This window comes from Petromyzon marinus, unplaced genomic scaffold, assembly GCF_048934315.1.
Source record: "Petromyzon marinus isolate PM22_M1 ecotype Great Lakes invasive population unplaced genomic scaffold, UKy_Petmar_22M1.pri1.0 PM_Scaffold_9, whole genome shotgun sequence".
Lineage (NCBI taxonomy): Eukaryota > Metazoa > Chordata > Hyperoartia > Petromyzontiformes > Petromyzontidae > Petromyzon > Petromyzon marinus.
In genome coordinates, this window is record NW_027423699.1 from 1,126,825 (window position 1) to 1,197,500 (window position 70,676).

The window sequence follows — 70,676 nt, forward strand, 5'->3', positions numbered from 1 at the left end:
TGAAGTTGTGCACTTATATAAAAGAGTATAGCCAGTGGGTTTTCAAAGTACCTTCGTCTTACAGAAATTAATTTTGAGTGAGCCCACCGCATTAAAACAATGCTCAGCTGAGCTGGGCGAGCCACGGTGGGTTTGGGGGGGGGTCACCTCATCTTTGTCACGTGACACAGCTCACGTGACTTCTGTCGCGACAATGTCTGGATGTTTTCGCCTGAGCATGACCCCTCGTGTTGCGATCGAAACGTCGCGATTTATTTTTTCTTATTTTATTTTTTCTACCTACGTGACTTTACCGCAAGAACCAAAGAGTATGAAAGATTTAAAGCTTTCGTGACTGCAGTAATTCATATTCTTAGCTCTTTCGGTAAAGTCACGTTGAAGGAAAGCAATATAATAATAAAATATATAAAACAATAAAAAATTCTCACGACGTTTCGACCATAACACAAACGGTCGTCATCAGGTGTGTCGGTTTGCATTAATTTATTTATTTTTAAACGGTGTATTTATTTATAAAAAACGTCAGCGCCACGCGCAGAGATTTGGCAGTTTGTTTAGAGGGACGAGTCCATCTATGTTCTGAGAAGAGGAGGGGGGAGACGAAAAATTAATGTATGCTGTCTGAAAGGCGCTGTAAGTGAACAATCAATTAAGACCTGAAATGGTTTATCAAATCTTTCCAATGATTGCTAAGCCAGAATCCATCTTCTCGGTTGGAATTGTCTCTGTGCTTGTTTATGTGGATAGCCTCATGAACGAATCGCTCATGGTAGCCAGATGGCTTACAAAGAACCTCTGTCTTGGAAAAGTCAATGTCATGTGAGCCTACTGAATTATAACAATGATCTGCCACGGCCGAGGTGTTGGTCCTACCGTGTTTAAGGTCTGCTTTGTGTTCACGAATGCGGTCTGAGACATGGCGTTTGGTTTCTCCAATGTAACTACTACCACAGAGGCAACTTAGTTTGTAGACACCAGGGTACTGTATGTCCGGAATCACATCTTTTACAGACAGAACCAGATCACGGATTTTATGTAATGTGTTGAAACGGACCTGGATCTTGTGTTTATTCAAGATTTTGGAGATCTTTTTGTGATCCCCGCAATGTAGGGTAAAGTGTTGGTTTTGAAAGGCTCCTCAAGAGGGTCCTTCTTCATGGTTTGAGTGATAGCTTTGCGGATTGCATAGTCGGAGTAACCATTAGCCTTAAGAGCTTGGTGTACGTGCTTGAGTTCACTGCCTATGTGTTCCTGGTCGGATATGCATTGGGCTCTATGATACAGAGTTTTGATGAGAGAATTCTTCTGTGATGGATGGTGGAAGGAATCCGGTTTCAGATAAGCATCCGTTTGGGTAGCTTTCCTGTAGACAGAGTGGCTCATTGAACCATCAGGTCTCTTTTTTATTAGGACATCCAAAAAAGGTAGCTTGCCATCATTTTCAACTTCCATGGTAAATCTGATGGCTGCGTGTATGGAATTGATGTGGTCGAAGAATTGGTCTAGAGCAGGCCGGCCATGTGGCCAGATGACAAAAGTGTCATCCACGTACCTCTTCCATAAGGTTGGGCGCAGAGTGGCAGTCTGGATGGCGTCAGTCTCAAATTTCTCCATGAAAATGTTAGCTATAACCGGAGATAGGGGGGAGCCCATTGGGGTGCCCTCAGTTTGTTTGTAGAAAGTTACATTCCAAGTGAAGTATGTATTGGTTAAGCAGTGTCTCACCAGGGGGGGTACCTCAGTGTTTAGTTCTTGATGAACCAAGTCTTCAATGATTGCGATAGTGTCAGGTATAGGAACTTTGGTGAATAAGGAAACTAGATCAAAACTGACAAGCAGGTCGTCTGGGGACAGGGAAATACCCTTGATTGTCGTTACCAGGTGAGTAGAATTTTGTACCGCAGAGGTGGTTTTTCAAGTGAAAGGACACAGGATTTCAGACAAATAACGAGCCAGTTTGTATGTGGGGGGAGTTGATAGTAGAGACGATGGGACGAAGGGGTGTATCTACTTTATGTATTTTTGGTAAGCCGTATAATCTTGGTGGCCTGGCAGCAGATGGTTTCAACGAAAACTGTTTAGATTGATAAATTAATGCGGTTGAATCAGAAATTATTTTGTTGGTTTGTGTGACGAGGCTGTTGGTGGGATCTCTTTTTATTTTTGCATAGCTGCCATCGTCGAGTAATTCTTTAATTTTGTTGTTATATTTTAGTTTATCCATGATGACAGTAGCATTGCTCTTGTAAGCTGAGAGGACTACAACGTCATCCCTCTTTTTTAATTTCTATAATTCAAAACGCTCATCTTTGCTGAGGTTGCTAGCTGGCATCTTAGCGTTTTTGAGAGTTGCAGCGATTTCAGATCTTGCTACGTCTGCAGTGATGTGACCCGGGCCCCTGAGAGCAACGTCTACTTGGGCAATGATTTCATTAACTGGTATGTGTTTAGGTGTGACTGCAAAGTTTAGACCTTTAGCTAAAACGGATTTCAGACCATTGGAAATAGAACTGTTACTGCGATTAATTACGACTTTGTTAACATCTAGCTTTTTGGTGTGTGGGTCCAGTATTTTGTTGAAGAGGAGGTTAAATTTGGAAATCAGGTTGTCCTTACATTTGGTCGACATAGTAGCAGCTGAAGAGGCAGTCATATTGTCTACATGTTCCCAATCCGATGTGGACATTGTTGCCCTCAATGATAAGTGTTATTCGTAGAGTGTCTTGTCTAACTGATCTAGTTCGGTGCGTATAATCTGATTTTCTCTGAGATAAGAGCTAAGCTAGTTTTGAAAAGAATTCGTTTAGCATTAGAAGAAGTTACAGCAGCAGAGGTCAGTGTAAATGCGATTGGTATTACCCCAGAGTCGCGGCATCTCTTCAGAAAGGTGAGAGACTCGATCAGCTGAGCCTTCTTATCCCGGAGTTTGTTGAAAGATCTTAAAGTTATGTGGAAACCCTCCCCGTAGAGGCGATTAAATTTTGATTTAAAGCTTTCGTGACTGCTGTAATTCATATTCTTAGCTCTTTCGGTAAAGTCACGTTGAAGGGAAACAATAAAATAATACAATATATATAAAACAATAAAAATTCTCACGACGTTTCGACCATAACACAAACGGTCATCATCACGTGTTGAAGTACAATCCTTATTTGGGCAAAGCTACTCCCGGTGACTGGCGGTTCATTAACATAATATATTCATGAAAGCCGTCGCGAGTTTATTGCGACGAGTTCGGCACCCACGCCCCATCCCTCCACGTATGGGCCAGACTCATTAACATAATTTATTTAAGTAACAGAGTTGCTCATTGTGGGAGGGGAGTGTTTTGTTCCCCGCAAGTGACGTCATGTCAACGTCTGCTGCCGCGTGACGTCACGAGATAACAGGAAGCTGCTGCTCCGCCGTGCACTGAAATCCGAGGTGAGTAATTCTCATCGCGGTTGTTGTGGTGGTGGTGGTTGTGGTGGTGGTGGTTGTTGTGGTGGTTGTTGTGGTGGTTGTTGTTATTTACCGAGGTAGAGCCTCGCTCTCTCTCGTAGGGATGTCAATTGAGTAGCAGCGAGCATGGAAGCGATGTCCAGGTTGGAACTTTACAGCGCGGGGCCTTGCCTCCTGCCCTCGCCTGATCGCGTTTGCTTAAATTCTCTCGCATAAGTTTAATTTGTCTTCACTCGGCTCGCCACTTTGTCACTTTGTTTTACTTGTTGTGGTGGTGGTTGTGGGGGTTGTTGTGGTGGTGGTTGTTGTTGTGGTTGTATTGGTGGTGGTGTTTGTGGTGGTTGTATTGGTGGTGGTTGTGGTGGTGGTTGTATTGGTGGTGGTTGTGGTGGTGGTTGTGATGGTGGTTGTGGTTGTGATGGTGGTTGTGGTGGTGGTGGTTGTGATGGTGGTTGTGGTGGTGGTGGTTGTGGTGGTGGTCGTTGTGGTGGTGGTTGTGATGGTGGTTGTGGTTGTGATGGTGGTTGTGGTGGTGTTTGTGGTGGTGTTTGTGGTGGTTGTATTGGTGGTTGTATTGGTGGTGGTTGTGGTGGTGGTTGTGGTGGTAGTTGTTGTGGTGGTGGTTTTGGTGGTGGTTGTTGTGGTTTTGGTGGTGGTTGTGGTGGTGGTGTTTGTGGTGGTTGTATTGGTGGTGGTTGTGGTGGTAGTGGTTGTGGTGGTAGTTGTTGTGGTGTGGTTGTTCTGGTTTTGGTGGTGGTTGTTGTGGTGCTGGTTGTTGTGGTGGTTGTTGTGGTGGTGGTTGTGGTTGTGGTGGTGGTTGTTGTGGTGGTTGTTGTGGTGGTTGTGGTTGTTTTGGTGGTGGTTGTTGTGGTGGTTGTTGTGGTTTTGGTGGTGGTTGTGGTGGTTGTTGTGGTGGTGGTTGTGATGGTTGTTGTGGTGGTGGTTGTGGTTGTTGTGGTGGTGGTTGTGGTGGTGGTGGTTGTTGTGGTGGTTGTTGTGGTGGTTGTGGTGGTGGTTGTTGTGGTGGTGGTTGTTGTGGTGGTTGTTGTGGTGGTTGTGGTGGTGGTTGTGGTGGTGGTGGTTGTTGTGGTGGTGGTTGTTGTGGTGGTTGTTGTGGTGGTTGTGGTGGTGGTTGTGGTGGTGGTGGTTGTTGTGGTGGTTGTTGTGGTGGTTGTTGTGGTGGTTGTTGTTGTTGTTTACCGAGGTAGAGCCTCGCTCTCTCTCGTAGGGATGTCAATTGAGTAGCAGCGAGCATGGAAGCGATGTCCAGGTTGGAACTTTACAGCGCGGGGCCTAGCCACGCGGGGCCTTGCCTCCTGCCCTCGCCTGATCGCGTTTGCTTCAATTCCCTCGCTTAAGTTTAATTTGTCTTCACTCGGCTCGCCACTTTGTCACTTTGTTTTACTTTTAAATATTCACGCAGTTTTTATTTCATTCTTTTTTACCAGGCCAAGCCCGCTTGAGCTGCTGTACCGCTTTTGTTTTCAGAAGCGATCTGCCCACAACACAAGGTGAGGCTCGTGAACAGCGTGGTGGTGTTCACTCTAGACGTGTGGTGGTGTTTACTCTAGACGGGTGGCGGTGTTCACTCTAGACGTGTGGTGGTGTTCACTCTAGACACGTGGCGGTGTTCACTCTAGACACGTGGCAGTGTTCACTCTAGACACGTGGCGGTGTTCACTCTAGACACGTGGCGGTGTTCACTCTAGACGCGTGGCGGTGTTCACTCTAGACGGGTGGCGGTGTTCACTCTAGACGCGTGGTGGTGTTCACTCTAGACACGTGGTGGTGTTCACTCTAGACGTGTGGCGGTGTTCACTCTAGACGGGTGGTGGTGTTCACTCTAGACGCGTGGCGGTGTTCACTCTAGACGCGTGGCGGTGTTCACTCTAGACGGGTGGCGGTGTTCACTCTGGGCGCGTGGTGGTGTTTACTGTAGACGCGTGGTGGTGTTCACTCTACTTGGTGGAGTGAGGAAGCATGAATTTTGAGCAGGTGAAGGTGGCCAGGCGTGGGTCTGGACACACCACCACCTGTGAACCATGCCAGTGTGTGACAGTGGTGGAGCCAGTGGGGGTGGGGTGGCACGTACCCCCCCAACGGTCTGATTGAAATCCCTAATTTCGATCGGATCATTGGGGTTTATTAGAAACTAGCTTCACTACCCGGCTTCGCCCGGGACTTGGATTCTTGTCTTGGATGAATTTCAAATTTCATATTCCCTTATCTGTGTTGCGGGTTGACGCCACACACTCCATGGTCATTTCCCCCACTCCCCCAAAATACAAAAATATATTTTAATACTTTGTGCATTGTGTCCAGTCTGGAAGCTACCCACATTACAAATTTCAAGTTTGTAGCATGTTCGGAAGTATGCTGAACATTTCAAACAGACACACATTCACAATTGTGTGCAGTTGCGTATACAGTACACGACTTCCCTGATGGCAAACACCTTCAGCGAGCACGATGCATATCACAGGCGTCGAATAAAAAGCATAGGACAAGTCCTTACTAACAACTCCTTACTAACAACTCCTTACTAACTAGCAACTCCTTACTAAGTAACAATGCCTTACTTACTAACAACTCCTTACTTACTAACAACTCCTTACCAACAACTCCTTACTAACAACTCCTTACGAACAACTCCTTACTTACTAACAACTCCTATCATTTTTCATTGCTGAAGGGGTTGCCCCTCCTACCTTAAAATCCTGGCTCCACCTCTGAGTGTGTGACAGGGTCAAGTTTGTATTTGCAGTAAAGTCTATTAATGCTATTGAGCGTGGAGGTTATATCAAAACAGTTTATTTTTGTTTTTCTCTAAAACTCTTTGTAAGAATGGAGTCAGGAAGTTATCACAGCACATGTGCAGCTGAAGTCGGAACTGTTCATCCCAGCATTCAAGGACATCTGTGCCTGGCTTCACAACTCTAAGTTGTGATTGAACATTAATTTATGCATTTCTGCATAACACAAATAGTATTATTTTCAACACCCTTTGCTATGTCAGCTGAATTTAGTTTTCATAAATATTCCTTTTGAAGCCAGACAGCCGAAATTGTGTGCTCGGAGTTTTGGGTTAACATTCATTTTGAAGATGCTAGGGCTTCCAGACACATTTATGACATTTGCCCTCTCATTGTGTGCCATAACAGCCCGTGTGATGAATTTGGGACACTTTTTCACTATATCATGAAATTATGAATAAGTTTAGACATGTTAGTCACGTGTTACTGTGTGTATGCATTCCTCTGTGCATCAATACTGACATGTAGATGGTGTGGACATTATTTTTTTCTGTCTGCAGCTGACGCTTCCTCTGTTGCTTCCTCTGCAGAATTTGTCTGATGGAGCAAAGGCACTCGGCGCAGCTCGGTACAAAAAGGCATCATTGCGACCGGTGTGCATACAGCACGGATCGTACTGGAAATTTGACCTTGCACCAGAGAACTCACACGGGAGAGAAACCTTTCAAGTGCAGTGTGTGTGGGAAGACGTTAGCACAGTTATCAAATCTTCAAATACACCAGAGAACACACACGGGAGAGAAACCCTTCAAGTGCAGTGTGTGTGGGAATGCGTTTTCACAGTCATCTGCTCTTTTAACACACCAGAGAACACACACAGGAGAGAAACCCTTCAAGTGCAGTGTGTGTGGGAAGGCGTTTGCACATTCACCACATCTTCAAAGACACCAGAGAACACACACAGGAGATAAACCCTTCAAGTGCAGTGTGTGTGGGAAGGCGTTTTCACGTTCATCTACTCTTGTAACACACCAGAGAACTCACACAGGAGAGAAACCCTTCAAGTGCAGTGTGTGTGGGAAGGCGTTTGCACAGTTAGCTACTCTTCAAAAACACCAGAGAACATACACGGGAGAGAAACCCTTCAAGTGCAGTGTGTGCGGGAAGGCATTTTCACAGTCATCTGCTCTTGTAATACACCAGAGAACACACACGGGAGAGAAACCCTTCAAGTGCAGTGTGTGTGGGAAGGCGTTTTCACAGTCATCACATCTTCAAGAACACCAGAGAATACACACGGGAGAGAAACCCTTCAAGTGCAGTGTGTGTGGGAAGGCGTTTTCACATTCATCTCCTCTTATAAAACACCAGAGAACTCACACAGGAGAGAAACCCTTCAAGTGCAGTGTGTGTGGAAAGGCGTTTTCACGTTCATCTACTCTTGTAACACACCAGAGAACTCACACAGGAGAGAAACCCTTCAAGTGCAGTGTGTGTGGGAAGGCGTTTTCACGGTCACCACATCTTCAAGTACACCAGAGAACACACACGGGAGAGAAACCCTTCAAGTGCAGTGTGTGTGGGAAGGCGTTTTCACAGTCACCACATCTTCAAAGACACCAGAGAACACACAAGCATCAGAAGATCCACAAGAAGTGGAGTCTGAAATCAGCTTGTGAAAGTCAAAGTGCCGCAATGAGCCTATCCCTCATGAAACAAGAACCGGAAGAAAATTCCAGCTTGGACACTTTTAAAGGTATCGAGGTGAAATATGAAGAGGTGAAATGTGAAGAAGTGATGGTGAAGAGCGAAGAAGTGAAGGTAAAATGTGAAGATGAAGATTCAACTCCACAATGGGACCTTAACATCGATGGAGGCAACGTGAAGCAGGAGGAGAATTCTGACTGTGAGGCAGAGCGAGGCAACTCCCAGCAGTTTGTGGAAGTGGAGGTGTGGGTGGACTTCCTAGACAATACAAAGTCAAATGGAGACCCGGTAGATGTGTAAGGCAGAGACGATGTCGCTCCAATAGATGCACCTTTGTCACAGGCCTTTAATGACAAGAATGTGAAGTTGAACACTCAATTCCTAGGTTCAACCTGCAGGGTAAGAGCGGCCAGTCTTTGTGGACCTGTGGGTTGGGTAGATCTCGAACCAGGAGCGAGAACCAAGAAGCTCCCAAGCATTAACTAGGTTCTAATAATTCCATTTATATGGTGCTTGCTTAATCACCTCTGGCAATTCAGAGTTTTGTATCGTATCTCGTCTCAAACACTCGAAGAGCACCCCCAAGTAGCAGCTGCCCCTGTGTGGCACAAGGTGGTGGCCCTGCACTGGCCTGCATGTGGACAAGAGCCTGTCAGTAGGGGGCGATGGTTGATGTGGCATCTCAGTTGTGGAGTTTGTAGGTAATGTTTAGAATTTGATCAATTTTGACCCAGATGCCAGCATGAAATGGCCTACTCGTTTTGAATGGCTCAATAGTATGTTGTACATACACTGTTAAGCAGACGGTGTGTATTTTTTTAAATAGCTTCTTGTTGATGCGATGTAACCTGATGCAGTATATTACACTGTAGTAATACAATTTTGTTAATATTCCTGTCAATAATTTATAATGAATACTTGGCTGATTGTGTGCGTATATGTAAGATTTTGTCTATAAGGGTCAAACATTAAATAAGTGATGTTAGGACAAAGTGTGTGTTTGGAAGTAACCTGTACAGATAACTCAGGTGAGACTCATTGTTCATGTGATACAGGTCAAAGGGTATTTTTGCGTTTTCAGAAAGCATCTCCCTCTGAAGCAACTCATTGTCTTTGAAATAGGGATCACACTCTGATCCTTCATCAATTACAAGGCATACCACTCAAAACTTACACGTAGAGGAGGTACATTCTCTACAACACGAATTATAATTTTGTGTTACGTATTGACGTAGATTTTGTCGAATTAGGACGAGAAATGCTCCTTGCTGATTAACGTCTGGATGTTCACAACCGAGGGTTGAAGCAAGCCTGACCGCCTGCAGCGCCCCTCACAACCATTTATGGCTTTGGGCCAGGAAAGTCACGAAAAAAATTGCACACGAACGACGCCTCCACGCAAGCTCCCGATGCTCCGTATCATACTGCTGTCCCTCCCGGACATATCTAGTGCCACACTCAACTCCACAAACGGCTACCCTCGTTATTTTGCGTCAATACTTGTTGCTCGATTTGGCACTACACCTGCAAATGAAACAGCTCATAGACACTTGTACACTCCATCATTGTATCCTTTTTAACACCATTTGCGAGCTGCTGCTATTCGTCCAAGGTTCCCCGCTCTTCATCCTTTCACAGAAAATACTTGTGCAAACTGTTAATTCTACTTTTCTTATTTCTGGGTGGTATTGAGCTTCATCCTGGCCCAAATGAAAAGAACTTGTGTAATTCTGTAGATTTTTCTGGCAGGAGAGGTGTTGGTGTTCTACATGTCAACATCAGAGGGCTTGTGATTAAATTAAGTCAACTAAAACTAGAAGTGGCAAATCTTGACCCGGACATTTTTTGCCTAACAGAAACATTTCTCACTCCTGCGGTCAATGACTTGCAGATTACGATTGACAACTACAACCTTTTTTGGCTTGACCGAGAATCTAAAGGAGGTGGCATTGCCATCTATGTTCGTAATACTATTATATGTTCACCATCTCACTCCTTGTTTAAAAAATGTTGCTTTGAAGGTTTGGCTCTCAGAATAACTCTCCCAAATAATCAACAGATATTGGTAGTGTGCTGCTATAGACCGCCTTGTTGGAAGGATGTTGAAGCTGCATTGGCATTGAGAGAGCTTTTTGGGGGCCTCCCTAAAGGTGAAATAGTTTTAGTGGGTGATCTAAATTGGAATTGGCTAAACACGCCGGCCGTGGCCACAAATTTTACAGATGAATTTAACCTGTTTCAATTAATAAATGTCCCCACAAGACCCAACCTAAAAAATCTGGGACAGTCAACGCTGCTTGACGTCCAATTGACAAATGGCCCTCACAATTTCACACTGACTGGTGTTCTGGGTAATAACCTTAGTGATCACTCCTTCATTTTTGGGGTGAGATCATCAGCCAGACCCAAAGCCCCCCCTAAAATTGTTGAGAAGCACTCTTTGAGGCACTTCCGCACTCAGGCATTTACAAATGATGTGCTTCACTCGGATTTTGCTAAGTTCTGTGATATCCCCAACCTGACTACGGCTTGGGAGACTTTCAGGTACACGTTTCTCCAAATTCTTAACAAACATGCTCCGTTGGTTAGATTTAAAACTAAAGGCAACCGCCCACCATGGTATGATCCTTTGATTACAAAGCTCATGAAAACTAGGGACAAGGCTTGGGCATGTGCTCAGAAAAGTAATTTGGTAAATGACTGCCTAGAATACAGGATTTTAAGGAATAGATGTGTAAAAAAAAATACGGCATGCAAAAAATGCCTACTTTTCCTCCACTCTCCTGAAATCACATGGAAATTCCAGGATGTTTTTGGAAAACAATCAAATCTATCGAAAAGGCATCCAAAACAGACAATCTGCCCTTTGAGCTTAACCGAAATGGAGAATATTTTTCAGATCCCAAAAAAATAGTTGACAATTTTAACCTTCATTTTTCTGAAGCTGGTAATATTTTTGATAATGTATTGGGAGTCACCCCTGCTCATGCAAATTATTGATCCCAATAACTACCGACCTATCTCAATTTTGTCCCCATTGATGAAAATTTTTTGAAAAATTATTGAACTACCAAATTAGCAGTTTCTTGTCCACCAACAATCTACTACATCTAAAACAATCTGGGTTCCGAAAAAAATGCAGCACCACATCTGCTGCATTAGATTCTCTGAATCAAATTTACAGTAGCCTTGCTAATAAGCAGTACTGTGCCTGTCTTTTTCTTGACCTGTCCAAAGCTTTTGATACAGTAGACCACAACACCCTGCTTAGTAAACTAAGTTGCCTCGGTTTTTCCAAAAACACAGAAAAATGGTTTAAAAAATACCTCTTTTCTCGCACCCAAACTGTATTCATAGATGGTTGGAGGTCTCACAGTGTTAAGATAACAAAATGGGGTTCCACAGGGTTCCATCCTCGGCCCCCTCTTGTTCTCTCTTTATGTCAATGACTTGGGCACTGAACTGGATCATTCCAGGGTAAATCTTTTTGCAGATGACACGATACTGATTACTGCTGGCCGCTCTCCAGATGACGTGATTGCTAAGCTCCAGGGTGATTTCAACAAACTACAACATCAGCTAGTTTCTCTTAAACTAGTCCTAAATACCTCCAAAACCAAGGTGCTATGTTTCTCACCGGGATTAAAGCAGGAAGTTATTTTTTCCAAACTACATTCCTTAAATAATGATCAAATAGAGCAAGTCAAGTTCTATAAGTATCTTGGGGTCATCCTGGATTCAAAACTGAATTTTGAAGATCACATTGATTATATTGGTTAAAAGACTATATTAAAAATTGGTTTACTGTATCGACACAAGCACTGCTTCCCCCCTATGTTCCGTTTGGAATTGATAAAAGCTACCATACTGCCTCTACTTGACTACTGTGACATCGTGTATAAATCAGCCCCAAGTACTGTACTGAAGAAGCTTGATTCCATCTATCACTCGGCCTTAAGATTTGCATTGAACTGCCCATACAGGACTCACCACTGTGATCTCTACATTGGGTCAAACTTAACATCTCTTAATGTTTGACGGCTTGTACACCAGATTTTATTTATTCACGATGTACTTACAAAAAAATCCGCAGACTACCTACTGGATCTCCTCTCTGTTTCAAAGAACAAATTTGACCTCAGGTCTTCGCTCATCTACCAGGTTCACATTCCCTATTGCCATACAAAAACCGGAGGAAGGGCCTTTGATATTGATGCCCCCAGGGTCTGGAATGCTATTGTCAATAAACTACAACTTGAATCACTACCTATGAGATCTTCACTCAAAACTGCTCTAGAGGAGTTGTACACCCCTAGCTGCCACTGCTATTCAGTGGCCTAAAATATGGCTCTAGATTTTGGTGTTATAATTTATTTATGTAGTTTATTGTAAAAAATTCGGTCACAGTTTTAATAATCACTGTTACATTGGATTTATGGCTTTTATTTTGGTGATTTCGAAAAGTTTTTTTGTTTTGGCCATGTTTTTGTTTATTGTAGTACGGAGTTAGACTGATGGCCTTAATCTTAGTTGTCTTGTGGTTGTTGTTGTTGTTATTTGAATTGCATCCCACTGGGATTTTTGCACACAGCGTTGGTGTACGGTGCTATTTCAGGAATATTTTGATAATTTTTTCCTGGATTTTCTGTTTGCACAGTCACATAAAGTCACTTTAAGATGTTTTCTTGTTCATGTTTTTTGTTTGTTGCGGTTGCACCCGATTCAAGAGCCGAATGGCTCACAGGGCTATACCAAATAAATGAACTATGAACTAAATGAACTATGAACATATGGGCCGGGTTCATTAACATAATATATTCACGTACGGAGCCGCTCATTGTGGGAGGAGAGTGTTATCGTTCCCCACAAATGACGTCATGTCACCGCCTGCTGTCGCGTGACGTCACGAGGTAACAGGAAGCTGCTGATCCGCCCGTCCACTGAAATACGAGGTGAGAAATTCTCATCGCGGTTGTGGTTGTGGTGGTGGTTGTTGTGGTGGTGGTTGTAGTGGTGGTTGTTGTTGTTTACCGAGGTAGAGCCTCTCTCTCGTAGGGATGTCAATTGAGTATCAGCGAGAATGGAAGCGATGTCCAGGTTGTAACTTTATAGCGCGGGGCCTAGCCACGCGGGGCCTTGCCTCCTGCCCTCGCCTGATCGCGTTTGCTTCAATTCTCTCGCTTAAGTTTAATTTGTTTCACTCGGCTCGCCTCTTTGTCACTTTGTTTTACTTGTTGTGGTGGTTGTTGTGGTGGTGGTTGTTGTGGTGGTTGTTGTGGTGGTGGTGGTTGTTGTGGTGGTGGTGGTTGTGGTGGTTGTGGTGGTGGTTGTTGTGGTGGTTGTGGTGGTTGTTGTGGTTGTGGTGGTGGTTGTTGTGGTGGTTGTTGTGGTTGCGGTGGTGGTTGTTGTGGTGGTGGTTGTTGTGGTGTGGTTGTGTTGGTTGTTGTGGTGTTGGTGGTTGTGGTGTTGGTTGTATTGGTGGTGGTTGTGGTGGTGGTTGTTGTGGTGGTGGTTGTGGTGGTGGTGGTGGTTGAGGTGGTTGTTGTGGTGGTTGTGGTGGTTGTGGTGGTGGTTGTTGTGGTGGTTGTTGTGGGTGGCCACGTGGAATGTTCGAACGCTCACTGCGGAGGAGAGGCTGCCCCTCCTCTGTCGGGAGCTGTACCGGTACCGCCTGGATCTGTGTGGCATTCAGGAGGTCCGGTGGACCGGCTCTGGCTCCTGCCACCATGAGGGGTGGACAGTCCTCTACTCGGGGCAGCAGACTGCCAAACAACAGGGTGTGGCTCTTCTTTTGAACAAAAGAATGAAGGGGGCGTGGGAGCGTGGCGGTGAGGTGTGGGAAGCTGTAAGTCCCAGGCTACTTTGGGCTCGCCTTCCCATCAACCGGAGGCGAGGAATGGTGGTCGTGGTTACATATGCCCCCACCGAAGATGAACATCCGTGGAGGGATGCAGGCAAAGCCGATGAGTCAGATGCCTTCTATGACCTCGGGATAGAGTCATCATGTTGGGTGACTTAAATGTCCGAGTTGGTCATGATACTGGCACCTGGTCTGGAGTGATTGGAGGGCATGGGCCAGATCAGCTCAATAACAACGGTAGGAGGCTGCTAGATTTTTGTGCAGCCCATGGGCTTGTAATTACCAACACGCTGTTCCGGCATCGGCGCATCCACACAACATCATGGATGTATGCCGGGTCCAAGAAAGAACATCTGCTGTACTACATAGTGACGGACCAGCGGATGCGAGCCCATGTCCTTGACACCAGGACCTACCGTGGAGCTGATCTGCCCTCTGACCATGAACTAGTCATCTGTAAGATGCGCCTGCCATTCTTCCACTCCGGTGGTGGGTGTACACGCAGGACCCCATTACAACCTAAAGTGGCCTGGTCTCAGTTATCTGATGAAAGTTGCAAGCGAGAATTTCATCATCGCTTGCGGCTGGGATTGGCATCGTCCCCGACTCCTCCTGATGTCGAGGGTAAATGGGCGAGGTTTAGGACTGTGACTCATGCAGCTGCAATGGCTGCTTTGGGTACGTGGTCCAGACCTCCCCAGAGACCCTGGCTGACAGAGGAGGTGTTCAGGATGGTTGAGAAAAAGCAACAGGCCCACTGTCATCGGCTACAGAATCCCACGTCAGAGAATGAGGAGGCTTGCCGCAGCCTTCGCTCGGAGGTTCGGAGTGCCGTGAGGCACTGCAAGGATGGGTGGTGGTCGCGGGTTGCTGAGGAGATGGAGTCTGCCTCAGTGGCCCGTGATCACAAATCTCTATTTAACTCCATCAAAAAAGTAATCTGCAGCGCCACACCTATTACCATCATTAGGGGAAAAAACGGTGACCCAATCTCCGACCCCCAGGAACAGGTTTGCAGATTTGCTGAGCATTTCTGTGAGGTCCTGGGGGAGGGAAAATCCCTCAGCCAGGAAAACATCGTGGCACAAAGTGAGGATGACCCTGCTGAGGCTGCGGTGCCTCAAATATTGGAAGAAGTCACCCCCTGTGAGTGGCTGGCTGAGGTGCCATCTGTTGAGGAAGTACTGAAGGCGATCCGGAGTCTGAGACCAGGAAAGGCAGCGGGCAGAGATGATCTCCCAAGCGAAATGCTGAGGGAGGGCGGCGTTTGTGCACAGACTGCCCTATATGACATCATAACAACAGTCTGGACCACTGGACGGGTTCCGCAGGATTGGAAGGATGCCCTGGTGGTCCCCCTTTTTAAGAAGGGGGACCACACAGACTGTAACAACTACAGGGGCATCTCACTCCTCAGTGTGCCGGGAAAGGTCCTGGCAAGGATTATTCAACATCGCCTTGCCAGGCACGCTGAGGAGAGGCTTGCGGAGCCCCAATGCGGTTTCAGGAAAGGGCGGTCCTGCACAGATGCCATATTTTCTGTCTGTCTGCTACAGCAGAGGTGTAGCGAATTCCAACAAGACCTACATCTCTGCTTTATTGACCTGGTCAAGGCCTATGATACCATCAGTAGGCCTGGGCTCTAGGTTGTTCTTCGTGCTTTTGGAGTACCTGACCCTCTGCTCACGATCATTAAGGACCTTCATGATGGTAAGCGGGCCCGGGTAAAACTACGTGGCTGGGAGTCAGAGCCATTCCCTGTTAACCTTGGGGTGCGACAGGGATGTCCTCTGGCTCTCACATTATTTAACATCTATTTTGACCACGTAGTTTGTGAAGCCTTCAATAGCTGTACCGGGGGAATCTACATATGGTACAGATATAATGGGAGGCTGATCGACGCCCGGGTGCGGTCAAGGGATGGCTCCCTATTGCTCAACCACGTTATGTATGCTGATGATTTGGTAATAGCTGCACATTCGGAGGAGGAATTGGAGACGCTGCTGCTGAGACTGGAGCGTGCCACTAAGAGGTGGGGCCTTACCATCAGCCCCACCAAAACTAAGCACCTGCCTGGGTATTTTGTACCATCGGACACTCCACCCCCACAACTCCCAATCGGTGATGGGGCAGTTGTGGAGAGAGTGGAGAGTTTCCCATACCTGGGCAGTGTGCTTATGACCGGCTCCAGTTTAACAGCAGAGGTCTCACTCCGAATCAGTCGAGCGGCAATATCTTTTCATCGGTTGCGTAATGCTGTGTGGAAGCTACCTGGTCTGTCGCTCCGCACTAAAAGCTTCAGGTCTTCTCGGCCACGGTCATTCCCTCCCTTCTCTATGCTTGCGAAACGTGGACCCCCCTAATGGAACATCTTCACCGGTTAGAAACATTTAGGCTGGCCTGCCTACGATCCATCCTGGGTTTAACCAGACTGGATTGTGTGAGGAGCTCACAAATCCTTGAAAGATCTGGGCAGGGTCCCATCAGTGAGCTCCTCCGGCAGGCAAGGCTGCGATGGCTGGGTCATGTAGCCCGCATGCCCAGCCACCGCATGCCGAAACAGCTTTTGTTTGGCCGGATTGAGGGGGCTAAGCGGGCGTGGCACGGGCTAGAGAAGAGATGGAGTGATGTGGTACAGGAGGACGTGGAGCTGAGTGGACTTGCCGATGACTGGTACCAGCGGTGTCAAGATCGGCCTCTGTGGAGGAGGCTCGTGAAGGATGCTACTGGGCAGTTGGAGGCAGTCGCCCTCCAACAACAACGGAGGACGGAGGAGCGACGCTCAGAACAACGAGCGGAGCGCCGGGTGGCTAAAGCACAGCAGGTTGGCACAGTAGGGGGCACAGGTGGTGCATCAGCCAGTCATCTCAGTCAGTCGACCCGTGGCACCTGGGTCTGCCCCGTGACCTCCTGCCAGCGGGCGTTCGACACTTCACGTGGCCTCAGGGTGCACATAGCCTGGCACAAGCGTCGTGCTGACGTCACCGCCACATAGTGGCGAATGGCGGTTGTTGTTGTTGTGGTTTTGGTGGTGGTGGTTGTGGTGGTGGTTATGGTGGTGGTTGTGGTGATGGTTGTTGTGGTGGTGGGGGTGGTGGTTGTGGGAGTGGCTGTGGTAGTGGTTGCTGTGGTGGTGTTTGTGGTGGTTGTTGTTGTGGTGGTTGTGGTGGTTGTTGTGCTGGTTGTTGTGGTTGTTGTGGTGATGGTTGTGGTAGTGGTTGTTGTGGTGGTTGTGGTGGTGGTTGTTGTGGTGGTTGCTGTGGTGGTGGTTGTGGTGGTGGTGGTTGCTGTGGTGGTGTTTGTGGTGGTTGTTGTTGTGGTGGTTGTGGTGGTTGTTGTGCTGGTTGTTGTGGTTGTTGTGGTGGTGGTTGTGGTAGTGGTTGTTGTGGTGGTTGTGGTGGTGGTTGTTGTGGTGGTTGCTGTGGTGGTGGTTGTGGTGGTGGTGGTGGTTGTGGTGGTGGTGGTTGTGGTAGTGGTGGTTGTGGTGGTGGTTGTGGTGGTTGTGGTGGTGTTTGTTGTGGTGGTGGTTGTGGTGGTGGTTGTTGTGGTGGTGGTTGTGGTAGTGGTTGTTGTGGTGGTTGTGGTGGTGGTTGTGGTGGTGGTTGTGGTTGTTGTGGTGGTTGTTGTGGTGGTTGTTGTGCTGGTTGTTGTGGTTGTTGTGGTGGTGGTAGTGGTTGTTGTGGTGGTTGTGGTGGTGGTGGTGGTTGTGGTGGTGGTGGTTGTGGTGGTTGTGGTGGTGATTGTTGTGGTGGTGGTTGTGGTGGTGGTTGTTGTGGTTGTTGTTTACCGGGATAGAGCCTCGCTCTCTCATAGGGATGTCAATTGAGTATCAGCGAGCATGGAAGCGATGTCCAGGTTGGAACTTTACAGCGCGGGGCCTAGCCACGCGGGGCCTTGCCTCCTGTCCTCGCCTGATCGCGTTTGCTTCAATTCTCTCGCATAAGTTTAATTTGTCTTCACACGGCGCGCCACTTTGTCACTTTGTTTTACTTTTAAATATTCACGCAGTTTTTATTTCATTCTTTTTTTACCAGGCCAAGCCCGCTTGAGCTGCTGTGCCGCTTTTGTTTTCAGAAGCGACCTGCCCACAACACAAGGTGAGGCTCGTGAACAGTGTGGTGGTGTTCACTCTAGACGCGTGGCGGTGTTCACTCTAGACATGTGGCGGTGTTTACTCTAGACGCGTGGCGGTGTTCACTCTAGACGCGTGGCGGTGTTCACTCTAGACATGTGGCGGTGTTCACTCTAGACGCGTGGCGGTGTTCACTCTAGACGCGTGGCGGTGTTCACTCTAGACATGTGGCGGTGTTCACTCTAGACGCGTGGCGGTGTTCACTCTAGACGCGTGGCGGTGTTCACTCTAGACGGGTGGCGGTGTTCACTCTAGACGCGTGGCGGTGTTCACTCTTGACGCGTGGCGGTGTTCACTCTAGACGCGTGGCGGTGTTCACTCTAGACGCATGGCGGTGTTCACTCTAGACGCGTGGCGGTGTTCACTCTAGACGGGTGGCGGTGTTCACTCTAGACGTGTGGCGGTGTTCACTCTAGACGCGTGGCTGTGTTCACTCTCTACATATGGAGGGGAAACCCGGGGATCGGGAAGGAAATCCACGCGACCACGGGGAGAGAGAGAGACACGCAGCCTCAGCTGTGTTTATTTATCCTCAATGAATTACTTTGTGGAGTGAGGAACCATTAATACTGAGCAGGTGAAGGTGGCCAGGCGTGGGTCTGGACACACCACCACCTGTGAACCATGCCAGTGTGTGGCAGTGGTGGAGCCAGTCGGGGTGGGGTGGCACGTACCCCCCCAACGGTCCGATCGAAATCCCTAATTTAAATCGGATCATTGGGGTTTATTAGTAATTAGCTTCACTACCCGGCTTCGCCCGGGACTTGAATTCTTGTCTTGGATTAATTTCATATTCCCATATTTCACTAAAAAACTGTGAAAAAAATTGATGCTTCCAAGATAGAAAAAAGCTGACAAAAATCAATTTAAATCTGATGTTTTTCACTGAAGGAAATTTAACCTTAACCCACTTCTACATAAGGTCGACTTTGGCAACTCGGGAAGGGAATGACGTGGCGAGCTGAAAATAGTCGTGTTCACTTAGACATTCCAGACAGCATAAGCTGTCAAAATTTCATGACGCCAGAGCTCAGCCATGGATAGTTTTTGGTGCTTCACACAAACAAACAGATGCTATTTCTGCTTTATATTTAAGATAGCCGTTGTACCCGTTCTTCACGCGGATATGTATTGAAACTCCGAGAAGCCAATGGCTTCATCGGCCAGGAGCAAAGCACCACCTAAAATCTCCCGGCACGCTGTTAACAGCTCTAGAAGTACGGCGCACGAAGAGCCATATGGTAGGGGTAAGCTTTGCAGAACGCTTAACTCAGGTGTGTTGCCGGTTAACGTCACACACTCCATGGTCCTTTCCCCCCCCCACCCCCCCCCACCCCCCCCCAAATACAAATGTCTATTTTTATACTTTTTACATTGTGTACAGTACGGAACCTACCCACATGCCAAATTTCAAGTGTGTAGCATGTTGGGAAGTATGCTAAACACTTTCGAACAGACACACGTATCCACACATTTCGCTTTTATATATATAGATACATCAGCATTTTGCGACCCCCACTGCCACCGTGTGGCATTTTATTACGTGACAGGGACTCTATGAGAGGACAACAGTCCGAGTCCATAATTGGCAATAAGTAACAGCAAAGCAGTTACAAGCGACTCACAGAATTGTGTGCAGTTGCGTATACAGTACACGACTTCCCTGATTGCAAACACCTTCAGCGAGCGCGATGACGATCACACCCGTCGAATAAAAATCATAGGACAAGTCCTTGGTAACAACTCCTTACTTAATAACAGCTCCTTAATAACAATTCCTTACAACTCCTTACTAACAACTCCTTACTAACAACTCCTTACTAACAACTCCTTACTAACAACTCCTTACTTACTAACAACTCCTTACTAACAACTCCTATCATTTTTTATTGCAGAAGGGGTTGCCCCCCCTGCCTGAAAATCCTGGCTCCACCTCTGAGTGTGTGACAGGGTCAAGTTTGTATTTGCAGTAAAGTAATAACTCGATTGAGCATGGAGGTTATATCAAAACAGTTTATTTTAGTTTTCTCTGGAACTCTTTGTAAGAATGGAGTCAGGAAGTTATCACAGCACACGTGCAGCTGAAGTCGGAACTGTTCATCCCAGCATTCAAGGACATCTGTGCCTGGCTTCACACCTCTAAGTTGCGATTGAACATTAATTTATGCATTAATACGTAACACAAATATTATTATTTTCAAGACCCTTTGCTATGTCAGCTGAATTTAGCTTTCATAAATATTCCTTTTGAAGCCAGACCGCCGAAATTGTGTGCTCGGAGTTTTGGGTTAACATTTATTTTGAAGATGCTAGGGCTTCCAGGCACATTTATGACATTTGCCCTCTCATTGTGTGCCATAACAGCCCATGTGATGAATTTGGGACACTTTTTCACTATATCATGAAATTATGAATAAGTATAGACATGTTAGTCACGTGTTGCTGTGTGTATGCATTCCTCTGTGCATCAATACTGACGTGTAGATGGTGTGGACATAATTTTTTTCTGTCTGCAGCTGACGCTTCCTCTGTTGCTTCCTCTGCAGAATTTGTCTGATGGAGCAAAGGCACTCGGCGCAGCTCGGTACAACAAGGCATCATTGCGACCGGTGTGCATACAGCACGGATCGTACTGGAAATTTGACCTTGCACCAGAGAACTCACACGGGAGAGAAACCCTTCAAGTGCAGTGTGTGTGGAAAGATGTTAGCACAGTTATCAAATCTTCAAGTACACCAGAGAACACACACAGGAGAGAAACCCTTCAAGTGCAGTGTGTGTGGGAATGCGTTTTCACATTCATCTGCTCTTGTAACACACCAGAGAACACACACGGGAGAGAAACCTTTCCAGTGCAGTGTGTGTGGGAAGGCGTTTGCACATTCACCACATCTTCAAAGACACCAGAGAACACACACAGGAGAGAAACCCTTCAAGTGCAGTGTGTGTGGGAAGGCGTTTTCACAGTCACCACATCTTCAAGTACACCAGAGAACACACACTGGAGATAAAGCCTTCAAGTGCAGTTTGTGTGGGAAGGCGTTTTCAGATTCATCTACTCTTGTTATACACCAGAGAACTCACACGGGAGAGAAACCCTTCAAGTGCAGTGTGTGTGGGAAGGCGTTTTCAGATTCATCTACTCTTGCAAGACACCAGAGAACACACACGGGAGAGAAACCCTTCAAGTGCAGTGTGTGTGGGAAGGCGTTTGCACAGTCATCTACTCTTGTAAGACACCAGAGAACACACACGGGAGAGAAACCCTTCAAGTGCAGTGTGTGTGGGAAGGCGTTTGCACAGTCATCAAATCTTCATGTACACCAGAGAACTCACAAGCATCAGAAGATCCACAAGGAGTGGAGTCTGAAATCAGCTTGTGACAGTCAAAGTGCCGCAATGAGCCCATCCCTCATGAAACAAGAACCGGAAGAAAATCCCAGCTTGGACACTTTTAAAGGTATCGAGGTGAAATATGAAGAGGTGAAGGTGAAATGTGAAGAAGTGATGGTGAAGAGTGAAGAAGTGAGGGTAAAATGTGAAGATGAAGATTCAACTCCAAAATCGGACCTTCACATCGATGGAAGCAATGTGAAGCAGGAGGAGAATTCTGACTGTGAGGCAGAGCGAGGCAACTCCCAGCAGTTTGTGGAAGTGGAGGTGTGGGTAGACTTCCTAGACAATACAAAGTCAAATGGAGACCCGGTAGATGTGTAAGTCAGAGACGATGTCGCTCCAATAGATGCACCTTTGTCACAGGCCTTTAATGACAAGAATGAAGTTGAACACTCAATTCCTAGGTTCAACCTGCAGGGTAAGAGCGGCCAGTCTTTGTGGACCTGTGGGTTGGGTAGATCTCTAACCATGAGCGAGAGCCAATAAGCTCCCAAGCATTCACTATGTTCTCATAATTGCATTTACATGGTGCTTGCTTAATCGCCTCTGGCAATTCGGAGTTTTGTTTCGTATCTTGTCTCAAACACTCGAAGAGCATCCCCAAGTAGCAGCTGCCCCTGTGTGGTACAAGGTGGTGGCCCTGCACCGGCCTGCATGTGGACAAGAGCCTGTCAGTAGGGGGCGATGGTTGATGTGGCATCTTGGTTGTGGAGTTTGTAGGTAATGTTTAGAATTTGATCAATTTTGACCCAGACGCCACCATGCAATGGCCTACTCATTTTGAAAGGCGCAATAGTATGTTGTACATACACTGCTAAGCGTATTTTTTAAAATAGCTTCTTGTTAATGCGATGTAACCTGATGCAGTATATTACACTGCAGTAATTCAGTTTTGTTAATATTCCTGTCAATAATTTAGAATGAATACTTGTCTGATTGTGTGCGTACATGTAACATTTTGTCTATAAGGGTCAAACATTGAATAAGTGATGTTTGGACAAAGTGTGTGTTTTGGAAGTAACCTGTACAGATAACTCAGGTGAGACTCATTGTTCTTGTGATACAGGTCAAATGGTATTTTTGTGTTTTCAGGAAGCATCTCCCTCTGGAGCAACTCATTGTCTTTGAAATAGGGAGCACACTCGGATCATTCATCAGTGACAAGGCATACCACTCAAAAGTTACACGTAGGGGAGATACATTCTCTACAACACGAATTATAATTCATAATAAAGGTTTTTGGGTTAGATCTAACCCAAGAAACCTTTATTATGAATAATATTGGTCGCGAAAGCCTACGTGTTAAACGAATTATAATTTTGTATTACGTGTTGATGTAGATTTTGTCAAATTAGGACGAGAAATGGTCCAAGCTGTTTAACGTCTGGATGTTCACAACCAAGGGTTGAAGCAAGCCTGACCACCTGCGGCGCCCCTCACAACCATTTACGGCCTTGGGCCAGGAAAGTCACAAAAATAATTGCACACGAACGACACCTCCACGCAGCTCCCGATGCTCCGTTTTGAAGTTTTAAAATGAAACAACTTTGAATTGTATTATGTTTTGAATTCGATAATTGTATTTCTTCATTAAAAGCTTATTAAGTGAAAACGATATTTAGTGTGAATTTTCTCTTGTCATGAAGTAGATGGCCTTGCCGGGGGTTCGGTTCCATGCGGACTTTCACCTGGTTGGGATCGCGGGATCGAGATGAGGCGACACAGAGCTGGCCGTGCGAGAAGACCGCCGTCTGCAGATCGATTCCAACGCGATCGAACGTCTGTCCCTGCACCTCCGTCGTTCATGCAGGATTTATAAGGCTTTTCCAAAATTGATATGAACAATAATATTTGCCATTATATCATAATTTTTTAACATGCTAAAAATAAATTTTGATTTAAAGCTTTCGTGACTGCAGTAATTCATATTCTTAGTTTTTTCGGTAAAGTCACGTTGAAGAGAAACAACAAAATAAAATATATATAAAACAATAAAAAATTCTCACGACGTTTCGACCATAACTCAAACGGTCATCATCAGGTGTGTCGGTTTGCATAAATTTATTTTGAAAACGGCATTTATTTATATATATATAAAAATAACGTTTGCGTCACGCGCAACGATTGGCTGTTTGCCAGGACTAGTCCATCTAGTTCTATTTCCGATGGTCTGAAATCCGTTTTAGCTAAAGGTCTAAACTTTGCAGTCACACCTAAACACATACCAGTTAATGATATAATTGCCCAAGTAGACGTTGCTCTCAGGGGCCTGGGTCACATCGCTGCAGACGTAGCAAGATCTGAAATCGCTGCAACCCTCAAAAACGCTAAGATGCCAGCTAGCAACCTCAGCAAAGATGAGCGTTTTGAATTATATAAATTAAAAAAGAGGAATGATATTGTAGTTCTCTCAGCTGACAAAGGCAATGCTACTGTTATCATGGATAAAATAGAATACAACAACAAAATTAAAGAATTACTCGCCGATGGTAGTTATACAAAAATAAAAAGAGATCCCACCAACAGCCTCGTCACACAAACCAACAAAATAATTTCTGATTCAACCGCATTAATTGATCAATCTAAACAGTTTTCGTTGAAACCTTCTGCTGCCAGGCCACCAAGATTATACGGCTTACCAAAAATACATAAAGTTGATACACCTCTTCGTCCCATAGTCTCTACTATCAGCTCCCCCACCTACAAACTAGCTCGTTTTTTGTCTGAAATCCTGCGTCCTTTCACTGGAAAGACCACCTCTGCGGTACAAAATTCTACTCACCTGGTATCAACAATCAAGGGTATTTCCCTGTCCCCAGACGACCTGCTTGTCAGTTTTGATGTAGTTTCCTTATTCACCAAGGTTCCTGTACCTGACACCATTGCAATCATTGAAGACTTGGTTCATCAAGGACTAAACACTGAGGTACCCCCCCTGGTGAGACACTGTTTAACCAATACATACTTCACTTGGAATGGAACTTTCTACAAACAAACTGAGGGCACCCCAATGGGCTCCCCCCTTTCTCCAGTTATAGCTAACATTTTCATGGAGAAATTTGAGACTGACGCCATCCAGACTGCCACTCTGCGCCCAACCTTATGGAAGAGGTACGTGGATGACACTTTTGTCATCTGGCCACATGGCCGGCCTGCTCTAGACCAATTCTTCGACCACATCAATTTCATACACCCAGCCATCAGATTTACCATGGAAGTCGAAATAGATGGCAAGATACCTTTTTTGGATGTCCTAATTAAAAAGAGACCTGATGGTTCAATGAGCCACTCTGTCTACAGGAAAGCTACCCATACGGATGCTTATCTGAAACCGGATTCCCACCACCATCCATCACAGAAGAATTCTCTCATCAAGACTCTGTATCATAGAGCCCAATGCATATCCGACCAGGAACACATAAGCAGTGAACTCAAGCACGTACACCAAGCTCTTAGGGCTAATGGTTACTCCGACTATACAATCCGCAAAGCTATCACTCAAACCATGAAGAAGAACCCTCTTGAGGAGCCTTTCAAAACCATCACTTTACCCTACATTGCTGGGATCACAAAAAAGATCTCCAAAATCTTGAATAAACACAAGATCCAGGTCCGTTTCAACACATTACATAAAATCCGTGATCTGGGTCCGTCTGTAAAAGATGTGATTCCGGACATACAATACCCTGGTGTCTACAAACTAAGTTGCCTCTGTGGTAGTAGTTACATTGGAGAAACCAAACGCCATATCTCGGACCGCATTCGTGAACATAAAGCAGACCTTAAACACGGTAGGACCAACACCTCGGCCGTAGCAGATCATTGTTCTAATTCAGTAGGCTCACATGCCATTGACTTTTCCAAGACGGAGGTTCTTTGTAAGCCATCTGGCTTCCATGAGAGATTCGTTCATGAGGCTATCCACATATACAAACACAGAGACAATTTCAACCGAGAAGATGGATTCTATCTTAGCAATCATTGGAAAGATTTGATAAATCATTTCAGTTCTTGATTGATTGTTCACGCTTACAGTGCCTTTCAGACAGCATACATAAAAACAAATTTCGTCTCCCCCCTCCTCTTTTCAAAAAATAGATGGACTAGTCCTGGCAAACAGCCAATCGTTGCGCGTGACGCAAACGTTATTTTTTATATATATAAATAAATATGCCGTTTTCAAAATAAATGTATGCAAACCGACACACCTGATGATGACCGTTTGAGTTATGGTCGAAACGTCGTGAGAATTTTTTATTGTTTTATATATATTTTGTTATTTTGTTGTTTCTCTTCAACGTGACTACCGAAAAAACTAAGAATATGCTAAAAATAATTAATAAAACCCATAAGCCAGGCACACAAAAACAGATGTCGATCATAAACAGGCCATAAATATATAAAGAAATAATAAAACTCTCAAGGCGAGGATGTTAACAGCTATTGGCGAAGATCTCCAGATGAACAAGAGTTTGATGTGCCCTAAGGGAGGTCACGCAGAGGGAAGACCTCCGCAAGCCAGACACGAGGATGCCCACGGGTTAAACCATATATTTTTTTTTCCTTTGTCATTAAAACAACGGTTAAAATTTAAAATGCAATAACAAGAATAACCTAAAGTTAGCGGTCCTCGCGCTCACTCCAATTAAGACCAGGCCACTAGATACATCAGTTAATTATTATCCAATAATTCGCTATCAAATGATTTTCACCTTGAATACTTTTACTGTTAAAACAAAGCTTGGAGACAAATACCGAGTCACATCAAAGGTTTTCGAGAAGGAATGAGGCGAACGGGTAAACTTACAAAAGAGTTTAAACAATATCCCAAGCAACCCCGACCACCTTTGTCTCTCTCGCAGCGCGTAGAAGCAGGAACCACACCTTATCACAAGGGGCCATCTGGAGCGAGCCAGACGGGTTAATGAGAAAACACACCCCACCCACACACAACAGCCAGCGAACAAGTTTTAAGTTAACGGAATTGCAATACAAATCACACGTAACATTAATAATAACGTGTTAACCTTAAAAGATATTCCATTATAGAACCTTGCAGAACCAAGGGATATGGATTCCAACAATCAAACGGACCTCTTAAACTCAGGATAAACATCTTTATTATAAAATAAATAATAACTCCATCGTAACAACGCGAACCTCGGAATAACCCGAGAGGTGCGTCGGAAGGACATAGTTACAAAACACGAGCCTTGGTAAACATAAGACCAAATGGTATTTGAGAAACATTAAACCGAAAGCAGCCAGAGAGAGAGGTACTCCCGGCCGCCTTTGTATCTCCCGCAGAGCGCGAGAAAGGAATTTCACACCCTAGTGGGGAAAGCTTGATGTTACGAAGAGGGTCGCCCCTCCCCCCGGAAGGGGTGTGGCAGATGGTACACAAACACACACACGAACGCACACACACAGAGACACACACACAGACACACATACACAAACACACGAACGCACACACACAGACTACGCGCCCCCCCTTTTCACTGCGCGGAGATAATTATTTTTTAATATAATGTCTTCCAGTCTTCCAGTCAAGACAGATCAGCGATTCAAGACGTCCACAAGACGAGCAGTCGCAGCGAGCGACTGGCTCCAAGGAGCGAGGATCGCCGAGCCGCGATGTATCAACGAGCGTAGTTCAGAGCGAAAGGCAAAGTATCAATCGAAACTTTATTCCTACATCAAGTGCCAGCCATCCAGCAGCGGCAGAGCGGAACGTCCAGCGCCAACAAAGAGTCAACCAACCATCGGCCAAGCGTTGTGCCGACTCAGCCATCCATCAGCGGAAAAGAGCCTGTATCTGCCAGCACGAGCAGCCGCCAACAACTTCAGCAAACCAGTGACCAAGCGCGTGCGACTTGAGTCATTCAGCAGTGGAGGAAACCCGCTGTCAGAGAGCCGCCAACAACCTCAACAGAGAGAGCGCGTGCCACTCGGCTCACTCAGCAGAAGAAAAACTTGACCTGTCGCCCGCGAGCGCAGCGTCAGATACTACAGCAGCGGAAAGAGCGCGCATTGGCGCAGCTCATCCAGCAGTGGAGAGAAACTGCTGTCAGCGAATCAGCACGGGCGCGTTCGCGCACCTTCAAGGAGAGGGAGCGCGTGCCACCAGCGTGCCATCAGCACCAGCATCAGCACCAGCGCGTGCCAACAGCACCAGCATCAGCACCAGCGCGTGCCAACAGCACCAGCATCAGCACCAGCGCGTGCCATCAGCACCAGCATCAGCACCAGCGCGTGCCAACAGCGTGCCAACAGCGTGCCAACAGCGTGCTACAGCGCGCAACTTCGCGTCACCAGGGCTGAGAGGGCAGCGGCCCCGCACTCAACACCCATCGGCGCGACAACGGCGAGCGTCGTGCTGACTCATCCAGCCAGCGGTGGACAGAAACTGGCAGCCGTTCGTATGCCCCCCCCCCCCTCCCCGACACTCTCCCCCTCACTCCCCCACCGCGCCGCAACACACAGGAGACACATTTTGGACACAAGAGACGCTAACCTCGGCGTTTGCTTTACGCAAAGAATTGAACCAGTGATAACGAAGACACACGATACGCATATCGGGATAATCAAGGAGGGTTGGCACTCCAAGGTGGTGCATTAAAAATCAATTCATAACGAAAAATACTGCTGTCATTGAGTTGCATAATAACCAATCATCCTACTGTTAACAACGTGATAAGAATTGGCTTGAAGGTCTATGAATGGATGTGGTACTGTGTGGGCAATGTTTAAATAGGAATTTACATTATAAGGTTAAGGTTTTGATAGAATAGTTATGCATGTTTAATCTCTCTCTCAACAACCGATTGATTGCGTTACGCGTCGGGAATTAACCATAGGTGCCGTTATCAAAGTGAAACAACGTAATCGTGATGGTATCATGTTAACGCTGTGTTGAAATTCCAAAATCCCGAGATTGAGTTTTCATATTATCCAAAAATTAAAGTTAGCTAGGAAAAAAAAAAATGATTAAAGCAGAAGGTTTGTGTGTGATTCTTCCTGAAATTCTGCATAATATTGTTCTGCGTATGAGATCTGAATCCTGGGGACCTATCATAAGCACACTATCTCCACACATAATCCATAACACACATAATTCGTAATGTTCAATCGAGAGTAATCGTATCCTTATCGATAATACGGAATTAAAGAGCAGAGTCGAATCGACTCTCTCTCATTCACGCTCACAACGCCTGCGTCACTGCATACGATTAATTGCGTCATTCCAATTCATAACACAATTCTCGTCACCGAGGCTCGACCTGATAATCCATAACGACCTGCATTATCATAACCACGCCCACTCGCATAAATTAATACGATTATCTCTCGAATCAGCATAATTTATGCGCATAATTATACTGATTAACATAATTTCGGATAAATTATGCAAATCTCAAATTTCATTTAATTTTCATTATTTTCATCAATTTTCATAACACCTATATATACAACAATGTGGCCAAATGACGAAAGTGTCATCCACATATCTCTTCCACAGGGAAGGTATGAGGGTGGACGTCAACACCAGAACGAATTCTTCTGCCGTAGCTGATCACTGTTACAACGCTGTGGGTGATCACGATATAATTTTCTCCGATACCAAGGTTCTTTGCAAACCCACGGGTTTTTATCAGAGATTTGTTCACGAGGCCATTCAGATCTACAACCACAGACACAATTTCAACCGAGAAGATGGTTGCAAATTAAGCAACCATTGGAAGGATGTTCTAAATCGAACCAAACATTAAACTAATTTTCAATGGTACAGTATCTTTTTCAAGTAGTGGTACCCCAAACATTCGCAGCTCTTAAAAATTCCCTTTTCACACCATCAATAGGTAAACTCCCCCTCCCCCCCGCGCCAACCGGCTTGTTCACCCGCATGTACACCACCTCTACACCTTCTTTGGTTCTTTCGGTAAAGTCACCAAGTAGAATGAGAATAAAATAATAAATTGATAAAATAAAATAACACAATAATATTCTCACGACGTTTCGGCCACAACACAAGCGGCCTTCATCAGGTGAAGGGGCGAGACTGTCTGGTAGGACAGCGCTGAAGTGAAAGAGCCACGTTCAGATCACGGCTTTTAAGCTGTGTGAGAGGAACAAAGAGCCCTCAAATTTGAAGCTGTGTGAGAGGAACAAAGAGCCCTCAAATTTGAGGTCTCTTTGTTCCTCTCACAGCTTAAAAGCCGTGATCTGAACGTGGCTCTTTCACTCCAGCGCACTCCAGCGCTGTCCTACCAGACAGTCTCGCCCCTTCACCTGATGAAGGCCGCTTGTGTTGTGGCCGAAACGTCGTGAGAATATTATTGTGTTATTTTATTTTATCAATTTATTATTTTATTCTCATTCTACGTGACTTTACCGAAAGAACCAAAGAAGATGAATCATTGCAGTCACGAAAGCTTTAAATCACCTCTACACCGTTCATCATGCTAAGTCGGCCAATCAAATGAAATTTTTTATGCTAATTCCTTTGTCAAGGCACCTTGTTTCCTCGCACACAGTTTAAAGGTCGCGGTCTGAGCGTGGCTGTGTTTCACTCCAGCGCTGTCCTCGAGACAGCCTGATCCCTTCACCTGATGAAGGCCGCTTATGTTGTGGCCGAAACGTCGTGATTTTTATTGTTTTATTTTTTACCTACGTGGTGACTTTACCGAATAGAACCAAAGAGTATGGATCCTTGCGGTCACGAAAGCTTTAAACCTCGAGGACCTGCACACCTTGAGGAGCATGAGGCGAGCGAGGAAGATTTGTGGCCGATTCCTCCCACGCTGGACACTTCTCTGTTCCAGCTACTCCCCTCCGGCAGAAGGCTGCGGTCCATCGGGACCAAAACCTCACGCCACAAAAACAGTTTCTTCCCATCCGCTGCTGGCCTCTTCGACAAGGCCAAGGGCTTACACTGACTTGAACATTTTATCTACAAAATGACACCTTGCCATATTTACACTGTTACCCTATTTGTAGTTTTTGTATTTTTAGATTGTATCTTATAGCTACTTTATATTCAATATTTATTCAAAATTTTACATACTTTAGCCCCTTAGTGTTAGACTTTGTACCTTTAGTATAGTTAGACTTGTATGCCACTTATTTAAGATTTAAGATTCCTATATGTTGAATGTAAATTCCTTGTCTGTGCGATCTTTCATGGCGAATAAAACCCTTTCTGATTAAAACCCTTTCTGATTAAAGTCATGTAAATAGAAAACAATAATAAAGAAAACATGTGTTGATTTTTATTATTTAAATTGTCATTTAATTTAAGTTTTTTCTTTAATGAAACATGTTTTTTAATTTACCTGACTTTACCGAAAGAACCAAGAATATTAATTCCTGCAGTGACCACTCGGTTCGCCTCAATCTGCGTGGAGGCTTGGCCCCCACACACAGTGCACACACACACACAGTGTACACACACACACAGTGTACACACACAGTGTACACACACACAGTGTACACACACACACAGTGTACACAGTGTACACACAGTGTACACACACACAGTGTACACACACACAGTGTGTGTGTACACACACACAGTGTACACACACACACTGTGTACACACACACACTGTGTACACACACTGTGTACACACACACACAGTGTACACACAGTGTACACACACATACAGTGTACACACACACTGTGTACACACACACAGTGTACACACACATACAGTGTACACACACACTGTGTACACACACACAGTGTACACACACACAGTTGTTGCTGAGCTCACACACCCAAGGGGTCTCTGATCAAGGGAGAGAGCAATGGAAAATGAATCTAAATCAACTTAAACTCCAACCCTGCTCTGTGACGCCACCACTCAGCATTACCTCATCGGCGTGAAACGCCAGGGGGAGGTGTACCTCGCTAGTGACGTCATGTCACCAAGGTGTTCACCCCACCCCGTCCACCGCGCCCTTGAGCATGACGTCACCTCTGCCTGAGTCACTTCCGTTGTCTGTTCAAGTAGAATCCCTATTTGGGCAAAGCTACTCCCGGTGACTGGCGGCTCATTAACATAATATATTCATGAAAGCCATCGCGAGTTTATTGCGACGAGTTCGGCACCCACGCCCCATCCCTCCACGTATGGTCCAGTCTCATTAACATAATTTATTTGAGTAACAGCCGCTCATTGAGGGAGGGGAGTGTTTTTACCCCGCAAGTGACGTCATGTTAACTCCTGCTGCCGCGTGACGTCACGAAGTAACAGGAAGCTGCTGCTCCGCCTTGCACTGAAATCCGAGGTGAGTAATTCTCATCGCGGTTGTGGTGGTTGTGGTGGTTGTTGTTGTGGTGGTTGTTGTTGTGGTTGTTGTTTACCGAGGTAGAGCCTCGCTCTCTCTCGTAGGGATGTCAATTGAGTATCAGCGAGCATGGAAGCGATGTCCAGGTTGTAACTTTACAGCGTGCGGCCTAGCCACGCGGGGCCTTGCCTCCTGCCCTCGCCTGATCGCGTTTGCTTCAATTCTCTCGCTTAAGTTTAATTTGTCTTCACTTGGCTCGCCATTTTGTCACTTTGTTTTACTTTTAAATATTCACGCAGTTTTTATTTCATTCTTTTTTTACCAGGCCAAGCCCGCTTGAGCCGCTGTGCCGCTTTTGTTTTCAGAAGCGATCTGCCCACAACACAAGGTGAGGCTCGTCAACAACGTGGTGGTGTTCACTCTAGACACGTGGCGGTGTTCACTCTAGACGCGTGGCAGTGTTCACTCTAGACGCGTGGCGGTGTTCACTCTAGACACGTGGCGGTGTTCACTCTAGACGCGTGGCGGTGTTCACTCTAGACGGGTGGCGGTGTTCACTCTAGACGGGTGGCGGTGTTCACTCTAGACGCGTGGTGGTGTTTACTCTAGACGTGTGGTGGTGTTCACTCTAGACGGGTGGCGGTGTTCACTCTAGACGGGTGGCGGTGTTCACTCTAGACGCGTGGCGGTGTTCACTCTAGACGCGTGGCGGTGTTCACTCTAGACGCGTGGCAGTGTTCACTCTAGACGGGTGGCGGTGTTCACTCTAGACGCGTGGCGGTGTTCACTCTAGACGCGTGGCGGTGTTCACTTTAGACGGGTGGCGGTGTTCACTCTAGACGCGTGGCGGTGTTCACTCTAGACGCGTGGCAGTGTTCACTCTAGACGCGTGGCGGTGTTCACTCTAGACACGTGGCGGTGTTCACTCTAGACGCGTGGCGGTGTTCACTCTAGACATGTGGCAGTGTTCACTCTAGACATGTGGCGGTGTTCACTCTAGACACGTGGTGGTGTTCACTCTAGACGCGTGGCGGTGTTCACTCTAGACATGTGGCGGTGTTCACTCTAGACGCGTGGCGGTGTTCACTCTAGACGCGTGGCGGTGTTCACTCTAGACGCGTGGCGGTGTTCACTCTAGACGCGTGGCGGTGTTCACTCTAGACGCGTGGCGGTGTTCACTCTAGACGCGTGGCAGTGTTCACTCTAGACGCGTGGCGGTGTTCACTCTAGACGGGTGGCGGTGTTCACTCTAGACGCGTGGTGGTGTTCACTCTAGACGGGTGGCGGTGTTCACTCTAGACGGGTGGCGGTGTTCACTCTAGACGGGTGGCGGTGTTCACTCTAGACGCGTGGCGGTGTTCACTCTAGACGCGTGGCGGTGTTCACTCTAGACGTGTGGCGGTGTTCACTCTAGACGCGTGGCAGTGTTCACTCTAGACATGTGGCGGTGTTCACTCTAGACGCGTGGCGGTGTTCACTCTAGACACGTGGCGGTGTTTACTCTAGACGCGTGGCGGTGTTCACTCTAGACGCGTGGCAGTGTTCACTCTAGACGCGTGGCGGTGTTCACTCTAGACGTGTGGCGGTGTTCACTCTAGACATGTGGTGGTGTTCACTCTAGACGTGTGGTGGTGTTCACTCTAGACGCGTGGCGGTGTTCACTCTAGACGCGTGGCGGTGTTCACTCTAGACGCGTGGCGGTGTTCACTCTAGACGGGTGGCTGTGTTCACTCTAGACGCGTGGCGGTGTTCACTCTAGACGTGTGGCGGTGTTCACTCTAGACGCGTGGCGGTGTTCACTCTAGACGCGTGGCGGTGTTCACTCTACTTGGTGGAGTGAGGAAGCATGAATTCTGAGCAGGTGAAGGTGGCCAGGCGTGGGTCTGGACACACCACCACCTGTGAACCATGCCAGTGTGTGACAGTGGTGGAGCCAGTGGAGGTGGGGTGGCACGTACCCCCCCAAAGGTCCGATTGAAATCCCTAATTTCGATCAGATCATTGGGGTTTATTAGTAACTAGCTTCACTACCCAGCTTCGCCCGGGACTTGGATTCTTGTCTTGGATCAATTTCAAATTTCATATTCCCTTATCTTTGACTGAAAACCCCTGAAAAAATTTGATGCTTGCAAGAAAGAAAAAAGCCGAAACAAATCAAGTTCCCTAAATCGGATGTTTTCACTCAAGGAAATTTAACCTTAATCCACTTCTACGCAAGGTCGATTTTGGCCACGCCGGAAGGGAATGACGTGGCGAGCTGAAAATAGTCGCGTTCACTTAGACATTCCAGACAGCATAAGCTGTGAAATTTTCATGACGCCAGAGCTCAGCGATGGATAGTTTTTGATGCTTCACACAAACAGATGCTATTTCTGCTTTATATTTAATAGCCGTTGTACCCGTTCTTCGCACGGATTTGTATTGGAACTCCGAGAAGCCAATGGCTTCATCGGCCAGGAGCAAAGCGCCACCTAAAATCTCCCGGCACGCTGTTAACAGCTCTAAGCTCTTCAGAGCGCTTAACTCAGGTGTGTTGCGGGTTGACGTCACACACTCCATGGTCATTTCCCCCACCCCCCCCCCAAAATACAAAAGTCTATTTTTATACTTTTTACATTGTGCACAGTATGGAACTGTTGTATACGGCCCTTTTTCCACAATTAATATCCATGAGAATATTTGCCGATATATACATATAGATTTTTTTCTTTTGTGACAAACCAAAATTAATTAATAAAACAGCCAGGCACACCATAAAGCCAGATGTCGATCATAAACAAGCCATTAAAAAATAATGAAATAAACTCTCGAAGGAGGATGTTAACAGCTATCTGCGAAGATCTCCAGATGAACAAGAGTTTGATGTGCCCCTTTGGAAAGGTCACCCAGCGGCGAGCCTCAGGAGGACAGACGCGAGTTAAACCATTTTTTTATTTTCCTTATTTGCCATTAAAACAACGGTTAAAATTTAAAATACAATAACCAGAATAAGCTAAAATTAGCGATCCTCACGATCACTCCAATTAAGACTAGGTCACCAGATGCATCAGTGAATCCTTATCCAATTATTAGTTCGATATCAAATGATTTTCACCTTGAATACTTTTACTGTTAAAACAAAGCTTGGAGACAGAAATACCGAGTCACATCAAAGGTTATCGAGAAGGAATGAGGCGAACGGGCAAACTTATGAAAGAGTTTAAACAATGTCCCAAGCAACCCCGACCACCTTTGTCTCTCTCGCAGCGCGGGAGAGCAAGAATTTAACACCATAGCGAGAGAATGATTATCAGGGTTGGCCATCTGCAGCGTATGCGCTGGGCTCAAGGAAAACACACCCCACCCTGCTACGCAGGCGGTAAGAATCCCTTAGAAGCTACACTGCCGCCATCCGCGAACAGAGTTTAATTAGAGAAATTTACTATACATGGTGTCACACAAACCTTAATGCTAACGTGATTTATCTTAAATTACAGTATATCTAGGCGTTACATAACCTTACAGAACCAAGGGATATGGATTCCAACAATAAAGAAACGGATCCCTTAAACTCAGGATAAACATCTTTATTATAAAATAAATAATAACTCCATCATAACAATGCGAATCTCGGTAACCCGAGAGGTGTGTCGGGAGGACATAGTTACAAAACACGAGCCTTAGTGAAGATAAGACCAAATGTTATTTGAGAAACATTAAACCGAAAGCAGCCAGAAATAGAGGTACTCCCGACCGCCTTTGTATCTCCCGCAGAGCGCGAGAAAGGAATTTCACGCCAGAGCAAAGAGATCATTATCAGGCCATCTGCACACGCACGTGGGCTCAATAATGGCCCCACCCCACAACCACGCAAGCGAGTTTTAAGTTAAGAGAAATCGCAATACATTTATATGATGATAAGACAGAATGACGAAAATTAATAAACTAAGAGCCAAGATAACGGGGTGGATCAAACTGGTTGAATATAAGATCGAAATGATATTTGAGCGATGTTAACTCAAGATATAGAGAGATAGGAAAGATCCCGGCCACCTTTGTCTCTCCCCACAGCACGTGATAAAATATGCATACGCTCGAAAAAGCATCTTCACTTGGAAATAAAATCAAATACCCCGAATCACAAGCAGAATCATATATGCGTATGGTACGATACGCTGTCAGATGAGAAAGGTTAAACTTTAAAAACTAACAATTTTTTTGTGCATCAGAAACGTGTACAAAGGGGGGGGGGGGGAACCCGCCCCTCCCTCTGGATGGACAGTGTAGACAGACAGACGCCTTTGAGATGAATCGAAGCGTCTGCTCCCTTGATGGTTTATGGCTTGAGGAAGACCCGAACAGAACCTTGTCGTAAATGACACACACACAAACATACACACTGACACACGAACCTCGACCACCACCGACACACAACCAGATCAAAGATAGCTCCGCCTCGTGAGGAGGAGCCTAAGAGGAGAGATTTTGACGTAAAAATGAGCCGTTTCAGCATTGAATTCATCAGCCCGCGGGGCCAGCTCAACAGAACAAAACTCATCTCAACTCATCTCAGCAGAATACCAGCCATCACCGACGCCGCCTCTACAAACTTGCCAAATTGGCGAGTGTCGCCGATTGGCGACACGCTGCCCGCTATTGGCGGTCAGCGCAACCGAGCGAATCGTGAGCCTGTTTCCCTTCAACGTGACTTTACCGAAAGAGCTAAGAATATGAATTACTGCAGTCACGAAAGCTTTAAATCAAAATTTAATGTGTACGAGTAATTGCATTGTTCCAATTAATAACCAACCTTTGTTACCGAGGCTGGGCCCGATTATCATAACGACCTGCATTATCATAACCAAGCCCACTCGCATAAATTAATAAGGTTACCTCTAATTAGTATAATTTATGCACATAATCACCCAAATTAACACAATTTCGGATGAATTATGTAAATTTCACATTTCAATTTTCATTATTTTCTAATTTTCATAACCCACATATACAACAGAACCTACCCACATGCCAAATTTCAAGTGTGTAGCATGTTGGGAAGTATGCTGAACATTTCAAACAGACATAAATTGACAAATTTCCCTTTTATATATATAGATAAATCAGCATTTTGCGACCCCCACTGCCACCGTGTGGCATATTATTACGTGCCAGGGACTCTATGAGAGGACAACAGTCCAAGTCCATAATTGGCAATAAGTAACGGCAAAGCAGTTACAAGCGACTCACAGAATTGTGTGCAGTTGCGTATACAGTACACGACTTCCCTGATGGCAAACACCTTCAGCGAGCGCGATGCCTATCACACGCGTCCAATAAAAAGCATAGGACAAGTCCTTGGTAACAACTCCTTAATAACAGCTCCTTAATAACAACTCCTTACTTAATAACAACTCATATAATGTTTCATTGCTGGAGGGGTTGCTCATGGCTCCACCTCTGAGTGTGTGACAGGGTCAAGTTTGTATTTGCAGTAAAGTCTATTAACTCTATTGAGCGTGGAGGTTATATCAAAACAGTTTATTTTTGTTTTCCTCTGGAACTCTTTGTTTGAATGTAGTCGGGAAGTTATCACAGCACATGTGCAGCTGAAGTCAGAACTGTTCATCCCAGCATTCAAGGACATCTGTGCCTGGCTTCACACCTCTAAGTTGCGATTGAACATTAATTTACACATTTCTGCATAACACAAATAGTATTATTTTCAACACCCTTTGCTATGGCAGCTGAATTTAGCTTTCATAAATATTCCTTTTGAAGCCAGACAGCCGAAATTGTGTGCTCGGAGTTTTGGGTTAACATTCATTTTGAAGATACTAGGGCTTCCAGGCACATTTATGACATTTGCCCTCTCATTGTGTGCCATAACAGCCCTTGTGATGAATTTGGGACACTTTTTCACTATAACATGAATATATGAATAAGTATAGACGTGTTAGCTACGCGTTACTGTGTGTATGCATTCCTCTGTGCATCGAAACTGACGTGTAGATGATGTGGATATTCTTTTTTTCTTTCTGCAGCTGTCGCTTCCTCTGTTGCTTCCTCTGCAGAATTTGTCTGATGGAGCAAAGGCACTCGGCGCGGCTCGGTGCAAAAAGGCAACAATGCGAACAGGGTGCAAACAACACAGATCGTACTGGAAATTTGATACGGCACCAGAGAACTCACACGGGAGAGAAACCTTTCAAGTGCAGTGTGTGTGGGAAGGCCTTTTCACTTTCACAAAATCTTCAAAGACACCAGAGAACACACACGGGAGAGAAACTCTTCAAGTGCAGTGTGTGTGGGAAGGCGTTTGCACATTTATCTACTCTTAAAAAACACCAGAGAACACACACGGGAGAGAAACCCTTCAAGTGCAGTGTGTGTGGGATGGCGTTTTCAGTTTCATATACTCTTGTAACACACCAGAGAACACACACGGGAGAGAAACCCTTCAAGTGCAGTGTGTGTGGGAAGGCGTTTGCGCGTTCATCTGCTCTTACAAAACACCAGAGAACACACACAGGAGAGAAACCCTTCAAGTGCAGTGTGTGTGGGAAGGCGTTTTCACTTTCACCAAATCTTCAAAGACACCAGAGAACACACACGGGAGAGAAACCCTTCAAGTGCAATGTGTGTGGGAAGGCGTTTGCACTTTCATCTACTCTTAAAAAACACCAGAGAACACACACAGGAGAGAAACCCTTCAAGTGCAGTGTGTGTGGAAAGGCATTTTCACAGTCACCACATCTTCAAGGACACCAGAGAACACACACAGGAGAGAAACTCTTTAAGTGCAGTGTGTCTGGGAAGGCGTTTTCAGATTCATCTGCTCTTGTAACACACCAGAGAACACACACAGGAGAGAAACCCTTCAAGTGCAGTGTGTGTGGGAAGGCGTTTTCACGTTCACCAAATCTTCAAAGACACCAGAGAACACACACGGGAGAAAAACCCTTCAAGTGCAGTGTGTGTGGGAAGGCGTTTTCACTTTCACCAAATCTTCAAAGACACCAGAGAACTCACAAGCATCAGAAGATCCACAAGGAGTGGAATCTGAAATCAGCTTGTGAAAGTCAAAGTGCCGGAATGAGCCCATCCCTCATGAAACAAGAACCGGAAGAAAATCCCAGCTTGGACACTTTTAAAGGTATCGAGGTGAAATATGAAGAGGTGAAGGGCAAATGTGAGAAAGTGATGGTGAAGAGTGAAGAAGTGAAGGTCAAATGTGAAGAAGTGATGGTGAAGAGCAAAGAGGTGAAGGTAAAATGTGAAGATGAAGATTCAACTCCAAAATCGGACCTTCACATCGATGGAGGCAACGTGAAGCAGGAGGAGAATTCTGACTGTGAGGCAGAGCGAGGCAACTCCCAGCAGTTTGTGGAAGTGGAGGTGTGGGTGGACTTCCTAGACAATACAAAGTCAAATGGAGACCCGGTAGATGTGTAAGCTTGAGACGATGTTTCTCCAATAGATGCACCTTTGTCACAGGCCTTTAATGACAAGAATGTGAAGTTGAACTCTCAATTCCTAGGTTCAACCAGCAGGGTAAGAGCGGCCAGTCTTTGTGGACCTGTGGGTTGTGTAGATCTCTAACCAGGAGCGAGAACCAATAAGCTCCCAAGCATTCACAAGGTTCTAATAATTCCATTCATATGGTGCTTGCTTAATCGCCTCTGGCAATTCAGAGTTTTGTGTCGTATCTCGTCTCAAACACTCGAAGAGCACCCCCAAGTAGCAGCTGCCCCTGTGTGGCACAAGGTGGTGGCCCTGCACCGGCCTGCATGTGGACAAGAGCCTGTCAGTAGGGGGTGATCATTGACGTGCCATCTCAGTTGTGGAGTTTGTAGGTAATGTTTAGAATTTGATAATTTTTTACCCAGACGCCAGCATGCAATGGCCTACTCGTTTTGAATGGCGCAATAGTATGTTGTACATACACTGTTAAGCGTATTTTTTTAAATAGTTTATTGTTACTGCGATGTAACCTGATGCAGTATATTACACTGCAGTAATTCAATTTTGGTAATATGCCTGTCAATAATTTAGAATTAATACTTGTCTGATTGTGTGCGTACATGTAACATTTTGTCTATAAGGGTCAAATATTGAATAAGTGATGTTAGGACAAAGTGTTTGTTTTGGAAGTAACCTGTACAGACAACTCAGGTGAGACTCATTGTCCTTGTGATACAGGTCAAATGGTATTTTTGTGTTTTCGGGAAGCATCTCCCTCTGGAGCAACTCATTGTCTTTGAAATAGGGAGCACACTCAGATCATTCATTAGTTACAAGGCATACCACTGAAAAGTTACACGTAGAGGAGATACATTCTCTACAACACGAATTATAATTTTTGTATTACGTGTTGACGTAAATTTTGTCTAACTAGGTCTAGAAATGCTCCTTGTTGATTAACGTCTGGATGTTCGAAACTATCGGTTGAAGCAGCCCGGCTGCTTTTGAGACGCTGTGCACCAATAAGAGTCCGCAGGTGGCTTGTACTGAATCAATGATGTACTCTCAGAAGGCTGTGTTAGTTATAGTTTGTGTAAAACATTCCTTTGTTTCGTGGAGAGATCGATAAATGAAAGATGTCGTGTCTGCTGATCTGCTTCATAGCAAGGAAGTAATTTTAAGAGCACATTTGAAATTCATTTTTGGTACAGATTTGTATTCGGTTACAAGGCAGAGCACATCTAGTAGATACATTCTCCACAACAACACTCAATAGATTTTGCATGACGTCTTATATGTTGGTGAACTAGAACAAGAAATGGTCCTTGCTGATTAACGTCTGGATGTTCACAACCAAGGGTTGAAGCAAGCCGGACGGCCTGCGGCGCCACTCGCAACCGGGTAACGCCGGGAAGCACCCGGCGGTACCCTGGCGAAAAAGACAAACATCGACCCACACACACATCGACCCACACACACATCGACCCACACACACACACACATCGACCCACACACACACACATCGACCCACACACACACATCGACCCACACACACACATCGACCCACACACACATCGACCCACACACACATCGACCCACACACACATCGACCCACACACACATCGACCCACACACACATCGACCCACACACACATCGACCCACACACACATCGACCCACACACACATCGACCCACACACACATCGACCCACACACACACATCGACCCACACACACATCGACCCACACACACACATCGACCCACACACACACATCGACCCACACACATCGACCCACACACACACACATCGACCCACACACACACACATCGACCCACACACACACACATCGACCCACACACACATCGACCCACACACACACATCGACCCACACACACACATCGACCCACACACACATCGACCCACACACACATCGACCCACACACACATCGACCCACACACACATCGACCCACACACACATCGACCCACACACACATCGACCCACACACACACACATCGACCCACACACACACACATCGACCCACACACACACACATCGACCCACACACACACACATCGACCCACACACACACACATCGACCCACACACACATCGACCCACACACACATCGACCCACACACACATCGACCCACACACACATCGACCCACACACACACACATCGACCCACACACACACACATCGACCCACACACACACACATCGACCCACACACACACACATCGACCCACACACACACATCGACCCACACACACACATCGACCCACACACACATCGACCCACACACACACATCGACCCACACACACACATCGACCCACACACACATCGACCCACACACACATCGACCCACACACACATCGACCCACACACACATCGACCCACACACACACATCGACCCACACACACACATCGACCCACACACACACATCGACCCACACACACACATCGACCCACACACACACATCGACCCACACACACATTGACCCGCACACACATTGACCCGCACACACATCGACCCACACACACATCGACCCACACACACATCGACCCACACACACATCGACCCACACACACATCGACCCACACAACAACAACAACCGCCATTCGCCACTAAGTGGCGGTGACGTCACCACGACGCTTGTGCCAGGCTATGTGCACCCTGAGGCCACGTGAAGTGTCGAACGCCCGCTGGCAGGAGGTCACGGGGCAGACCCAGGTGCCACGGGTCGACTGACTGAGATGACTGGCTGATGCACCACCTACTGTGCCCCCCTACTGTGCCAACCTGCTGTGCTTTAGCCACCCGGCGATCCGCTCGTTGTGAGCGTCGCTCCTCCGCCCTCCGTTGTTGTTGGAGGGCGACTACCTCCAACTGCCCAGTAGCATCCTTCACGAGCCTCCTCCACAGAGGCCGATCTTGACACCGCTGGGACCAGTCATCGGCAAGTCCACTCAGCTCCACGTCCTCCTGTACCACATCGACCCACACACACATCGACCCACACACACATCGACCCACACACACAAACACATCGACTTACACACACAGACATCCACTTTAGACACACATGGAGTTACACACAAATCGACACACACAGCGACTCGCGCACACACATACGTAGACTCTCACATTGACCTAAGCACACGTAGATTTACACACATCGACTAAGAGACACACACATGGACTTACACACAACATGGACCCACGCGCACACATCGACGTACACACACACATGGACTCGCACATACCGGGGTTTCGGGGTACCCGAAGGGCTGGGGTCTCTCTCGCCGGGGCCGCCCTCCATGGTTTAAATCTGCGGACGTTGACCACCGTCTCTCGGCCCCTTTCCCCGCCCTGGATCATCACCGTCCAGGGGGGGGATCTGCCGCACCACAGTCCAGGGTCCGCGCCAGTAGGTGGTCAGCTTCCTCACCTGTCCGGCCCCTACGCGCGGGGTGTGCATTCGAACCTTAGAGCCCGCCGAGTAGAGGGGGGCTCCACACGGGGCTGCATGCCCTGCTCTTGCCGCTGATGTGCGGCCTCCGCCTGTTGGTAGGCCCGGCCACGGGCCCTTCGCAGGGTCCCCATCGGGGTGCTCCACGGGCTGGCTCCCTTCCTCCCTCCCGTTGCGGCGGGGGAACGCCAAACAACGGATCTGCTGGTAGGCGAGACTCACGACCAAACATCATTCGGAACGGGGTCTGTCCCGTAGATGTGTGTGCCGTGGTGGCATCGGGGGAGGTGTTCGTCACAATCCTGTTGATTGGCGGCCGCCATACGTTTGAGCTTCCCGGCTAAGGTCTTGTTTGTACGCTCCACCATTTGCCTGGGGGTGGTATGCCGTAGTGTGGTCCTTCTGGATTCCGAACTCCCGGCACAGCGCCTGCAACAGCTCTGTCTCGAACGCACTACCCTGGTCAGTAATGACTCGTTCGGGGATCCCATGTTTAAGTACGTAATGTTCCACAAATGCCCGGGTGACCACAAGGGCAGTTTTATCTGGGATGGCCACTGGGTAGCGCGTGAAATACTCCACCGCCACGAGGATGTACCGGTCGCCTCGGTGGGATTGTGGGAATGGCCCCTGCAGGTCGATCCCAACTAGCTGGTCCGCCCGGCTGACACGGATCGGACTCGGAGGCACCTGATACCGCACCGATTTCTGCCCACACTGCTGACAAGCGCGGCAGCACTGCACCCAGGCGGCCACGCCTTGTGCCAGTTTGGGCCAGAGATACTGGCGACGCAGGGTCTCCCGAGTGCGCCGTTCCCCGTCATGGCCCCCGAGCGGGTGGTCGTGCACCAGCCGGGGCCGCACCTGGGCGGGGACACAGATGCACCCCGGCTGCCCGGCTTCGGTTAGCACCCTGTTCTCTACACGCAACCGGGCGTACAAACCGCTCCAGGGTCCCTGCAGGGCGACCTTTTCCTCCCGCAGGCCCGCCGGGGGCCCGTCCCGGCTGCTCGTCGTCCAGGCCCGGCAACGCACAGCCGACGTCCTCTTGGATCCGACCGGGCGGGGCCGGAGCGGCCCGTCGGGGTCCCTGGCTCCTTCTGCAGGGACCTCCGTGGCACACACAAAACCTTCTCCCAGCGGAGGGGGGCGAGTCTCGGGGGGGGCGCTCCAGCGGGGCTGTTTGCCTGTCGGCAGCGTCCCCCCCATCAGGCACGGGCAGTCCTCCTCCTCCTCCCTCGTCTCCGTGGGTCGCCTCGACAAAGCTTCCGCATTTGCGTTTGCGTCCGCGTGCGTACGCCCGGCGCTGCACTCGATCTGCAGGTTGTACTCCTGCAGCTGCGTCAGCCACCGGGGCCATCTGACCCCCCCCGCGGTTCCTCGAATGTTGAGGAGGAACTGCAGGGCATAGTGGTCGGACATTTTCTGCCGTGCAAGATGCGGCCGGAACTGCTTCCGCGCGAAAATCACGGCATACAGCTCCTGAAGGGGTCACGCAATAATTCAGCTCGGGGCCCCGCTCGGGGGTCCGGCTGGCGAATGCGATGACCCCGCTCCGTGCCACCCTGCACCTGTGACAACACCGCGGCCCAGCCCACTGCCCGCAGGCGTCTGTGTCCAAAATAAAATCGGTGGGAAAGCCGGGGTCGGGGTGGGTATGGGCGAGGTGGTCCTGCGTCCACCGATAGGGGTTCTTAGGGGAAGCGAGTTGGGTGAGGGGGCGTGCAACCTCGCCGAATCCCTTCACAAGCCGGCGACAATAAGTGGCTAGCCCCACGAGCGACCTGATCTCCGTCAGGTGCCTCGGTCTTGGCCATTCCACTACGGCGCGAACCTTCTCCGGGTCGGTGCTCACCCCTCCCCCCCCGCCTCGCTGACGCGGTGTGCGGGGTGGTACCCAACCTCGCGCTGCGCAATGACACGCGGCTTGAGCTCGAGATGGGCTGCCCGCGATCGTTGGAACACCTCCCGTAACCTGGACCAGTGCTCGGACAGGGACCTAATGAACACTATCACGGCGTCCAGGTACATTAGGCACTGTTCCCATTTCAAGCCCTGCAGCACCAATTCCATCGAGCGTCGCCGGCGCGTTAGCGAGTCCGAACGGGAGCACCTGGAACTCAAAACAGTCCCATCGGGGTGGTAAACGCGGTCTTTGGCCGATCCTCCTCCGCCATCCCCACCGGCCAGTACCCTGACGCTAGGTCGAGGGTGGAAAAATTACCGCGACCCTGCGAGGGGCTGTCAAAGGTGTCGTCGATGAGGGGGATGGGGAAGGCGTCGCCGAGGGTGACCGCGTTCACCTTCAGACCCGTCCTCCTTCGTCACCAGCACGACCGGGGCAGACCAGGGCCTCGCCGAGGGCTGGATTGTGTCGTCGCGTAGCGCATCCACGACTGCCTCTGTAACCTGGGCCCGCTCGGGCGCGCCCACCCGGTACGCGGGGAGCCCAACGGGGTCGGGCGGCACCCGTGTCGATTTGGTGTTGAACGAGAATCGTGCTCCCGCAGGGACCCCCCCCGCTCGCGCCTGGTCGGCCTCCCCCTCGGGGTAAATCTTCCCAGGGTGTCGCGTAGCGCGTCAAGCAGGCGGACGACCTCGGCTCTGGGAGTCGGGCCGACCCGCCAAGGCCGGTGTCCTGCTTGTCCTCGGAGCGGCAGGGGTCCTCATCAGCCCCGAGGGCAAAAACACCGAGCTGTTAAAGAGCGGCGCGCGCGTGCAGGGGGTGGTACTTTGGCTACCGCCGCCGCAGCGCTGCTGGGGTACCGCGGCTCCAGCACCCCGGTACCGTGCCGCCAACTCCGGGTGAGGACTCGGCGTTACCTCGCCCGACGGTCGGTGTGCGGGGCCGGTCGAGGGTTGTTGCCACCGGCACCGGCACCGGCACCGGCTTCTCCGCGAGGGGTCCCCCGACGGTGACGGGCGGCCACGGGGCGACCCGGCTCTTGTCCCCGGAACGGAATCCGCTCCCCGCCGCCTTCCACGGTGCCGCATCGCTTGGCGGGACTTGCACGGCGAGCGCCCAACGTTTCCAGGAGGTCGATGTCGGCGATCCACTCGCGGCATAACGCGCTCGAGAACGTAGGACTCCTGGGTACACAACCTGGTGTCCGAGACGGCCCTCCAGGGTGACCCTCCCCAGCAGGCCCATCCCTGCTCCGCTTGCGGTGTGCAGCGCGCGGGCCGGGGCCTGTAGGCGGTCCACGTGAACCCCCGACCACGTGAACCACCGACCACGTGAACCCCGACCGCGTGAACCCCGACCGCGTGAACCACCGACCACGTGAACCACCGACCACGTGAACCCCGACCATGTGAACCCCGGCCAGGTGAACCCCGACCACGTGGACCCCCGACCACGTGAACCCCCGACCGCGTGAACCCCGGCCAGGTGAACCCCGACCACGTGAACCCCGACCACGTGAACCCCCGACCACGTGAACCCCCGACCACGTGAACCCCGACCACGTGAACCCCCGACCACGTGAACCCCGACCACGTGAACCCCCGACCACGTGAACCCCCGACCACGTGAACCCCGACCACGTGAACCACCGACCACGTGAACCCCCGACCACGTGAACCCCGACCAGGTGAACCCCGACCACGTGAACCCCGACCGCGTGAACCCCGACCAGGTGAACCCCGACCACGTGAACCCCGACCGCGTGAACCCCGACCACGTTGCAGTGTGCGGCGCTCACGAGCGGGGTACGGATCTTCTCGTGTGCGTGTTCGTGTTTAGTGGGGGTGTGTTTAGTGGGGGTGTGTGTTTAGTGGGTGTGTGTGTTTAGTGGGGGTGTGTGTGTGTGTTTAGTGGGTGTGCGTGTGTTTAGTAGGGGTGTGTGTGTTTAGTGGGTGTGCGTGTGTTTAGTAGGGGTGTGTGTGTTTAGTAGGGGTGTGTGTGTTTAGTGGGGGTGTGTGTTTAGTGGGGGTGTGTGTGTTTAGTAGGGGTGTGTGTGTTTAGTGGGGGTGTGTGTTTAGTGGGGGTGTGTGTTTAGTGGGGGTGTGTGTGTTTAGTAGGGGTGTGTGTGTTTAGTGGGTGTGCGTGTGTTTAGTAGGGGTGTGTGTGTTTAGTGGGGGTGTGCGTGTGTTTAGTGGGGGTGTGCGTGTGTGTTTAGTGGGGGTGTGTGTGTTTAGTAGAGGTGTGTGTGTTTAGTGGGTGTGTGTGTTTAGTGGGGGTGTGTGTGTTTAGTGGGTGTGTGTGTGTTTAGTGGGGGTGTGTGTTTAGTGGGTGTGCGTGTGTTTAGTGGGTGTGCGTGTGTTTAGTGGGTGTGCGTGTGTTTAGTAGGGGTGTGTGTTTAGTGGGTGTGTGTGTTTAGTAGGGGTGTGTGTTTAGTGGGTGTGTGTGTTTATTGGGGGTGTGTGTGTTTAGTGGGTGTGCGTGTGTTTAGTAGGGGTGTGTGTTTAGTGGGTGTGTGTGTTTAGTAGGGGTGTGTGTTTAGTGGGTGTGTGTGTTTATTGGGGGTGTGTGTTTAGTGGGGGTGCGTGTTTAGTGGGGGTGTGTTTGTGTTTAGTGGGGGTGTGCGTGTGTGTTTAGCAGGGGCGTGTGTGTTTAGTGGGGGTGTGCGTGTGTGTTTAGTGGGTGTGTGTGTTTAGTGGGGGTGTGTGTGTTTAGTGGGTGTGCGTGTGTTTAGTGGGTGTGCGTGTGTGTTTAGTAGGGGTGTGTGTGTGTTTAGTGGGGGTGTGTGTGTTTAGTGGGTGTGCGTGTGTTTAGTGGGGGTGTGCGTGTGTGTTTAGTAGGGGTGTGTGTGTTTAGTGGGTGTGCGTGTGTTTAGTGGGGGTGTGCGTGTGTTTAGTAGGGGTGTGTGTTTAGTGGGTGTGTGTGTTTAGTGGGGGTGTGCGTGTGTTTAGTAGGGGTGTGTGTTTAGTGGGTGTGCGTGTGTGTTTAGTGGGGGTGTGCGTGTGTTTAGTGGGGGTGTGTGTTTAGTGGGTGTGTGTGTTTAGTGGGTGTGCGTGTGTGTTTAGTAGGGGTGTGTGTTTAGTGGGTGTGTGTGTTTAGTAGGGGTGTGTGTGTTTAGTGCGTGTGTTTAGTGGGGGTGTGTGCGTGTGTGTTAAGTAGGTGTGCGTGTGTGTTTAGTAGGGGTGTGTGTTTAGTGGGTGTGTGTGTTTAGTAGGGGTGTGTGTGTTTATTGGGGGTGTGTGTTTAGTGGGGGTGCGTGTTTAGTGGGGGTGTGTTTGTGTTTAGTGGGGGTGTTTAGTGGGGGTGTGCGTGTGTGTTTAGTGGGGGTGTGCGTGTGTGTTTAGTAGGGGTGTGTGTGTTTAGTGGGTGTGCGTGTGTTTAGTGGGGGTGTGCGTGTGTGTTTAGTGGGGGTGTGCGTGTGTGTTTAGTGGGGGTGTGCGTGTGTGTTTAGTAGGGGTGTGTGTGTTTAGTGGGTGTGCGTGTGTTTAGTAGGGGTGTGCGTGTTGTTCAAAAGAAAGAGCCACACCCTGTTGTTTGGCAGTCTCCGGCCCCGAGTAGAGGACTGTCCACCCCTTCCACCCACCCACTCATCCACCCACCAACTCACCCACCAACTCACCCACCCACTCACCCACCAACCCACCCACTCACCCACCAACCCACCCACTCACCCACCAACCCACTCACTCACCCACCAACCCACCAACCCACTCACTCACCCAATCACTTAAGAGGACGCATCACACCACAGCAAAGTAGTTTGTAGGTTTTACGGGGGGGGGGGGTTAATATCGTAGGGGAGAAACGGAAACTTTGTCCGATGATGAACACGAAGTTAACAAGCAGCAAATAGCTCGCGACTCGAGGGACGGAACTACTTTCACCCACCGCGACTACTAAAAGTAGTGCCGGCCGCCGTGGGGAAAGAAAAAAGCACGGAGGGATATGGTGCGGTGAGACGGCAAAGGATGGTTACGGATTACCGCATCACACCACCGTAACACTCCACCACCGCGTGACCGTATCACTCCACCGCATCACACCACCGTATCACTGTACCGCTCAGAACCCCCCGCGGCAGAAGAAAGTAGTTCCTAAAGTAGTCCACTCAGAAACGGCGTTGTTATAACAAGTGGAGCGTTATAGCTGGGTAGGTAGATGGGTAGGCAGCTGGGTGGGTAGGTAGTTGCGTGGGTAGCTGGGTGGGTAGCTGGGTAGGGAGCTGAGTGCGTAGCTGGGTAGGGAGCTGAGTGGGTAGCTGGGTAGGGAGCTGAATGGGTAGCTGGGTAGGCAACTGGGTGGGTAGCTGGGTGGGTAGCTGGGTAGGCAGCTGGGTGGGTAGCTGGGTAGGCAGCTGGGTGGGTAGCTGGGTAGGCAGCTGGGTGGGTAGCTGGGTGGGTAGCTGGGTAGGCAGCTGGGTGGGTAGCTGGGTGGGTAGCTGGGTAGGCAGCTGGGTGGGTAGCTGGGTAGGCAGCTGGGTGGGTAGCTGGGTAGGCAGCTGGGTGGGTAGCTGTGTAGCTGCGTAGGTAGCTGGATAGGTAGCAAGGCAGGTAGCTGGGTCGGTAGCTGGGTAGCTGGGTAGGCAGTTGGAGGGGAATGTGTGAGGGGCGATGTGAAAATCCGTGCCCGAAATTTTCCCAACCGCGCGAGCCTCTACGTGTCTGTGTGTCTGTGTTTGTCTGTGTCTACGTGTCTGTCTGTCTCTACGTGTCTGTGTCTACGTGTCTGTGTGTCTGCCTGTCTGTCTGTATCTGTCTCTACGTGTGTCTGTGTCTACGTGTCTGTGTGTCTGCCTGTCTGTGTGTCTGTCTGTATGTCTCTACGTGTGTCTGTGTCTACGTGTCTGTCTACGTGTGTCTGTGTCTACGTGTGTCTGTGTCTACGTGTGTCTGTGTCTACGTGTGTCTGCGTGTCTCTCCGTGTCTATACCATAGTCACTCACCCCGACCCAGCCAAGATGTTGACTGCCTCACCTGGTATACAGGAGGTCGTGGGTTCAATCAGGGCCCAGACGAGATGTTGACTACCTCGCCTGGTATACAGGAGGTCGTGGGTTCAATCAGGACCCAGACGAGATGTTGACTACCTCGCCTGGTCTGCATCTGGAGTCCTGCGTCCGCGTGAAATCATTGCCACGCATCGGTTAGGTTGGGTGGAGCTATCGAGATGATTTGGCGGCTATAAAATGTCCAAGTGATGATTGCCACTTCTGTTGGGACAGCACGTTGGGGCGCTTCTGAAGCACCAACACCACCGCTGCCGCCGCCGCCCTTCATCATCTAGCTTGACAAACTCGTTCCTTCACAACTGCTGTTGGTTGTTGTGTTGTTGGTTGTTGTGTTGTTTGTTGTCCTTATCTCTCTCCCCCCTCACCCACGTCTGATTACACACACATACAGACACACACACACATACAGACACACACACATACAGACACACACAGACACAGTTACACACAGACACAACAACAACCGCCATTCGCCGCTAAGTGGCGGTGACGTCACCACGATGCTTGTGCCAGGCTATGTGCACCCTGAGGCCACGTGAAGTGTCGAACGCCCGCTGGCAGGAGGTCACGGGACAGACCCAGGTGCCACGGGTCGACTGACTGAGATGACTGGCTGATGCACCACCTGTGCCCCCTACTGTGGCAACCTGCTGTAATTTAGCCACCCGGCGCTCCGCTCGTTGTTGTGAGCGTCGCTCCTCCGCCCTCCGTTGTTGTTGGAGGGCGACCGCCTCCAATTGCCCAGTAGCGTCCTTCACGAGCCTCCTCCACAGAGGCCGATCTTGACACCGCTGGTTCCAGTCATCGGCAAGTCCACTCAGCTCCACGTCCTCCTGTACCACATCACTCCATCTCTTCTCTAGCCCGTGCCGCGCCCGTTTAGGCCCCTCGATCCGGCAGAACAAAAGCCGTTTCGGCATGCGGTGGCTGGGCATGCGGGCTACATGACCCAGCCAACGCATCCTTGCCTGCAGGAGGAGCTCACCGATGGGACTTTGTCCAGATCTTTCAAGGATTTGTGAGTTCCTCACACAATCCAGCCTGGTTAAACCCAGGATGGATCGTAGGCAGGCTAGACAAGCAGTCACACACAGTCACACACACAGACACACACACAGATACACACAGATACACAAACAGTCACACACACACAGATACACACACAGATACACACAGATACACAAACAGTCACACACACACACACAGATACACAAACAGTCACACACACACACAGATACACAAACAGTCACACACACACACAAACAGTCACACACACACACAGATACACAAACAGTCACACACACAGTCACACACCGTGACACACCGTGATACACACACAGACACACACACACACACCGTGATACACACACTGATACACACACACACCGTGATACACACACACACCGTGATACACACACACACACCGTGATACACACCGTGATACACACCGTGATACACACCGTGATACACACCGTGATACACACACACACACAGTCACAGACACACAGATACACAAACAGTTACACCCACAGTCACACATACAGACACACAGAGACACACACACAGACACACACACACACCGTGATACACACACACACCGTGATACACACACACCCCATGACACACACACACACCATGACACACACACACACCCTGATACACACTGATACACACACACCGTGATACACACACACACACACAGTCACACACACAGACACACACACACACTGATACACACACACCGTGATACACACACCATGATATACACACACGCACTCTGTGGTACACACACACACTGATACAACAACAACAACAACCGCCATTCGCCACTAAGTGGCGGTGACGTCACCACGACGCTTGTGCCAGGCTATGTGCACCCTGAGGCCACGTGAAGTGTCGAACGCCCGCTGGCAGGAGGTCACGGGGCAGACCCAGGTGCCACGGGTCGACTGACTGAGATGACTGGCTGATGCACCACCTGTGCCCCCTACTGTGCCAACCTGCTGTGCTTTAGCCACCCGGAGCTCCGCTCGCTGTTGTGAGCGTCGCTCCTCCGCCCTCCGTTGTTGTTGGAGGGCGACTGCCTCCAACTGCCCAGTAGCATCCTTCACGAGCCTCCTCCACAGAGGCCGATCTTGACACCGCTGGTACCAGTCATCGGCAAGTCCACTCAGCTCCACGTCCTCCTGTACCACATCACTCCATCTCTTCTCTAGCCCGTGCCGCGCCCGCTTAGCCCCCTCAATCCGGCCAAACAAAAGCTGTTTCGGCATGCGGTGGCTGGGCATGCGGGCTACATGACCCAGCCATCGCAGCCTTGCCTGCCGGAGGAGCTCACCGATGGGACCCTGCCCAGATCTTTCAAGGATTTGTGAGCCCCTCACACAATCCAGTCTGGTTAAACCCAGGATGGATCGTAGGCAGGCCAGCCTAAATGTTTCTAACCGGCGAAGATGTTCCATTAGGGGGGTCCACGTTTCGCAAGCGTAGAGAAGGGAGGGAATGACCGTGGCCGAGAAGACCTGAAGCTTAGTGCGGAGCGACAGACCAGGTAGCTTCCACACAGCGTTACGCAACCGATGAAAAGATATTGCCGCTCGACTGATTCGGAGTGAGACCTCTGCTGTTAAACTGGAGCCAGTCATAAGCACACTGCCCAGGTATGGGAAACTCTCCACTCTCTCCACAACTGCCCCATCACCGATTGGGAGTTGTGGGGGTGGAGTGTCCGATGGTACAAAATACCCAGGCAGGTGCTTAGTTTTGGTGGGGCTGATGGTAAGGCCCCACCTCTTAGTGGCACGCTCCAGTCTCAGCAGCAGCGTCTCCAACTCCTCCTCTGACTGAGCAGCTATTACCAAGTCATCAGCATACATAACGTGGTTGAGCAGTAGGGAGCCATCCCTTGACCGCACCCGGGCATCGATTAGCCTCCCATTATATCTGTACCATATGGAGATTCCCCCGGTACAGCTATTGAAGGCTTCACGAACTACGTGGTCAAAATAGATGTTAAATAATGTGGGAGCCAGAGGACATCCCTGTCGCACCCCAAGGTGTACAGGGAATGGCTCTGACTCCCGGCCAGGTAGTTTTACCCGGGCCCGCTCACCATCATGAAGGTCCTTAATGATCGTGAGCAGAGGGTCAGGTACTCCAAAAGCACGAAGAACGACCCAGAGCCCAGGCCTACTGATGGTATCATAGGCCTTGACCAGGTCAATAAAGCAGAGATGTAGGTCTTGTTGGAATTCCCTACACCTCTGCTGTAGCAGACGGACAGAAAATATGGCATCTGTGCAGGACCGCCCTTTCCTGAAACCGCATTGGGGCTCCGCAAGCCTCTCCTCAGCGTGCCTGGCAAGGCGATGCTGAATAATCCTTGCCAGGACCTTTCCCGGCACACTGAGGAGTGAGATGCCCCTGTAGTTGTTACAGTCTGTGCGGTCCCCCTTCTTAAAAAGGGGGACCACCAGGGCATCCTTCCAATCCTGCGGAACCCGTCCAGTGGTCCAGACTGTTGTTATGATGTCATATAGGGCAGTCTGTGCACAAACGCCACCCTCCCTCAGCATTTCGCTTGGGAGATCATCTCTGCCCGCTGCCTTTCCTGGTCTCAGACTCCGGATCGCCTTCAATACTTCATCAGCAGCTGGCACCTCAGCCAGCCACTCACAGGGGGTGACTTCATCCAATATTTGAGGCACCGCAGCCTCAGCAGGGTCATCCTCACTTTGTGCCACGATGTTTTCCTGGCTGAGGGATTTTCCCTCCCCCAGGACCTCACAGAAATGCTCAGCAAATCTGCGAACCTGTTCCTGGGGGTCGGAAATTGGATCACCGTTTTTTCCCCTAATGATGGTAATAGGTGTGGCGCTGCAGGTTACTTTTTTGATGGAGTTAAATAGAGATTTGTGATCACGGGCCACTGAGGCAGACTCCATCTCCTCAGCAACCCGCGACCACCACCCATCCTTGCAGCGCCTCACGGCTCTCCGAACCTCCGAGCGAAGGCTGTGGTAAGCCTCCTCATTCTCTGACGTGGGATTCTGTAGCCGATGACAGTGGGCCTGTCGCTTTTTCTCAACCATCCTGAGCAACTCCTCTGTCATCTAGGGTGTCTGGGGAGGTCTGGACCGCGTATCCAAAGCAGCCATTGCAGCTGCATGAGTCACAGTCCTAAACCTCGCCCATTTACCCTCGACATCAGGAGGAGTCGGGGACGATGCCAATCCCAGCCGCAAGCGATGATGAAATTCTCGCTTGCAACTTTCATCAGATAACTGAGACCAGGCCACTTTAGGTTGGAATGGGGTCCTGGGTGTACACCCACCACCGGAGTGGAAGAATGGCAGGCGCATCTTACAGATGACTAGTCGATGGTCAGAGGGCAGATCAGCTCCACGGTAGGTCCTGGTGTCAAGGACATGGGCTCGCATTCGCTGGTCCGTCACTATGTAGTCCAGCAGATGTTCTTGCTTGGACCCGGCATGCATCCATGATGTTGTGTGGATGCGCCGATGCCGGAACAGCGTGTTGGTAATTACAAGCCCATGGGCTGCACAAAAATCTAGCAGCCTCCTACCGTTGTTATTGAGCTGATCTGGCCCATGCCCTCCAATCACTCCAGACCAGGTGCCAGTATCATGACCAACTCGGGCAATGAAGTCACCCAACATGATGACTCTATCCCGAGGGGCCACTTTAGCCAGCACCTGTGACAGGAGGTCATAGAAGGCATCTGACTCATCGGCTTTGCCTGCATCCCTCCACGGATGTTCATCTTCGGTGGGGGCATAAGTAACCACGACCACCATTCCTCGCCTCCGGTTGATGGGAAGGCGAGCCCAAAGTAGCCTGGGGCTTACAGCTTCCCACACCTCACCGCCACGCTCCCACACCCCCTTCATTCTTTTGTTCAAAAGAAGACCCACACCCTGTTGTTTGGCAGTCTGCTGCCCCGAGTAGAGGACTGTCCACCCCTCATGGTGGCAGGAGCCAGAGCCGGTCCACCGGACCTCCTGAATGCCGCATAGATCCAGGCGGTACCGGTCCAGCTCCCGACAGACTGATACACACACAGATATACACACACACACCATGACACAAATATTCCAGGGTTGAAGGTAATGCCCCCCAGACCTCTTAAGTGGCACGCTTCAGGTTCAGCAGCAGAGCCCCGAACTCTTCCTCTGAGCGATCACCAGATGATTGTTAATCAAAGCATCCGACTCATCGGCCTTGCGGTACCTGTGCAGCTCCCGAAGGAGGAGTGGCAGCCTCTCTTCCAAACACAACGGAGCCAGTCCACCGGACCCTCCTGTATTCCACAGAGGTCCAGGTGGTACCGGTCTAGCTCCGGACCGAGCGAGTGGCAGCCTCTCCTCCCCACACACACACACAAGAGAACCAGTCTACCGGACCTCATGAATAGTCTAGGCGGTACCGGTCTAGCTCCGGACCGAGCGAGTGGCAGCCTCTCCTCCTGTCGTTTACCAAGGTAAAGTCTGGGCTTCCCTCGCCCGGCGAGGGAGTCTCTGTCCCTCCGCCGTGGTGTTGTCTATGTGGAGTCTGTCTCTGTCTCTCTGTCTCCGTGGAGTCTGTCTCTCTGTCTCCGTGGAGTCTGCCTCTGTCTCCGTGGAGTCTGTCTCTCTGTCTCCGTGGAGTCTGCCTCTGTCTCCGTGGAGTCTGTCTCTGTCTCTCTGTCTCCGTGGAGTCTGTCTCTGTCTCTCTGTCTCCGTGGAGTCTGTCTCTGTCTCTCTGTCTCCGTGGAGTCTGTCTCTGTCTCCGTGGAGTCTGTCTCTGTCTCTCTGTCTCCGTGGAGTCTGTCTCTCTGTCTCCGTGGAGTCTGTCTCTGTCTCTCTGTCTCCGTGGAGTCTGTCTCTGTCTCTCTGTCTCCGTGGAGTCTGTCTCTCTGTCTCCGTGGAGTCTGTCTCTGTCTCTCTGTCTCCGTGGAGTCTGCCTCTGTCTCTCTGTCTCCGTGGAGTCTGTCTCTGTCTCTCTGTCTCCGTGGAGTCTGTCTCTCTGTCTCCGTGGAGTCTGTCTCTGTCTCTCTGTCTCCGTGGAGTCTGTCTCTGTCTCTCTGTCTCCGTGGAGTCTGTCTCTGGCTGTCTCTGGCGGTGGTCTCTGGGTCGTCTTGTGCCTTGTTGTCGCCTTCCCACGTTTAAGAATCGCCGTTATGAATTCTCACACGACGATCATGACGATGACGACGATGATGATGATGGTGACGATGATGATGGTGACCATGATGACGACGATGATGATGATGGTGACGATGATGATGGTGACGACGACGACGATGACGACATCGGCCAACTGGTTGAGCTGCTATCGTGTGCTATTGGCCAGGCTGCTTTACCGGCTGGCCGGCCGGCCGGCTGTCTGCCTGCCTGGCTGTGCCCGCCAGCGTTATTGATACTCCCGCTTGACGTTGGCCAGGCTGAAGGGGTCGTCCCCCTCGGCACCGCGGCGCTCCGCAGGCCAGAAGTGCGAAGCCGAGTCCAGGGCCTGCAGCTCCTGCTTCACCAGAGACGGAGGAGCGCCACCACCACCACCACCACCACCACCGCCACCACCGCCACCACCACCGCCACCACCGCCACGGTGGCCGCCACCGCTCACCGCTGCGCTCTCGGCTCTGCCGCTGTTGGCCCGCCGGCTCTTCCGACGCCCTTTCCCGAATCCCGTCTGGGCGGCTGTGCCGGCGTCGGCGTCGGCGTCGTCCGCGTCCGCGGCGATCCGCTTGGCCCTTTTCGCCGCCGTAGATTTGGCAGCGGCCCTCCCCCCCTTGGCCTTGCCCTTCGGGGGGGCCTTCCCGGCCTTCGGGGCGGCGCTCGTCTCCCCGGTGTGCCCCTTCTGGTGCCGGCGGAGGTGGGTGGACCTGGTGAACGTCCCCTGGCACACGGTGCACACAAACGGCTTCTGCCCGGCGTGCGACTCCTGGTGCCGCCGCAGCTCCCCGAGGCCGGCAAACCGAGCGGAGCAGACGGAGCAGCGCACCGCCCTCGCCGACGCCGGAGGCGACGCTCCGCCTCCTCCTCCTCCTCCTCCTCCTCCTCCGCCGCCTCCTCCGCCGATCCGGTGAAGCGCACGCCGGTGCCTCCCCAGCTGCCCCGACTCGGCAAACTCCCGCGGGCAGTCGGCGCAGGCGTACGGCCGCTCGCCGGTGTGCGTGCGCCGGTGCTTGCGCAGGTTGCCGCGGTCGGCGAAGCGCCGGCCGCAGTCGGCGCAGGCGTGCGGCCGCTCGCCGGCGTGCGTGCGCCGGTGCTTGCGCAGGTTGCCGCGGTCGGCGAAGCGCCGGCCGCAGTCGGCGCAGGGGTAGGGCCGCTCGCCGGTGTGCGTGCGCCGGTGCTTGCGCAGCGAGCCCGGCACGGAGAAGGCCCGGCGGCAGTCGGCGCACTCGAAGGGGCGCTCGCCGGTGTGCGTGCGCCGGTGCTTGCGCAGCGAGCCCGAGACGGCGAAGGCCCGGCCGCAGTCGGCGCAGGCGTAGGGCCGCTCGCCGGTGTGAGTGCGCCGGTGCTTCTCGAGGTCGCCCCGGTGGTCCGTGCCGTAGGGGCAGTCCCGGCAGCGGTGGCGCTTCGACGGCGAAGCCGAAGCCGAAGCCTCGCGGGGCGGTGGCGGTGGGGAGGAGGGGGCGGGGAGGGGCAGGAGCTGGGAGCACGCCGGGAGATCCATCGCTTTGTGCTGGTGGTGGTGGTGGTTGTGGTGGTGGTGATGGTGGTGGTGGTGGTTGTGGTGGTGGTGATGGTGGTGGTGGTGGTTGTGGTGGTGATGGGGGTGGTGATGGTGGTGGTGATGGTGGTGGTGATGGTGATGATGGTGGTGGTGATGGTGGTATGGTGGTGATGGTTGTGGTGGTGATGGTGGTGGTGGTGGTGATGGTTGTGGTGGTGGTGGTGGTGGTGATGGTGGTTGTGGTGGTGATGGTTGTGGTGGTGGTGGGGATGGTTGTGGTGGTGGTGGTGATGGTGGTTGTGGTAGTTGTGGTTCCGGGGGGATGGGGGGGGGGAGACTTGAAGGGGGCTGCAGAGAAGGACGGAGAATCAACAACTTAGTGATGGTGACGATGGTGGTAATGATGGTGGTAATGATGGTGGTGACGATGGTGATGGTGGTGATGATGGTAGTGACGATGGTGGTAATGATGGTGGTGACGATGGTGGTGGTGATGATGGTGATGGTGGTGATGATGGTAGTGACGATGGTGGTAATGATGGTGGTGACGATGGTGTTAATGATGGTGGTGACGATGGTGTTAATGATGGTGGTGACGATGATGATGGTGATGATGATGGTGATGATGATGGTGGTAATGATGGTGATGCCGTAAGCTGTTTCCACGTAACTCACTCGCCCACCCACCCACAGACCCAGCAGGTGCTGTCAATCCGGAGCCGGTCATGAGCACACTGCCCAGGTAAGTAGGAAACTCTCCACAACTGCCCCATCACCGATTGGGAGTTGTGGGGGTGGAGTGTCCGATGGTACAAAATACCCTGGCAGGTGCTTAGTTTTGGTGGGGCTGATGGTGTTGTATATATGCCCCCTTTCTCCATCTTAATATTAACAAGTAATTTTCCGATACATATTTCTATTGTTTAAAAATATATATAACGAATAAAAACAACACCAACCCAGGCCTCAGCATGGCACGTGGAGGTCATGAAAAGCCATTTGCCATGACCTACTGGTGACAGTTCACAAACTCCCAGGGTCAGAGGGAGCAGACAGAGCAGAGCACAGCGAATTGCAGGAGACGGACGTAAACGCAAAGGAGCCTAGGGTCACCAGGAGTACGCATTAGCCTAGACATAGTTAAGTAAAAAAAACTCATCCATTTATCCTGTGGTACTATTAAAGTAACGTTAAAGTTTGGGATTCCACGACAGAAGTGGGACATGGTCAATCTTCACACCCACTCCAATTGGCAGCCAGGCCACAAGCTATGTCAGTGAACCATCACCCGTCTATTAATTCAATATGAAATGTTATTTCCATATTTTAATAATTTCTATACAACTTGACCCGAAGCATATGACAATCAGAATTTTCCTAAGTCAAAATGAATTCTCTAACCTCCGGCCATAAGCGAATAATGAGCAGAGTTAAAATAAGGTTAAAGAGCACAGCAAAACTGCAAACGCAAGCAAAGAGCCGGGAAAAACCAACCCAGCCACAGCAACAGCAAGCCGGGGCTTAGCAGTGCCAGTGAATTGATTAGATGATAACTTCCAGGGTCAGAGGTCACAGACCAAGTGCTGAGCATGTTGACAAACACCAGAACACTCCAGGGTCGACACTCCTCACCACGGGGCCACCCCGCGCGAGCAGGAATAAGGGCGGGGGCTTGGAATGTCAGCGTGTCAGCGAAAACCCAAGCAAGTTTTTAAGTAAGATAAAACAATACATAATTTCATAAATAACGTTAATGTAACGCTATTCGCCGTAGACTATACTCCGCTTGCACAGCTTTGTTGAGCATGGGCTGCATGACTTGAGCGACGTTAAACCCAGGGTCAGAGAGAGAAAGAGATCCCGGCCGTCTTTGTCTCCCCGCAGCGCGGGGTAGGAGTGCGTATACGCTCGGGAAAACACCTTCCCTTGACAAGAGTCAAACACCACTAACGGAAAGCTGACACAGACCTTGGGTTACTTCCGAATCATAACTGTGGAACTTTTTAACCATTCCCTTGTGTGTCGGGGACATGATGCAGGGAGGGAAGCTTGCCCTCCCTCTCGCACCGGCAGACAGAGAGGCAGACAGAGAGACGCCTTCGACGATTTGTAACGTCTGTTTGTTTTTACATTTTGGTGTTTTATGGAAAGAGGAGGACAACAGAATATGCCGTAAATGACGCACACAAGGACACACACTGACACACGTACGGACACACACATACGGACAGATCATGACACAGCAAAATCGGAAGAACCTCCGCCTTGTGAGGAGGGTCCAAGTGAAGGGATTCTTGGCATAAAAGAGAAGGCTACAACACTGGGAACTCGGTTCGTCCGGAACTCAGCCGAGTTCGGTCGGCTCCCCGGAGCCGGCCCATGGGGCTCCACTCATCGGAGCTCGGCTGCCCATCTCATCTGCAGGCGGGCGAGACCCGCTTGACAGCTCAACTCGCCCCTACGTGGGTCGCTGTTTGGCGACGAGGCTACGAACGTGCGTCGCCGGCGCCGATTGCGCAACCGGGTCAACCCTCAACACCACCGTGCAGGCTGCGAGCGAGCTGTGGGCGCCATCTACCGGCCGAGTTCCGCCACTGCAACAGCGTGTGTCAACTCGGTCATCCGAACCAGTTCACCACGGTGACAGGAGAATCGACCGATACGCATGACGCGCACCGCCCCTACTCGCCACACGACAACCAGGCGTCTGTTTGACGTAAAGAATCAACTCCGAACACTGACTATTCAGAACAATTTATATCAGGAACAAGGACAATCCCAAAACGAGAAGCATCTAAACGTGAAGGCATCGCTACAGATCGGGTGATGATGGTGTGTTCGTTTTACAAGTATAATAATTTCCTCCTTGATATTTAGTGGGCTGTACTCTTAATCGCATAAATTCCCAACAGATCCATCAATACGAATTGATTCTTGACACCTTCTTCCGCAGAGCCACGCTCACGTGGGGAATGGTGTGTCCCACCAGATCCTTATCAGGCGATCTGGTCCACAATTAATTAAACTTGGTATAAGATAAAGATCTTGGGGAAAAAAGTGCACACCATCGCCTGCCCTTACTCCAAGCCATTTCTGTAGTCATATAATCTTGCCGATGGATCTATTGAGATTTGTGCCTTTGAGAATAATAACTGTTTTTGATAATCTTTTTTGTATGATATCGCCGTATAATTTTTAAAGTACCTTTCGTTCACAATCGCCGCACGTACTCGCGTACTCTACAGAATACTCAACTGTTCCGTGACCCAATGTGCTAACAACGTGATAAGGGTTGCATATGATCAATAAGGAGTGCGGTACTGCGGGAACAATTCAAGTATAATCATTGATTATAAAGTTAAGGTTTTTGTTTGAATAGCTTGCAAGCATGTTTTAACGACTCTCTCTCTCACTTACAACAATCGCCTTATGCGGGATCCATGTGCCGTTGTCAAGGTGAAATCGTACAGTCGTTGATAATACTGTATTGATACCGTGTTGAAGTTCCGAGATTGAGAGTTCACATACTATATTATAGTTAAGGTTTAATTAGAAAATAAATTGATTAATGCAGAAGTGGTCGTGTGATTCTTTCCGGAAATGTTTGCATAAGATCTGATTCTGCGACGAGATATGACCCTGGGGACCTAAAACATAAACACTAAATTTCGATTTAAAGCTTTCGTGACTGCAAGGATTCATCTTCTTTGGTTCTTTCGGTAAAGTCACGTAGAATGAGAAGAAAATAATACATTGATAAAATAAAATAACACAATAATATTCTCACGACGTTTCGGCCACAACACAAGCGGCCTTCATCAGGTGAAGGGGACGAGACTGTCTGGAGGACAGCGCTCCAGACAATCTCGTCCCCTTCACCTGATGAAGGCCGCTTGTGTTGTGGCCGAAACGTCGTGAGAATATTATTGCGTTATTTTATTTTATCAATGTATTATTTTATTCTCATTCTACGTGACTTTACCGAAAGAACCAAAGAAGATAAACACACTAATCCATACTCAGTAAATGTTCATATCATTCTCGCATTAATCCGCCAGACCATGAGTAACCTCCCTGCCAAATAGGGTCAAGAGCGATTTCAAGCAATTAAGCCGAGCAGTAGTTAAAAGATTTGGGGAATACTCCACACTATCTGAAGGACTGAACGCGGCAAAATTGATGACTCAGCGTGCGGACGAAGACCCACGAGATTATCTCCTACACCTCAAGAGAGCAAATTCCGCAGGTGACGTGGACAACGCCCAGGAAGAAGGGAAAATATTAAAAGTTATGTTCTTCCAATCACTAAGACCTGAAAGAATGAGGATAGTAGCAATGATGCTAGACCCCGAGACTGCCTCCCTACACCAGATTGAAAGCAAGGCCCGCACGGCCTGGGTGAACGGACGGAGAACCACCAGCACAGCCAAAACACACATCGTCACCAAAGATAAAGAACGCCTCGATCTGGGGAGAAACGAATTTCCAGGAAATAATAACAGCACCACACGGAACGAACATGAAACCCCCAGGAGAGGGCGCCAAATCCACTAGAATCAACACCCATCAGCAACACGCTGGACAACGTTTCACGGGGCGGGGGGGGGGAGAGAAGTGAAGCCAGAGGGACCTGGCACCCACGGCCGCCACAGCCCTGGAATACAGAAGAGGGCGGCTCTTGGAACTATGGAGGATGGAGAGCGAGGGACGGATCATACCTAAGAGGCCGACGCCCACCGAACCAATCACCATATTGTCTCCCACTGCCGCCTCCGCTAGCAATGGGGCATAGACCACAGGCAGCCAACAGGAGTCGATACACGTAGGCTTTCGCGACCAATATTATTCATAATAAAGGTTTTTGGGTTAGATCGCGTTTACTTATAAATGTGTCGTAACCCTCCACCACCCGACACGGCCAATCAGCAAAAATAAAGTGTCGCGTTGACAAAAGACAAAAATAGTTCACTACTTTAGCCCACCGGTGTGTTGAAGAGTGAATCCACATTTACAGTTTGAGTAGCACGACGTTTCGCTGGTAAATACATCCAGCATCATCGGGCACCACACGGAACCATTCTGGCGAATTGCCCGATGATGCTGGATGTATTTACCAGCGAAACGTCGTGCTACTCAAACTGTAAATGTGGATTCACTCTTCAACACACCGGTGGGCTAAAGTAGTGAACTATTTTTGTCTTTTGTCAACGCGACACTTTATTTTTGCTGATTGGCCGTGTCGGGTGGTGGAGGGTTACGACACATTTATAAATAAACGCGATCTAACCCAAAAACCTTTATTATGAAGGAGTCGATACGCTCACTACATTCGGATGGAAAGAGAACCCCAGGAGAGTATGAAGACTCCCATGCGAACAGCCAAGGCAAGAATACCAACGGAACACACACAGGAAGAGGACGCACCCAACGCAAAGATAGCCCAAGTGAACATAAGAAACTCAAGAAACACCAAAGCAGTCACCGAAGTGGTACCAGAGGGCAAAGGGTACCATCTGGGGGAATTAATTCCCGTAGCACCGGTCGGACGAGTCCACGTGGAAGTAATACTGTAAGACACCGTGACCAGCCAGGGCCTTTGTGATACGGTAGCAGAAATATCCATGATATCCAGAGACCTATTTTGATGAACTCCAGATTGCCCTTCAGAGGAAGAATGAAACGTTACGGATGATGCCAAGTAGGCTCACCTACTCAGGATGCGAAGGGACCCACATGCGGTCATTGGGCAAGGTCACGATGAAGCTGACGTTCAACGAAATCAACATGAGCCATCCACTATATGTCGTGCGGATCCCAGGAAAAGAGCTGATCATTGGGATCGAACTACTGAATCGTCATTAAACCCATTATGAACCTTGAATCCCGACAAATATGGGCACAGTCAATGCCGGAGCAGCATAAGGATCCAGAAGATGAAGAAGTTAAAGACTCTACGGGAATTCAAATGATAACACAATATCTCAACGACCTGTCACAGACAATCAAGGACGAAACCAAGCGCCCAGCAAGAATACGGACCACTCCCCCCCCCCCCCCCCCCCCCATAGGCCTTTGTGTCTCGAGAGACAATTATTTTTTGCACCTTACGAGGTCAGCTGTAGGTTTTGCAGCGCCTAGAATGACTTAGTAGGCCAATCCTTGAGTGACAATCCTTGCCACAGCAATTGCAAGTGAATGTGCGGTGGCAGCTCCAGAGGTGTTTGTTGCTTGTTCTTTACGTCGCTCCCTCTTGGTCTGCCAAGCTGTGTGGTCTTTTCTCCTCCCTGCTCCTGAGGCCTGTCTTCACAGCCTGCTGCCAGCTGAGTCCGTCGCCGGCAGTTTTCTCCCAGTCATTTGGGTTGATGTCGCAGCTCTTCGTGTCCCGTTTACAGACATCTTTGAAGCGCAGGACCGGGCGACCAGTGACCCGTGTGCCTAATGCCAGCTCGCCGCACAAGACATCCTTGGGTATTCTGCCATCCTGCATGCGGCGCACGTGTCCAAGCCATCTCAGGCGCCTATGACTGAGCAGAGAGCACATGCTGGGAATGTTGGCCAAGTTGAGAACTGAGGTGTCGGGAATGCGATCTTGCCATCTGATATCGAGGACCACTCAACTACTGACCAACAGACTGGGAAAGGGCCTTGAGGAAGCCGACCTACGACCAGTAGTTCCCAAGGACTGTCCCCTCATGGAGTACATACCGCCCACTAGTGGCCAAACAGGTGAACAGGGGACGGGTGAAGGAGAACCCAAGGCCGGAAGCATGTTCCCCTCGGGTGAGGCAAAGGTAATTCAGCCGATAATAACACAAAGGAAACATGAAACTGAGCAACCAGGAATCACGGAAGCCTTAGACCCAGACCATGGAAACAAAGTCCCCACAATAGAAGAACAAACAGAACAACAAATCGGAGCGGCAGACGCCCTCGAGAATGACACTCACCAAAGCGAGCTCCGACAACTGCTCCAGAAATACCACTTCCTGTTCTCGGAAGACTTCTATGACTGCGGCCAGACCGACCTACATGTGGTATCTATTCCCACACTGGAGGGAGCACCAGTGGTATACGTGAAACAATACAAGATTCCACTGGCCGCCTACGAATCGATCCAAGCAACCTTGGAAAACCAAGTCAAGAAGAATATAATACGGGAATGCAACTCAACCTACAACTCACCGATTTGGCCTGTGCTAAAACCCACGGGCAAGTGGCGACTCACCATCGACTGTGGGCAACTCAACAAAACGGTTCCCCGATCTCGACGGCCAATGGCAGAAACCGATAAGAGTCTCAACCAAGTAAAAGGCGCAAAAGTACTCACCACAATGGCCCTATCGAATGGCTTCTGGACCATGCCCGTGAAAGAAGCGGATCAATACATTCAACGGGATACAGTATACCTGGAACCGACGCCCATTCGGATACTCAAACTCACCTGTGGACTTTAACATATTCCTACACAAGGCAATGGGCGACGCAAAAGAGCGAGGTACCATCGTCTATGTCGATGACATTCTGGTCAAGGATTCCTCCTGGGAAGAACACCCCGAGAGCCTCCAGCATACCCTCGAGCAGTTAAAGGAAGCAGGCGCAAAGATAACGATACAAAAGGGACAGTGGGCACGCAAAAGGGTGGACTACCTCGGGCTCCAGATCGGCACTGAGGGAAAGTTACCCCAAACGAAGAGACTTGAAGCCCTCCTCGCGCTCAAATCGCCCACCGCAGTCACGACCCTTCGGAGCTTCTTGGGGATCTGCAACTACCTTCGACAGTTCGTGGACGACTATGCAGGGATCATCTTCTTTGGTTCTTTCGGTAAAGTCACGTAGAATGAGAATAAAATAATAAATTGATAAAATAAAATAACACAATAAAATTCTCACGACGTTTCGGCCACAACACAAGCGGCCTTCATCAGGTGAAGGGACGAGACTGTCTGGAGGACAGCGCTGGAGCTTGGCTGTGTTCGCTCCAGCGCTGTCCTCCAGACAGTCTCGTCCCTTCACCTGATGAAGGCCGCTTGTGTTGTGGCCGAAACGTCGTGAGAATTTTATTGTGTTATTTTATTTTATCAATTTATTATTTTATTCTCATTCTACGTGACTTTACCGAAAGAACCAAAGAAGATGAATCCTTGCAGTCACGAAAGCTTTAAATCGAAATATGCAGGGATCGCTCGACCCTTAGTCAAACCACCACAAGAAGACAAACCATGGGAATGGGGACAGGATCAGGAGGCCGCAGTGGAAGAATTAAAACGGCAGATCACCGGGGCATCCTGCCTGGCGTACCCAGAGAAAGGAAAAGAATACTACCAGGAGACAGCATACTTGGATCATAGTATCAGCTCGGTACTGCACCAGATACAGGAAGCAGAGAAACGAGTTGTTATTGCCTACGCCAGCAAAGCCCTCCGGGGGAGTGGAGACGAAGTTCTCCGAGTGTGAGAAGGCAATATTCGGAAACATCTGGGCTAACACAACATTTTCGAAACTTGTTGAACGGAGGGAAGATCATCCGAGAAACGAATCATTAATCCCTGGCGCACCTCAACAGCAAGAAGATTCGAGAAGGCCGCGTAACCAGCAGCCGGATAGCCAATTGGGCACTGACACTCCGAGGCCGACCAATCACAGTGAAATACGCAAAAAAACAAGAAAAGTCCAATGGCCCAAGGTCTTGCCGATTTACATGATTGCGCCCTAGACAGCGTAGAAGCAGGGGCCGTAAAGACACCTCCGGAGGACAGCAGGCACCTGCCCTTCAGGAAGGAGACATGTGCCGACCTACCAATGGTGTACATCGATGGATGCTCCAAAATGAAGGCGAACAAACTCCGCGCCGGGTCAGGAGTCGTTTGGGAAACTGGCCCACTCGCAGGGATTCAAGAGTGGTTGCAGCTGGGATCAAAGTCAAACCAGTATGCAGAGTTGGTCGGGGTACACATCGCCGTCCAAATGGCATCCGATAACCAAATACAGACCATGGTGGTGTGCACCGATTCCAACTACGTACAGCACAGCTTCCTGCACCGCCTACCCATATGGAAAAAAAAAACGATATGAAGAACCATAGGAATAAAACCAATTCGCCATCGACAACTGTTCGAGGCCATAGATAAGATGGTTCAGAACAAGGATAAGAAGATATTTTGGAAGAAGGTCAAAGGTCACTCCAAGATACCTGGTCAAGAGAAAACTGGGAATGACCGGGCGGACGCCCCAGCAAAGGCAGGAAGCCTGGCAGGCACCCCGTGGAAGCTAGAAGACCAAACCGAAAGAGACGGACAACAAGAGTCGACGAACCAAGACCCCGTCGTGATAGGACTGGTCACAAGAAGCGGGAGAGGAACCCTGCAGAAGCTGGAACCAGGGCCAAATTGAACAGTGCACACGGCCTTCCGAAGACCTGGTTAGAATGCAACAAGAGGACGAAACCCTAAAAGGCACTGGCTGATCACGTCCAGGATCCAACCAGAAAACCAATCACTACCGACAATCTGAACGATAACAAAGAGCTCGAGACCATGCATAACCAAATCAAAGGGTTCTCAATGCGGAAAGGGCTACTGGTGTATACGAACGAAAGGGACGGTAATACTAGATGGGTAGTCCCCTCGCAATATCGAGAGATAATGTTACAACACGCCCACGACGAGCCAAGCAGCGGCCACCGATGCGAGATGAACACGGGACAGATGCTGCGGCAGGTGGCCTACTGGCCTAAAATGGGTGAAGACATACACAACCGTGTGTCCAATTGCCTCGTGTGTTGTAAGTACCAGCCAACGACCTCACAGCACAGGGCACCCCTACAGAGGAGGGGAACAGACTACCCTTGGTCCAACCTACAAATCGACTGGATAGGTCCTGTCAACCGATCAACCAACGTAAATAAGTACATGCTGTGACCTGTGCATTCTCCAAATGGATAGAGTGTTTACCAGCACCCAACAACACCGCGGAGACGACAGCCGTCCTACTTATCAACCAAATATTCAGTAGGTGGGGCCTACCGTCAACAATCGATTCAGACAAAGGAAGCCACTTCACGGCCGAAGTCATCGCAGAAGTGTGGAAGATGCTGGGAGTAAAAAAGACGACTACACATCGCCTACCATCCACAATCCTCAGGGCAGGTGGAAAGAGCCAACAGGACCATCGTGAGCCTCCTAAAGAAATATGTGTCCACCACGGGACGCGACTGGGATACGAAACTACCCCTGGTCTTGATGGCCATGCGAGCCACGCCCAACCGAGCTACGGGCAGGACACCATTCGAGATCACGACAGGGAGACTCATGACCCTCCCGGTACGCCTGCTGTATGTCCCAGCGGAGGACGAGACCCCGACGGCAACGACGCCCTCTGAATACCTGACGGGACTGGACAGTCACCTACGGAGCACGTTCGCTATGGTCAGAGACCAGTGGCAAGCAGAGGCTCAGGGGAGCAAGGCATACTACGACCAAAAAGGCAGCCACGCAGACTGCCAGCTAGGAGACCAGGCATTGTACCTCAATTCCTCCCTTCCTGGACAGGACCACATGAGACCGTCGACAAAATGTCCCCAAATTTTGATTTAAAGCTTTCGTGACTGCAGTAATTCATATTCTTAGTTTTTTCGGTAAAGTCACGTTGAAGAGAAACAACAAAATAATAAAATATATATAAAACAATAAAAAAATTCTCACGACGTTTCGACGATAACTCAAATGGACCGTTTGAGACCGTTTGAGTTATGGTCGAAACGTCGTGATAAATTTTTTATTGTTTTATATATATTTTATTATTTTGTTGTTTCTCTTCAACATGACTTTACCGAAATAACTAAGAATATAAAAATGTCCCCAGTCGTGTATCAGCTAAAAATTCACAAAGGCAGGAAGAGAGCAGCAGTACAAGTGGGTGCACATCAATCAAATCAAACCGTACCCTGTGCTGGTGGAGCAAGAGAAATAATAAAGAGGTAAAAATTGGGCATGTCACACTAAGATAATGTCTAAAATGTAATAATAGGGTTTTTTCCCCATTTTTTTCTGGCAACAAAACTGAAACCTTTTTACGAGGATTCGTGTCTGCATTAACCACAATACCTGCAGTCAAAATGCAAAAAAAAACATACTAAGATAATATATGTGGCATTGTCCTTGAAACTGATTGGTCCACACCAAGGTATTGTGGTTAATGCAGTAACATGAATCCTTGTAAGAAGATTTCAGTTTTGTTGCCAGAAAAAAAGGGGAAAAAACCCTATTATTACATTTTGGTACTGGCAAAGGAGGTCTAATAATATTCTTAGTTTTTTTCGGTAAAGTCACGTTGAAGGGAAACAACAAAATAATAAAATATATTATTGTTTTATATTATTGTTTTATATATTTTATTATTTTGTTGTTTCCCTTCAACGTGACTTTACCGAAAAAACTAAGAATATGAATTACTGCAGTCACGAAAGCTTTAAATCAAAATTTGAGGTCTAATAATGTCTAAAAAAATTTCCAGGAAACGGCAGCCCCCCTTGCTCACGCTCCTGCTAACTCGCTTTGCCAAGCCGCCAGAGGGCAGCCAAGATCTGCTCAAGCCAGGACCAGAATCCGGGGTGATGCTGAGAGACCCTTCCGGCCTCCTAGCGACCGAAACGGAAATAGTAACATAGCAAGTCCGTGTCTCCTTAGAACCTGCCGTGGTAGTAGAAGACACCACCCTCGACTACCAGAGCAACCCGGAACTGGTACCACGGACTTCCTAAGAAACGGTGAACAGAATGTCGGCACGATCCTGAAGCAATTACAAAGCACCATGATACATTCCCCCCCCTTCCCCCACCATTGTCAACACAACACGCTCCAAGAGATCAATCGGCCTGGGAGGGGCATTCGGAATACTATCCGGCTTTAGCTCCTAAATCACGCTAGGAGTATCCATATCCAACGCCGTGAAGATTGGACACCTCACGCAAGGCCAAGCCGCGACATTTACAATCTGAGCCGAGCGTTAAATTGCCTCGGTGGTTGTGAGCGGGACGCGGCGATCCAGGCCCAAGAGGACGCGGAATGAGCCTGGGACCAACACCAAGCAGGGGATTGGAGACGCGCACCAGACGTAGCGGTGATCACATGGGTCTCTGTGGCACCATCAACACCATCACCACCACAACTATCATCATCATCATCACCACACGTAGCGGTGATCACGTGGGTCTCTGTGGCACCATCAACACCATCACCACCACTATCATCATCATCATCACCACACGTAGCGGTGATCACGTGGGTCTCTGTGGCACCATCAACACCATCACCACCACAACTATCATCATCATCATCACCACACGTAGCGGTGATCACGTGGGTCTCTGTGGCACCATCAACACCATCACCACAACTATCATCATCATCACCACACGTAGCGGTGATCACGTGGGTCTCTGTGGCACCATCAACACCATCACCACAACTATCATCATCATCATCACCACACGTAGCGGTGATCACGTGGGTCTCTGTGGCACCATCAACACCATCACCACCACAACTATCATCATCATCACCACACGTAGCGGTGATCACGTGGGTCTCTGTGGCACCATCAACACCATCACCACCACTATCATCATCATCATCACCACACGTAGCGGTGATCACGTGGGTCTCTGTGGCACCATCAACACCATCACCACCACAACTATCATCATCATCATCACCACACGTAGCGGTGATCACGTGGGTCTCTGTGGCACCATCAACACCATCACCACCACTATCATCATCATCACCACACGGAGCGGTGATCACGTGGGTCTCTGTGGCACCATCAACACCATCACCACAACTATCATCATCATCATCATCACCACACGTAGCGGTGATCACGTGGGTCTCTGTGGCACCATCAACACCATCACCACCACAACTATCATCATCATCATCACCACACGTAGCGGTGATCACGTGGGTCTCTGTGGCACCATCAACACCATCACCACCACTATCATCATCATCATCACCACACGTAGCGGTGATCACGTGGGTCTCTGTGGCACCATCAACACCATCACCACCACTATCATCATCATCATCACCACACGTAGCGGTGATCACGTGGGTCTCTGTGGCACCATCAACACCATCACCACCACAACTATCATCATCATCACCACACGTAGCGGTGATCACGTGGGTCTCTGTGGCACCATCAACACCATCACCACCACTATCATCATCATCATCACCACACGTAGCGGTGATCACGTGGGTCTCTGTGGCACCATCAACACCATCACCACCACAACTATCATCATCATCATGACACGTAGCGGTGATCACGTGGGTCTCTGTGGCACCATCAACACCATCACCACCACTATCATCATCATCATCACCACACGTAGCGGTGATCACGTGGGTCTCTGTGGCACCATCAACACCATCACCACCACAACTATCATCATCATCACCACACGTAGCGGTGATCACGTGGGTCTCTGTGGCACCATCAACACCATCACCACCACTATCATCATCATCATCACCACACGTAGCGGTGATCACGTGGGTCTCTGTGGCACCATCAACACCATCACCAC

General features: G+C 49.5%; 3 protein-coding genes across 8 annotated transcripts; 2 read left to right on the top strand and 1 right to left on the bottom strand.

The window, feature by feature from the left end:
- The first annotated feature begins 4,554 nt into the window (after positions 1–4,554).
- LOC116958076 (uncharacterized) lies at positions 4,555–22,901 on the top strand. The gene is made up of 4 exons (XM_076064935.1): positions 4,555–4,711; positions 4,890–4,952; positions 6,785–7,849; positions 20,635–22,901. The coding sequence occupies exons 1-4, from the start codon at positions 4,695–4,697 to the stop codon at positions 21,608–21,610; spliced, it is 2,121 nt and encodes a 706-aa protein (XP_075921050.1). The 5' UTR covers positions 4,555–4,694; the 3' UTR covers positions 21,611–22,901.
- An 8,548-nt stretch (positions 22,902–31,449) lies between these two features.
- On the top strand, positions 31,450–40,174 carry LOC142923919 (uncharacterized). 6 transcript variants are annotated; one of them, XM_076064927.1, is made up of 3 exons: positions 31,450–31,582; positions 31,908–31,970; positions 37,603–40,174. In XM_076064927.1, the coding sequence occupies exon 3, from the start codon at positions 37,643–37,645 to the stop codon at positions 39,011–39,013; it is 1,371 nt and encodes a 456-aa protein (XP_075921042.1). In that variant the 5' UTR covers positions 31,450–31,582; positions 31,908–31,970; positions 37,603–37,642; the 3' UTR covers positions 39,014–40,174. The 6 variants fall into 6 exon arrangements, with proteins under 6 accessions (XP_075921042.1, XP_075921043.1, XP_075921047.1 ...); XM_076064928.1 differs by having other exon boundaries at positions 37,633–40,174; XM_076064932.1 differs by lacking the exon at positions 31,908–31,970 and having other exon boundaries at positions 31,491–31,582; positions 37,633–40,174.
- A 13,771-nt stretch (positions 40,175–53,945) lies between these two features.
- Positions 53,946–57,082, bottom strand: LOC116958079 (uncharacterized). Its single transcript, XM_032980571.2, has one exon. It carries the CDS (start codon positions 57,080–57,082, stop codon positions 55,817–55,819), a length of 1,266 nt encoding a protein of 421 aa, XP_032836462.1. The 3' UTR covers positions 53,946–55,816.
- Between the last annotated feature and the right edge of the window lie 13,594 nt (positions 57,083–70,676).

What these genes read in the sequence shown, in the direction of transcription:
- LOC142923919 (XM_076064927.1), top strand. Translation starts at nt 37,643, where the DNA reads ATGGAGCAAAGGCACTCGGCGCGGCTCGGTGCAAAAAGGCAACAATGC.
- LOC116958076 (XM_076064935.1), top strand. An exon ending in CGATCTGCCCACAACACAAG is followed by an intron (nt 4,953 to 6,784) that starts GTGAGGCTCGTG and finishes CTTCCTCTGCAG; the next exon opens with AATTTGTCTGATGGAGCAAA. An exon ending in CATCAGAAGATCCACAAGAA is followed by an intron (nt 7,850 to 20,634) that starts GTGGAGTCTGAA and finishes AGTACACCAGAG; the next exon opens with AACACACACAGGAGAGAAAC.
- LOC116958079 (XM_032980571.2), bottom strand. Translation starts at nt 57,082, where the DNA reads ATGGATCTCCCGGCGTGCTCCCAGCTCCTGCCCCTCCCCGCCCCCTCC.